General features: G+C 51.0%; 1 protein-coding gene across 4 annotated transcripts; it reads right to left on the reverse strand.

Moving 5' to 3' along the window:
* Nucleotides 1-258: 258 nt before the first annotated feature.
* Nucleotides 259-54,764, reverse strand: TP53BP2 (tumor protein p53 binding protein 2). 4 transcript variants are annotated; one of them, XM_045797087.2, is made up of 18 exons: nt 54,513-54,764; nt 32,765-32,912; nt 27,423-27,536; nt 24,421-24,503; nt 21,366-21,467; nt 19,137-19,311; nt 18,085-18,266; nt 17,604-17,768; nt 17,111-17,339; nt 15,805-15,909; nt 15,162-15,310; nt 13,725-14,127; nt 11,497-12,272; nt 9,062-9,199; nt 8,257-8,390; nt 6,323-6,489; nt 3,218-3,417; nt 259-1,061 (listed from the first exon to the last, which is right to left on the reverse strand). In XM_045797087.2, exons 1-18 carry the CDS (start codon nt 54,537-54,539, stop codon nt 1,020-1,022), a joined length of 3,339 nt encoding a protein of 1,112 aa, XP_045653043.2. In that variant the 5' UTR covers nt 54,540-54,764; the 3' UTR covers nt 259-1,019. The 4 variants fall into 4 exon arrangements, with proteins under 4 accessions (XP_045653043.2, XP_045653016.2, XP_045653033.2 ...); XM_045797060.2 differs by having other exon boundaries at nt 13,725-14,184; XM_045797077.2 differs by lacking the exon at nt 54,513-54,764 and adding an exon at nt 35,984-36,399 and having other exon boundaries at nt 13,725-14,184.
* Nucleotides 54,765-54,976: the final 212 nt, after the last annotated feature.

Here is a 54,976-nt window from a genome sequence, read left to right on the forward strand (position 1 = left end):
TGTGTATGTTTTCATCCTGTGAATGAGTGTGGACGTAGACGAGGCTGAGACCATCTCGCAGAGGCTGAGGGACGGTGAGACCCTCTGTCCCCGTGGTTCTCTATCGAGGGCCACCGCAGAGCTCACCAACTGCAAAACCGAGTTCTCTGTACGTAAAAAAATCACTTCTTCCATGTAATCACATGGCTGGTAAATAAATACTATTTTCCCACAGGGTAAGTCGCCCAACGGCTTGTGAACTTTAAACAAGGCTTTTAATGACACAAAAAACTAAAACCAGTAAAAAGCTTTAGAGTCAAAAAGTTTAATTTTATTACAATTGTTTTTAAAGTCAGCTATGATCTTGACAAATATCACGGGTAAGTCTATATACCAAGTCTCCAATTTCCAAAATACAAAAGACAATAAATATAGATTCAAATTCATCCTAAAAACAAGGTTCTAAATCTAATTAGCTGTGCTACAGCTTGGATTCAGTATCTCAAACATACGTCTAATTCTGAAGAACTCCTATCATAAAGGGATTGCTGACAACCAACCGTTCGTTCTTTGCTGACAACATCCGCGCACGCGGCACCCCTGAGGCCCTTGGGTCCCCTGGGGCCTGATGGGGGGGTGGGGACAGGCAGAGGTGCTGCCTCAATGGCACTGGTCCTTTCTGGCGGGGGCAGGGGAGGTGCAGACAAACACCAACTAGGCAGGACGTGAAGCCGACTTCCCAGGGCCCTATCTGTCGAGAAAACCAGGACGGTCACTGTTCATCTTCCCGAGTGCTCCACGAACACCATTCCCCAACAGTGCGGTCAGCTTACTTCTGAGTGCCGCTCCATCACGCTGAACGTCCCCACGGACAGCAAATCCTCCAATCCTTCATTTTCTTCCAGAGGACATTCTGCACTGCTTTCCAGTTACGTTGTGATTAAAGTCAGTCTTGTGAAATTTTTGCCAAACACAATCACATTACTTCTTCTTAGTGATAACAAAGATTAATTCTTCGGAAACTACAATTCCGTAAAGTTTCAGGCCAAGCTCCTTTGCCTTGGTTTAATTCTTGGGTATAGCTGCAAGAGAAGAGAGAAACGATTTACACGCTGTAGAGACAGACACGCAGGATTGTAATGGGGGGGGAGCTGGCGTCACAGGAGAGAAACAAAGGAAAGGACTTTCTGCCCCGAGAGGTGCCCAGAGCTGTCCGAGGACACAGATTCACATTCGGCAACTCTTGTGCGAAGGTCACCGGGGTTCCCCACCAGAGACAACACCGTGGCGAACGGACATAAAAAGGCACGATGGCCCCGTGGGCTCGGCCTGTGACGGCGGGAGGTGGCTGCAGCGTGCCGCGTGAGCAGGCTTCCACCCCGAGGGGGACAGGAGAGACTGGGGTCCCTCAACTTCACTCACAACAGCCCGACACTCTCGTGGGACCTGAGACTGTCAGCCACGAAATGCCACAGACTAAAAGGCCACCGATTTAAGGGAGGGCAACTGGAGCTTTCTGTTGGTGGACTTTTGTGCTTTTGTATTCTCCGAACAAGAGCCGCAGAGGGCATGCGAAGGTCCTAAGATCTGCAGTCTGCAAGCCAGGAGCCAGTCAAACCAGCAATCCAACTGGCAAACTACGCAAAGCCCTCCTCCCCCTCCCGCCCCGACAAAGGAAACGGCTCGCTGTAAGAAAGGAGAGTCAGACTCCCAGCCAAGACCGGAACACTAACTGGTGGATCGACATTGTACAAAAGATTGTTTTCCTGAGGAGAGATCAGTAGTCGATATAATTTTCCAGACTCCCATCTGAGCCTTTGGTTAAGAACTCAACATTAAGGTGATTTCCACTTTTTTTGAACCTCCAAGGAAACCTAAAAAAGTTGCTTAGAGACCACTTTGACCCCAAAGAGATTTCTAAAAGGCTGAGAACACTGAAATGCTGGGTTAACATGAAAATCTTGGGTCGGGTCTGCCGATCTCAGAGCCTCCGGTGGCCATGGCCGAGGCCAGACGCCTCCACACCCGGGACAAGTGACACTTCCCGGTCCATGAGTCACCAAACCTTTGTTAGAGGAGTAGAGTGAAAGACTCCCATCAGCAGGCAGTTAGAAGGTTTCCTGGGTCAGAAACTACAAGTGCCAGGGCTGCTGGTGTTCGGGGGGAGGTGGCTGCCGGCCCGGCTGCTTCTCTGCCGCTGGGACTGGTCTGGTCTGGGCACCGGAAGCTTCCCGTGCTCTGCGGCTCAGCGTTAACTTCCATCTATTCTTCAGAATTTTCATTATAATCACACCAGCAGATACTGTCTAAGCCCCAAGGGTTGACTTAACAACGAACCATGCAACCGGGTTGGGGGGGCAGCAGTCAGGACACGCGAGGCCAACAAGAACAGACAAGAGCCAGGAGGAGACGCCAGGTCCCGACGCCACAGCCACACCGTGGCAAGTAACGCCACCGCCGCGAGTATTCGCACACAGAACCCGGGGTCACGGCCTCGACGCCAGAGCAGCTCGGGCCGCAGAGCGTCTGTCCACCGTGACGAGGAAAACCTCCCCCCGCTGCCCGTCACACACACCCCCTAGTCTCAGGAGGCAGCGTTCGCCGGGCCGCCCGCCGTGCCCAGGTCGCCTGGCGGTGAGCGTACAGGGGTGGAGGTGGGAGCTGCGCTGCTGACAGCCTCCCCCAGGCTCTTCTAGTTCAGACTCTCCTCTCACCCCTCTGGCACCCCCCCACTCTGCCAGCTCCCACCCATGCGCACACAGGACGTTACTCCCACTCCCTGCCCTCTGCCTGTCCTCCTCGCCTCCTCCCTGCAAATGCTCCCGAGAGCCCCCTGCTGAGGCCAGCAGTGCCTCTGTTCGGACGCAGTGGGGCCCCCGGCTTGTACGCGCTCACACTATGCTGTTTTCCTGGCTTTTAACGAACGTAAAACCCAACAGGAGAGAAGGCTCTGTCTGCCGGCTCCACAGATCCTGGCGTGAGCAGACGGGGCATTTGTAGAAAACATTCCCCACGTACCTTCCTCCTGCCTGGTAAGCAGCAGGACCCCTGACCTTGGGGGGCTAGCAGACATGGACGTGGGAACCTCCCCTACGTGTAAATCTAACACTGTCCGAACTCCAAAAGTCCATGTGGCACAAACAAAGGGCGGCCAGGTCGGCTGCACCGAGCCCCTGACACAGTGCGGCCCCGCGCAGCCCGGGCTTGCACAGAAGCGCCCCCGGTGTGGATAACTTACCCCCAGCAGGTTGCGTGGAACGTAGCCCTCCTTGTCGTGCAGGCGCGCCCACCACCACTCGGTCTCCTCTTCGTCCTCCCGCCGGATGACGGTCATGCAGTCCCCTTCTCGCATGGGCAGCTCGTCGCCATTCTGAGGCTCATAATCCCAGAGTGCGTAAAGGACTCCTTTGTTCATGATGCCCATTTTCTCCTGAACTCCTGAAATGACGGGAAGTAACCGCACAGGACACGTGACTCAGACTGTCCGCCCTTCAAACCCTCGGCTCCACGAGGCCACGAAAGGACAGATGGGCACACGTTGCAATGCTGGAGATCCCGCACAGAGCACCCCGTGAACAAAGCCCCAGGAGAGGAGGGATCCCACCAGACGTGTTAGCCTCCGTGATCTGCTCTCAGGCAGTTCAGAAACTAGTCTGACTCAGAGTACAGAAACTCTTGCAAGCCCAGGAATAAAAAATGAACTATTTGGGTACAGACGATTAGAAGAGTGAGTACTGTGCTGTCAAGTTCCAGCTGCCACTGAGCGAGGGGACCAAGGAACTCTGGAGAAACTACTTCATGCTTGACCTGGAACCCAGAGCAGCCGCGACAACAGCCCGCGACAACAGTGTGGAACAAGCAGTCCCTGCCCGTTTCCAAGTGGGGAAAGGAAGAGGGAGAAAACTGTAAGATATGTTAGAATGCAGAAGTATTTAGATTTAAAAGTAAAAGATTTAAAAGTCTACATGGAGTCAAGTCCAAAGTCATGAGGATCTGAACTCCAGAATATCTGGAAATCCACAAATGTCCACTTCCACTAGAAACAGACCTGCACATTCACCCTACTTTGCGCTCTTTCACTCTCCCCTCGCGGGCACGGGACAGGCATGCGGCAGGCACAGGGTGAGCGCGGGGCAGCGCAGGGCAGGCAGGGGACAGGCGCGGGGCGGGCAGGGGACAGGCGCGGGCACTGTGGGCGAGCAGGAGAAGTCAGGTCAGGAGGCCTCAGCACCCAGAGCTGGTTACACTGTTTTCACCTTTACGGGTTTAGAAAAGGCAGGAAAGTGTCTGTTTGCCCTTGAATGGTCAGATTTTTTTTCAGCTTCCGTGGAGAATGAACTTAATTACGAACTTCTGATCCGTCTATCAGTTACACCGATGGAGTCCGGGGTGTCTCACTGTGCTCTGGGCAAAACGGACACAAGACACGGAGCTGCTCTTTTCCGGCAGACGCTCTGCTGACTAGGGGTCAGGCTTCTACTAATGGGGACACTTCCACTTCCGACCTCCCTGTTTCAACGAGACATGACTGTGAGATTCCAAGGGTGACGCCCTGCGCGAACTCGGACCCCAGCAGACTGGAGCGGGAGCAGCGAAGGGGCAGGAGAGAAACCCCGGGCACCGTGGCATGCTCAAACAAAGCTCTCCGAAGTGTCAGCGAGATTATTCGGGGCAAACCTGAATGACTGTAAAATACTAAAAGCTATCTGGTCAGAATTAGAAAATCCTATTCTAATAAAAATGACCTCAGTCTCATTTCCAAGAAATCAAGAATGGAAGAAAATTTTCCTTACTTTGCTATTCGCCCAACAAAGAGTTACAAATTATGGCTTAAACATTTTTTAAGGGGACTGAGCACATGCTCGGTATCTCGGTCACTGGGTAAGTGACCTGAAGCCACGCAGGCTCTCACCCCATGGCCAGCAGGGGTCAGAGGGGGACCCCGCAGGAAAGGCACGAGGCGTGCATCCCTGGGACCTGCCAGTGCCCCTCCCAGCGGACCGTCCGCAACCGCGAGCGAACACCCGCCCGAAGCACCGCGGGAGAGAGGGAGAGCGGCAGGACGGCCGCCGCAGCCGCAGGCGGAGCAGACAGCAAGACCGGGCCGGGCTGAGGACGCTCCGGAAGGACCGCGAGCAGGAACGCGAGCCGGAGAATCACGGCGGGACGGACTTCCCAGGAAGGCAAACCCGGGCACAGCCAGACAACAGGAGCTGCACGATTCAGTCACGGGTGATAGAGGGATTTTTAAAAAGAAAGGAATGATAAACGTGCAACACATTCAGGGTCAAAGTCGCAGCTGCCACAGGCGTGAGGGGCTACGTCAGGGCATGGCCCCCAGACGCGACAGGGAGAAGCCAGGCCGTTGTCATTTCAAGAGCTACGGCAGAAACTCGCTTTCTTGGAGTCTGATACGTTCCAAAAAGTAAAGCCTCCGGTCAGACGTCCCTACACGTTTTTAAAATCAGATTCCATAATTAGGTAAAGCTCAAGATGGCCAATACACTTCATATACCAAAGTATATATTAAAAACTTAATAGTAAAATGTCGGTCTACCAAAATGATTCTCGATCCAGAGATCGGAAGACGAACGAAATGTCGCCCTCAGCGCCCACGGTAGACAGTAAGAGCTGCGGCCACCACGCTGGCCCCGCCCGAGCCTGAGAGCAGCCCGTGAGCCAGGGACACGGCCACACGGCCACGGCTCACCAGCCTTGCGGCCCGTCCCCCGACGGGCGGAGCAGCTTCCCAGAGCGTGAGCGGCGCGGAGGCCTGGCCCCTGCTCACCCCGCTCCTTTGCAATTCCGCTCCATCCCAGCTACGAGTTCACCTCAGCTCGTAAGAGTCGTGAACAGAAACGCCACCTGACAGACGCCCATCTGACACCACAAGTCCCTTATTCTCTAGGATCGGAGCCGATGCTCTCCCTCAGAACCATAATCGCAAACCGAAATCCACGAGAGAGCCAGAAATCGGCTCTGAGACTGGTGCTGCCCTTCCTTTACTTTATGACCGGTCTGCCCTAGTGGGAAATCCCGGGTCCGCGGGCTTGCACACGGCCCCTGCCGCCCCTCGGGAGCGCCACAAAAGGGGGTTCCGCTCGCAGGGGGCCAGGGGCCGCACGGCACGTGGGCAGCTCAGGCCGGCGCCACCAGGCCTGCTCACAGGCACACGCACGAAAGCGGCTTCATCTCCGGCGTCAAGGCTGCCCGGTTTTCCCTGTTTTCAGCGCTCAGGACTGTGCACAACACGAAAACGTTCCTCCCGACAAAAATACCGAGCTAACAGTACCCCAGAAACAGAGGACGGATTAGCGCGGTCATCAACGCGCCGGTCACACACCGTAAAGGAACTGTGAGCACTGGCTGTAGCCCTCCTCCATCTCCTCGCACTTGTCCGCGGCGGTCTGCAGGTCGCTGTAGGTCGTGGCGAACACGGCGGCTCCGGACTCCACCAAGAACTTGCACATCTGCACGTTGTTGCAGGAGGCCGCGCAGTGCAGCGGGGTCCTGTGGAGCGACACACAGCAGGCTACTGGCTCTGGCCACGCACGTGACACCTGCAGCCCAGGTGTCCGAGGAGAATGTTCTGAAGTCTACCGTCTGGGCCCTTCTTCTGAAAACCTCTCACATGGTTGGTTTTGTAAAACTCAGTTAAACGGATACTTGAGCCCGTGAGAGAAGGACAGGGAGGAACAGTTGAGGACGGGCCACACCGGGCGTGACGCAGGGCAGCGCGGCGGGCGAGAAGGATCACAGAAGTGAGTGTAAGGACATGAGATGCGTGTCATGGTCTAAAACAGGGTGAGACGTTCTGGAGCACCTGCCCCGTGGACCGGGCAGCGCGGAGGGCACAGCAGTCTTGATGTTAGAGGCTTTCAGCCCAACAGCTGCCTGTCCATACTCCCTTTCCGGCCCGGCTAACGAAGGAATTGGGTTGCACATGGAAAACTGCCTTTACCTAACAACTGGTTAAGTCCAAACTGAATTTTAATTGAGAAAAAGCTTTGCCAATTCAATGCAGACCAGAAAAGCGACTGTAAAATACACACACTTCAGTCTGTTAGGTTTTGGCGGGCAGGAACTTACTGCCCTTACGGAGAATCCCTCCAGCCTCTCCCACGTTTACCGCGTGCTCCAAACGGCCCCAGACTAAAGGAGGAGAAAGGGGCCAGCACCGCCGCCCAGCTCACACATGGACTGCAGAGCGCTAGCCAGGCCCAATCACCCAGATCGCACGGATTCATCCTTCTCGTCCCTCCCCTCTTCATCCCATTCCTCTCAGGTGTACAGTCTCCGAACACACGTATCCCTGTCCTGCATCCCAGAGCACTGCCGGTCAAAGTCTGGTGAAGAGTATTGCAGATTTTTTTAACTGCGTGGCTTTTTTAATAGTGAAAAATCATATATAACCTAAACTGCTAATGATACGGAAACAAAGACATTATATGACACCTTAAGAATCTGTTTTGGGGGCACCCAACTGGCTCAGTCAGGGGAGCATCCAACTCTTGTTCTTGGGGTCATGAGTTCGAGCCCCACACTGGGTATAGAGCTTGCTTTAAAAAAATTTTTTTTTGTTTTGCTGAAGTTATAAAGTTAAAACAAAAAATCAGGTTACAAAATATATGTATATGTAAACTTGAAGGGAATAGATTAAAAACTGCTGGTGTTTACCTTTAAGGAATTGTATACAGAAAAGTTTTTTGTATTCTTCCAAAAAAAGAATATAATTCATACTTCCTTTAAAAAGAAAAAAATTACAAAATTTACTCTCTGTTCTATTACAGTTATTGGCGGTGACAGTACCTTATTAGGACCTCTTATTTCACTATGTAACCATCCATTATCCTATGAAGGACACATCATTTATAACAATGTCTCCTGTGTTTATGCACACAACCGCTCCACGACAAATGGATTCCATGGTCAAACAGACTTGGGAAAGACTGCGAACTCTGCTTCCCTCTTGCAGATGCACAGTGGACATCAGTTTACTAAAGACGGGTGTTGCCGGGCTCGGGGGACCAGGCTTAAATAGCATCTCTCAAACGCACACAAGTCAGCTACGTCTGTGCCACTCGGTGACATTTCTTCTTCTTCTCACTCAACTATGATACTTTATAAAAACTCCACGTGCTTCCAGAATGGGAGCGAGAGGAGTGTCACACAAGGACGTGTGGCCACAAGCGGCATAAGGACACACGCGGACGCTCTCACCGCCCACCAGCGCTGGGGACACCCCGCGGCTGGGGCGGTGGTCACCGGGGGCCTTACCATCCGTCACTGTCTGCGGCATTGACGTTCACACCAAACTGCACGAGGAACGTAACGATTCCCGTGTGGCCCGCACACACAGCGTTGTGCAGAGCCGTGATGCCCTCGTCGTTGGGCAGGCTCGGGTCGTCAACCTGTAACATCGAGACGAAGGGTGAGGACTGTCACCCAGACTTCCTGTCGCTGTTCAGGTCACTAGCACCCGGCTCTTCAGGATCAAGTGAACAGAAATAGGCTCCTGTGGTATTTTGTTTTTTAGTCATAATTAAACCCTCTAGGAGCCAAGACGACTACAACCAACCTCAAGTCTCGAACTATGAGCGCCGGAACAGCCGCATTAAGCAGGCGCTCACTGTAAAAAGGTCTTGAAAATGAAGAGGGGCCGGGAACTGTATCCTCGAATCATTTCTGCTTATTGCCCCTCCTGCTCCCACCACAAATTAGCGTCTCAGGAGAAGGTGCATTTGCCATGGAAAGGAAAGAAGGTCAACTAAGAATATTTTAAATAGCAGGCTTCTGAAAATAGGGTCCCCATGTGCAACCTGACACCGCAAGTCCGTCTGCCCAGGAGCAACTATAAACAGAGGGGAGCCATCTCCCTGGAAAGAAAAGTGCTCTGGAGGATCCCTGGGGAAACCGCACTTCCGCGTCACCCTAAACCCCACAGTCACACCTCAGTGCAGCCTGGCCTGAGCATCCTCCGCGTCCCTCCCCACCTCGCCCCCACCCCCTCCAGAGCTTTCTAAGTAGAGGTCGGAAACAAAATATAATGTTGTATTTAAGAAATCTACTACTCCAATCATACCTCATAAATAATTCTCTGTACAAGGTCAAATTCTCCCTCCAAAGATGAATCTAGAAGTAAAGCGAGGGGGTTGAACTTCACCCTCATTCCATGGGCGATCCTTTCTGAACCAGTTTTACGCAAGTTTGTCCTTTTGCCCTGTGGAAGAGAGGTTCCAAGTAAGGACCCTGGTCTCAGTGAGCAGACCCGGGAACGGGAGGAGGACCATCTCAGCTGCGGAAGTAAAAGGACATTTAAAAATCTATACCACATCTTATTGATGTGTAACATTATCTGGAAGTGTAGAGAAGTCACAATACACAGCTTACTGAATACACATGTGTAACAAAGCTGGTGAGGTCATGTGGTGGTGACCCCACAGGAGCCGAGCTATGGGTGTGACAGGGCGATGCGAGCAGGCTGGCTTTCTGTGGGGCGTAAAATCAGCCAAGACTGGTCTTCAAGTTCCCTATCTGACTGAGGTTGGCAAACGCCACACAATTAAACCAGGCAAGAGAATTATCAGAATTATCATGGCTAAGGTTTAATGAATGGCTATTCGCAGACTCCTCACAAAAACCCCATGACCCCATTTTACAGATAAGGAAGTTAAGGCACACAGCCAGGAACACCAGAGCTGGGATTTCAATCCACGTCATACGGCTTCTTTGAATCCCTTTCTTGTAAGCATTTTACAACACGATGCTTCCTCGAGGGAAAGCGTATCATTAAGAGAATAATAAGTATTATCAGCCTGTCTTAGGTATACTAACAAGAAATCCTTCCAGTCTTAAAATGCTATCCCTATTTTATATTCAGAATTTGACTATACTCCAAGATACACGAGCAAATTAGTCAAGCCCTTTGACTGTTAATAAGCCAGGCTTGAAAAAATATGGCAAAATTGTTAAGACTGATTTAATAAGCCATCAAATACGTTTCCTACCACGCCCAACAAAGTGGAAACGCCTCCTGAGGCGTGCGCTGGGCTATGCAGCATGGTCCTTATTTTATTTCAGATGCGGGAAACTACCGAGTTTAGAAAATGTCAAGCGGCCATCACTCCATTTCACAAACATGCGATGACTTAACTGCTGTTGTTTCTTGGAAACAAGAAGTGTAAATGCTGCGTGCCCGTGGCTGTGGCCGTGGGTGCAGCCGCGAGCAGGACGGGCAGGGCCCCGCGCACGCTCGCCAACAGCCCAACACGCAGGCTTCGGTCTCCCTCGAAGCCAGACGAGAAGAAAATAGCCCCCTGGGACGGCAGTTACAGACTGACACTGTGACCCTCCGGTTTCCTCTGTCCCTGAGAGCGTGAATCATTTTGACTTGATGACCAAACGGGGGGACACAGCAAAGAAAGGTGTGAAGTTGTCTTTCCTTCCCTCGAGCTTAGCACGGGGCTGCAGAGAGCCCCGCGCCAGGACGGACAGGGCCCAGAGCCGGTTCAAGGGCTAACCTCCATTTCAACGTCCCCTGGAATCCAATGTGTGCTGTATGAAACCTGTAAGCAAACGTCTACAGTAACCAGTAATTACAGCAAATCAGGATGATCGTTATCTCTGAATACCGTCACATCTCAGAGATGCAATAAGCGATCAAACATACAGAGCACTTTAAAAATAATCCTACAATAGGCAGTTTTGCTTTGGTCTTTAAAATTCCTGGTTTGGCATCCTATGGAAACAGCGTGAAGCCAATTACACCTGAAAAGGTCAACTTTACTTAAGGACACCCCGGGATTTCAATCCTCTCTTACCAACATCAAAGGGACACAACAGCTTGCAAACAAAGGCGTAAGGGCGTTACGTGCGATGTGCCCAGGTCCACACACACGCAGCCTGGGAGGAAGGGAAGCCGTGCTGGAGGGCACCTCAGGGGTCCTCTACACGGGAGGGGAGGAACAGGCTTGTCCTGCCCCTCTCTGTCCCGAACCCCCCAAGTTTATCAACGTTGGAAGTGTGAGGATCCCACGTCACTGCGGGGGGAAGAAGAGTGTGAAAGAGGGAAGGGGAACCGTCTGCCTGATTTCACACAGCTGGTCGAGTGAGGGAGTTTCTGAGCCAGGTCCCCCCTTCCTAGCCTCACCGGCCTCCCCAACAGGGACCACCGACATCCAGAGAAGAAACAGCGTGTGTGGTTTGTATCATAAAGAACCCAACTCTGCTTCTTCATAAGAGAAAGGTTCTTCCTAAAAAATAAAGATGTTCTTTATCGTGAATATACCAAATTTTTATAATATTTCTGAGATCTACTGAGCACTAAGGGGGCTGTAAGATAAAGGGCAAACTGTAGACACGTTGGCAACCACGGGCAACTCACACACAAACCATCTTTGCAAATGGCCCTGAGCACTTGTGTGTTTCCCCATGTCTTGAGAGTCAACCACCTGGAAGTCTGTGCCGGGGCGGGGGGGTGGGGCTCCCGAAAGGCCCATGAGACACCATGTTACTTACAGGAGGCAGAGACACCTGCCCTGTGATTTCGGGTGGACGCATGCTCCCCGAGTCTTCTCCCGGCCCTTCTGGCTCCCCAGACGGGTACGGCGGGGGCGGGTACGGGGGATACTCCTCCAGGTACACTTCCAGCAAATGGGGTGCCTGCGCATTTGGTTCTTCCACACTGTTCGGGAAATCCGGGCTGCTGTCCGGGACTCCTTCAGGCACATAATCAAGGCCCGGGGAAAGGGCTGGCATGTCACTGTTCTCGGAGCTGGCGCTCCCCACTTCCTCTGGGGACACTGGCTCAGGAACCAGACACACCACCTCCTTCTCTGGCTCCACGTGTAGATACGGATTCTGGATTTCTACTGGGCTTTCGGAGTCGGCCGCCACTGGAGTCGGCTTGGACGGATATGAAGGGACGGAGATGGTCTCCATGGCAGCGATGGTGGTCCTCTGGTACAAAAGTTTCTGGATGTTTGGCCCGTTTGGACCCTCTGGCTCTGTGATCGAGCTCCGTTTCTTGAGCGGCCGTGGCGCGTTGGACAGTTTCTTCCGTAGGGCTTCTAGGTCAGCGTCGCTCTGGTTTCGGTAGGGGTTGGACAAGAAGGGCAGCAGTTTGGTTGGGCTCAGTGGTCGAGGGATTCTTTCGTTCTCGTGGCTCTCCTGCCCTGAAGACACGGGCTCCGTGTCGGGCTCAGGACTGCCGGGCTTGCCCTGGCCACTGGAGTACACGTTCTCCGGGGGCTGCTGCTGGTTCTGGGCCGCGGCAATCACCGGCTTGCCATAGACTAATTGGAAACAGAATCAAAGCCCTGATTAGGATTAAATCAAACCGGCAAGTAACAGACATAGGGCGCAATAATTAAAGCTGCCTTTAATTTCACAGTTACTACAGAGCCCCCAACACGCCTAACTTTTAAAAAAACAACAAAGGACAAAGCAAGGCTTCCGTCTCTGCACAGTAAACTTATCGGAGAAGGAAAACCCTCACTGATGGGAACACACGCCGTTATTTCATGTACTGTTAAGAAAATGCCGCAATTATAACCGTAAAGAATCACCGGCTGTGGCATATAAACGTGTCAAAATACGAGAACAACGTAAAAAACCAATGGAAACAGGCAGTCCTTTCCTGCTTCCAGGTTAAAACTAAACATGCACCACCCTCTCTTTCGTATGTCTCAAAAATTAAATCAATGGGGGAAATCGTATTTAGTTTACAACATTAAGAACCAAACTATTGGTTTGGTATTTACCAAAACTATTGCTTTGGTATTTACCAGTATTTACCAAAACTATTCCCCTTATCATTCTGATTCTATCAAAACTATCCAATTCCCTGTGTCAGCAGTTCTCAATGAAGCCAAGAGTCGGCCATGGCCAAGTGTACAAATTCTTTTTTGGGGACATTTCAGGGCACGATTACGTGCGGATTTCATGACTAGAAAGCCAATTTTAGGGGCGCCTGGGTGGCGCAGTTGTTAAGCGTCTGCCTTTGGCTCAGGGCGTGATCCCGGCGTTCTGGGATCGAGCCCCGCATCAGGCTCCTCCGCTGGGAGCCTGCTTCTTCCTCTCCCACTCCCCCTGCTGTGTTCCCTCTCTCGCTGGCTGTCTCTCTCTCTCTGCCAAATAAATAAAATCTTTAAAAAAAAAAAAAAGGAAAGAAAGAAAGTCAATTTTATTCAACTAAAACAAGGTGAACTTGATTCTAGTTTTATAAAACGAATGACTCTTAGAAAGAACCCAACAAATGACCAGATGGTAAGTCTTTCTAAGTTTTTATATCTAACTAGCAGCTGTGTCCTCATGAGAACAACTTAAAATACAGCAGAGATCGTGATCTTTACAAACACACGGGGCAGCTGACCCGTCGTCTGCCACCAGGAACACCTGGTGAAACCCGCGGGGAGGACAGAGCGCGGCGCGCCATGGGGACCCGCGTGCCCCTCTCACGAGGAGCTCCCAGGGAGCAGGGAACCAAGGCACGCAGCGGCCACAGCACAGAAGGCTGCGTCTGCGCTGCGGGTCTTCTCCACCCATGGTGGTCACTTATTACTACTTGACATCGAGCAGAAACCTGTTTTAACTCCCAGGTAAGAGGAGAAGCCGCAATTCAACAGAACCCTTAGAACAAGAGCATCCGCCAACACACATCACGTTGCTGTCGGTAGACAGACGACGGCTCTGGCGCAGGACCTGGCCACATCGTGCGCCAGTGGAACAGGGACCCAGAAGCTTACCGGTCGAGAAGTGCGGCCCTCGGGAGTGTGTCTTGGTCAGCGCGCTCTGCACCGCCTGCTGGAAGTTCTTCCCGGGAGCCTGATGCTGCGTGTACATGGAGTATATGGAGCTTGCCGCCACGGTCTGGGGTTTTCGGAAGGGCGGTAGAGGGGTGTCTTTGGAAGGCTGAGGAGTGAAGGGCCGGACGGCGGCGGCGGGGGGGCTCTCTTGCTTCCCAGCCAGAGACAGGGCCTGGCCCTGGCCAGCTGAGGGTGCACCGGGGGACACCACGACCCTCTGCTGCTGCCCCGTTTTCACTTTGTTTCCCACGGATGCGACAGCTGCCGACGACTGCTGAGGGCTCCCATCCGGCTTCCCGTCGGATGCTGGCTGATTAGTTGGCCCGAAATAAGGCAAATTAATCTGTTTTGGTTTTGACGGAACAGGAGGTGGGACTTTAGCCACATTTTTATTTGCGGCCTGAAACACACACACACAAAGCAGTTAAAACACCGTCCAAATGGGTACACGGCACGTGCTAGATAACCGAATTTCGCAAATATAAGTGTATGCTGAGAACATCAGCTCTACATTCTCAAGTCATTAAAAACTTGTGCAGATCTCTGCACTAAACTACATTTAATAAGGAACCTGAGGAAGGCACTATGATTCCCGCCCCCGCAGGCCTCTTCCTCCTCGCCACTGCCCATGCGGCAGCCTGGAGCGCTCGCTCGGACACTTCACTGCCGTTTCACATATTCACAGGCCCCAATAACCCAAAATCATCCTTGCTCACGAGAACATCACACCACTGTGGTCAAAACACCTAACTGGGAGGCGGGGGGTGGGCCCCTGGGTGGCTCAGTCGTTAAGCGTCTGCCTTTGGCTCAGGTCATGATCCCAGGGTCCTGGGATCGAGCCCCGCATTGGGCTCCCTGCTCAGCAGGAAACCTGCTTCTTCCTCTCCACTCCCCCCACTTGTGTTCCCTCTCTTGCTGCCTCTCTCTCTGTCAAATAAATAAATAAAATCTTAAAAAAAAAAAACCAAAAAGACAAAACCTAACTGGGAGCACGCCACCATGCCCCTCTGGTCAAAGGCTGGGATCCTAACGGTCACAGAAGATTCACCATCATATCGCTATGACACAACCTTGGCTCCAGACTCTGAAGACACAAGGTTGCCGAGTGGCACGAACACGACGTGCTTCGGTGCACTCCTAGTTTTCAGAGAACCACACGAAATGGGAGCCAGCAGCGAGTATGGCAGCCCTTCCCCAGTACGGTGTGAGACCACAAACACGCTCGAGCTGCAGAATTCAGAATGACAGAATTCTGTTTTCGAATCTTTCAGAAATACTGTAGTTTTTCCTGCTCTCCCTCAGCACGCTACTGTCTCTCTCTTCTAAAGAGCACGCACAGAATGACCACAGCAGGTTAAACTGAGCCACTCTTAGCACCTGAGCGTCCCGCAAGATGTCCTCACTGCTCTGGTTTTTCCTCAGAGCCCCAAAGGGGGATGGGGCGGCAGACTGGTCCACCGTGTCAAACATCGAAAAGGGGCGCACTTTCTTCTCCTTCTCCCTCAGAGGAACCTCTCCATCATCAGCTGAAGACAGAAAAAAAGCACATGGATATTCAAGCCGTTTGCAGTAAGACTTCTTTTTCACACTCTCCTCAATCCCTTTGAAACCCCGCACCCGTGACATGCTTCCCTATTTTTGATGAAGCTGACTGGAGAACAGCCCGGGTGCTACAATGCTAGTACTTTAACCCCACAGCTAAACGAAGGTGTTCTGGAAATGAACACTGGCCCCAGTTTTAGCGCACTAGAAAACAAACTGAAGAAGACTGCAGGGACGCCTGGGTGGCACAGAGTGTTGAGCGTCCGGTCCGACCCTTGCTTTTGGCTCAGGTCATGATCTCAAGGTCGTGAGATCGATCCCTACATCGGGCTCAGCATGGAGCCTGCTTGAGATTCTCTCTCTCCCTCTGCCCCTCCCACTCAAATAAATCTTAAAAAAAAAAAAAAAAAGAAAAGAAAGAAAGAAAGAAAAGAGAAAGAGTGCAGAGCGTCTCTCAGATGCCAGAACAGAACCCCACCTTGGTCCGGGGCACCTCCTGAGCTCGCAGGCGCCGAGGCTTGGCTCGTGGAAATATCTGCACTTGGGGGGCTCCAGTCAGGGCCAAGCGGATGGATTTTAGAGCCTAGAACGCAGAAAAGCAACCAAGTAACCCGGCATTCTGAAGAGATTTCTAATGGTTCCTTTTGCTGCAAAGTTTAATCTCTGAAAACAGCTTGAAATTTCAGACTCATAACCATCCCATTAAACTTATGTAGAAAATGCCAGATTTTAGATTTCTAATTTAAACTTACTACAATTTAAGATTAATTGTAGTAAACAGAAAATCTGCTAGAACCAGCGAGGACACCCTGCTTCTCACTGGTAAGAAACTATCACCGTCACAGCCAGAAAACAACTCCCAACTTCGCAGACCGAGGGCTCCAAGGCGGATCTTCCACACCAGTGACGCACACACAGCAAAGAAGCAGAATGTGGACACTGACGAGTCTTCCACAGACCAGCGCGCTCTGCGTGGGTTTTCTCTACACAGATACGGAAGCGCCAAAGGCACAGCTCTGTCCTAATACGAGCAGAACAGAAGCAGTTCTTTCTCCAGGGAAACCCAGACCGGGTGGGGCTCCGCCGCCTCACACTGCTAATTAAATACCCGCAACTGTAAAGTTAGCCATCTTTTGCACGTGACAGTGGCTAGGGAAAAGAGACAATACCGGCAGCTATTTCTTCTTGCAGGGGTCTGAATGAGGACGTCTTCATCCCACTTTTCCTACAAGTCCCGTCACGAAACCCTGGCTCGCACCTCCCTGCGCACTGAAGACCACACAGACACAAAGACCATAAACACCAGGCGCCTCTGTTATTGTCACTGTGACCTTCCAGAAGCTTTACCTTTATTCGACAAAGTGCTAGCAAGCAAAGCCTCACGCATAAGCACGTACACACAGCGAGCACCACCGATCAGCAGAACGCACTCGCCACGTCGCCTTCCGTAAAGATGGCGCCACTACCACGTCTGCAGTATTTTTACCCAAAAGGAAAAGGGGCCGAGTTATTAACAGCAGATCAAGATGTCCTCATTAACAAGAAGGAATTCAAAACAATCTTCATTGCAGAAATACTATATTTCATCTCATTTCCCAAGCAGAATTGCATTATTTAGGGTTAAGAAACATATCACTGCGCTAGCAAAAACCACAAGGAGATTCTCAGGATTTACGCATGAACGAGAGATAGGAACACATTTTTTAAAAACCCGAACCTGGGGTAAATGACGGTGACGACGGGGAGAATACGCTGTGGGAGGGGCTGGAAGCGACCCGTTTTACCTTTAGTCTGGGAGGCGGCCCCAGATCGCATGTTGGGCAGCGTGTGTACTTTGAGCGGCCCTTCCAGAGCCTGCATGGCCAAGGAGCCGTCCGGCAGAGCTGGCTTCACCAGAAGTTCGGGCCTCGAGGGGACGCGGGGCATCGTGGACGACTGGATGTAGGGGCCCACCGCAGCCACGCGACTGGGCGCCGGCAGCCCTTGCGGGGGCAGGTTTCCATCCGATGAGACCTGAGGGAGAGGCACAGGTCCTTCAGCATGACGAGTCCGACTGCATCCAACTCAGAAAAGGCCGTGACACTTGCTAATTTGTAAAAATCAGCACTTTCAGGGTCTCGCCCTGCAGCGTCCTAGAGACGCCCCAGACCAGCCCCCCGGCAGCACCGGTGGCCCTCGCTCTGTCCGGGGCAGGAGGCCCTCTGCCCGGAGGGCACCCGGGCGCGGCTCCAGAGGAGGTGGCCCACGTGACCCAGGGGGCCGCCGGCGGCCACTCACCGGGAGGCTCTCCTTCTGCTGCAGCGCCGCCTTCTTCTTCCACAGCCGGTCGCGCAGCTCATTAACACGCTTGTCCATGACCGCCACCTCTGAATTGCGCTGATTCAGACACTCCCGCTGCTGCTGCAGCTTGGCATTCTGCTCCTGATTCAGTTTGTTTCGTAACTGAATAAAATGGGGGGGGGGTAGCCAAGGAGCAGGAAGAAAAATTTCTCAGATAATCACATGCTTGACTGTTACATAATTTCTAACAACGTAAGGTCCCTCCACCTTATGGTTTAAAGCTGTCAGCCCACCGGCTGTGGTTGTAAGGAATGCCTCCAATTTCCTGTGTCAGGTGCTCTGAAGTTTATTCTGGGCTCTCTGGGGTTTGGGATCCCCTCCCCACCCCGACCCCACCGCCCCGCTTTAAGGAAAAGAAACTGAAATCCTGCACTTGCAGCCGCTTCCGGGGCGACTGTGCCCCTAGAGCGGGCCGCACCTGCAGCTCCTTGTAGAGCCGGTCGAGCTCGGCCGCGGCGGACCGGCTGTCGTGACGGCCATCCATCCTGCCGTTCTTGAGCATCTCCAGCTGTCTGCTCAGCTCCTCCACTTTGGACACGGCCAGAACGAGCTCCCTCTGCTTTTGCTGGAACAAACTATTCATTTGCTCAATCTCCTCCACTAGAATGAGAACGAGAAAAGCAACAACAGTTGAAAAGAAAAACAAGAATGGAGCATCCCAGGCAACCGGGCTTTACAACAAACTTCCTAACAAAAAGTACAGACGTTTTTCAGAAATGTTCTAGAACCAACCTATTTCTTTTACGAGCAACTGAAATCAACAGAGACATTTCTAAATGTCTGTGCCTCCCTCTGAATATATCTCTAGCAGAATTTGTGTTATGAGTATCATTAAGCTCCGAATTTTGGAAACAATGAAATTTATTTAGAACTTTTAATCTCAGTTTTATAGTGGTAGAGGGAGCTGTTAAATCACAAAAATTTTAATTAAAATGGCATTGTAACTAAGGGGCCTATTATAGGAATAAAAAATCCTTGCCTTCATCAAATTTTCAGTCAGAAAGTACTTAGAGAAAAAAAAAAAACCCTACTAGTACATTTTTCCAAAAGTAACTTAAAAAGCTTGTGTGAAACACCCAGCAGCTAAGGGCAACCCTTTCGGGTCCCCTCCCTGTTTAGGAGGTTTGTACTATCGCTCAATAAACTTTGCTGCCCACCAAAATAAATAAATAAATAAATAATAATGAAACAGCCAGCAGCTAAATTCAATTCACAAGAACCAACAGCGTCAAAACTGTAGGGAATTACGCTTTGAAAAAGCTTGCTTTTAAAGTTGCCTACACACACAGCCTCAGCTGTCAGCACGCAGGACTGTAAGCACCCTGCTTACCCGTGCCCCCCCCACCCCCAACTGCACCTGTGTCCCCCCCTCGCACCCCCTGGCACCTGCCCCCACCCTGCACCCGCACGCCCATCTCCCTGCAGCCCCGTCCCTCCCCCAAACATCCCCCCACCCCGCACCCGACTCACCCAGTCGGCCATTGCTGAGCCTCTTCTGCTCCACGTGGCCCTTCAGGGCGCGCACCTTCTTCAGCTTAGCCTCCTGGCTCTCAGCCATCTCCTTCAGCCTCCTGAGCTTCTCCTGCTCAGCAGCTTGTTGCTGCTGACGCTGATCTTGCTGTTTCAGAAACTTTAAGCGCTGTTCCTAAAGATGGAAGCCATCGTCAGGCATAGCCTTTTCACCGAGTGCATCACGGCCCCAGACGGAGCCGAGCACAGCCCGAGAGGCCGCGGCGACCAGCCATCCTGCACGCGCCCCAACCACCCCGTGCAGGAGTGAAAGACACAGCCTCCTGGCCCCAACCCCACGTTCTCTTGGGGGTAAGACCCAGGAACGAGCACTTTTGTTCCCAGTGGTTCTTACCCAGAGGCCAACAGTGATCCCACAGCTAGTTCCCATGAACTGCAGCTATGAATTTAGGACGAGCTCACGCAGAAACGCGAGGCGCTCACTATAAAGGCGGCTTGGGAGTCCGATGTGGACTCACACTGAGCTCTGCCGCTTACTGGCTCTGAGACGGCAAACTGCATGCACACCCTCACCAAGGACACGGGTCGCCTTCTTTGGCTAAAACCAGGGTGATTGAGAGCCTCGTGGGGCCACGGTGAGGAGTAAATGAAATGTGGAGTGTGAACCTCCTTGCACAGAACCTTACACAGCTAGTGCACACTCGGCACACACACTTAATGAAGGGTGGATAAGGCACTCGGGCTTCAGGAACCTACAATGTAACACTTTGTTTCTAGTATACTGAAGTTTTTAACTAAAAGTGAGTAACAGAGGAGCGCCTGGGTGGCTCAGTCAGTTAAGCATCTGTCCTCTGCTCAGGTCATGATTCCAGGGTCCTGGGATCGAGCCCTGTGTTGGGATTCTTGCTCAGCGGAGAGCCTGCTTCTCCCTCTCCCTTGTGCTCCCCTGCTCATGCATGCGCGCTCTCTCTCTCAAATGAATAAAATCTTCACACACACACACACAAAAGTAACAGAGCCACACAATTTATAATCAAGAATATTCTTATATATATAAAGAAAAATAAACTTCTTAGATTTATGCCTGAAACAAATAACACAAAAATAGTTTCAACAGAAGACCCTGAAGTTAAAGATGTAGTCTATTACTCCGCCTTTTTATTTCAATTTATGTCCCTGGTATTCAAGAAATGATGCATCAGCATCGCTTGGAAGCTAGTCAGAAATGCACAATCTCTGACTCCAACCCATTCCTACTGAACCAGAATGTGCATTTTAACACAACCCCCAGGGGTTCATTCACATGCACACTCAAGTTTGAGAAGCCACGCTACACCTGATTTTGAAAACGCTGGCGCCCAGCGTCAAGAGACAGGAAGGGACCCACGGGAACCCCCTTGAGTGTTCCGTGGAGGGCCACAGGGTGTGCTGCCGGGGACCCTGCACCAAAGGTCTATCCCGGCTCCGGTGAACTTACAGTCACCATGGCCGTGGTCAGCTGCAGACACAGAGTGTTCAGACCAGGGACAGCAGCTGAAAGCCAGCCCGCCGTCCATGTTTGTACGTCACACAGCCACCCACGAATTCACAACTGTGGCTGCTTTTGTGCCACGACCGCGATGCTGAGAAGCCTGCAAAGCCCACAGTATTGACCACCGGCCTTTATGGAGGAAGTGTGATGACATCCTGGTTAAACCAGAGCCTACGGCTGGCAGGAGAAACAACAGGGAGACTGGTGTGGACGGTAATGGAGAGGCTTCTCCTATTTTACCTGTTTGAGGCCGGGATGAGGAGTAGTCTGTGGGGGCAGGATGTCCCCAGTAAAGGCAAGCAGCCTGTTATTGGTGCCACACAGCAGAAGGGGACAGTGTTGGCACTGGTAGCCTTTACAAGCCCTTCTTGCTGCAGTAACAATTCAGGACGAGGCTAGCCCAGAGCAGAACCTACCAGCAGAGTCGAAGGGCTCTTTATGCCTTTCCTGTTTTCCTGATCCACAACATTATGTGGTTAATTTTGATCAGAACCAGGGATCAGGAGATCTGGAGCAACTGGGATGACCTAAGGATTTCTACAAAATGTGGCGGTAAAGAGAAGAAAGGGCCACAAAGCAGGTAACCTGTGGGTTGCCAAGATCAATTTGTATCATGGTCACTGGCCGCGAGGGTCACATGGAGACAGCCCTACACACGCACCCTCGAAGGGGACCGTCCAGCCTCTACAAGCCCTTACCTTAGTGGCCAGCATTTGCTGCTGGGCCTCGATCTGCTGCTGCTGGCGGGACGCCATTTCTTGAAGCTCGGCCAGAGTCAGATCCAACCTGGGGCTGTTCACCTACACGTGAGAACACAGAGAACCCAGCTGCAAGACGAGCACAGACAGAGACCCCTCCCTCAGAGGGCAGAGCCCCATAGAGCCTGTGGGAGCTTCACCTGCACCCCTCGGGACACAATTAGCCTTTTTTCTTCTATAACATGAAAGAGACCAGTAAGTTTTACATTAATATCCCCACAATGACTTACTAAGTTTAGATGAAGACATACGAATATACAGGCCAGCACTCTTTGAAGTTATAAATGTAAAATTAAACAGTCTCAATGGTCCCTGACTGAAAGGGAACAATTTAGAATTCCCTCATTCTGTACTGAATTTATATTAAAAAATACTGTTGGATCACAAGAAACATGGTATTGGGGCAGCTAACCTAAAATATAGGCATCAGAACGACCTTTAAAAATACCACACTAGCATCAGAAAATTCAAGACCTATGGAGTTCTCAGGAACAAGACGTCTACCCTATTCAACATGGCCCAAGGTGTTCAAGCCAGCGCAGCAGAGCAAGAAAAAGACAGGAGCTGCATCCAGCTTGGAAAGGACAGGCAACACAGCCAGCCACAAGGAGAGTGGTGTGGAATGCACAGAGGAGCCCCCAGAACTAAGACGTTGTCTAGCAAGACTGCAGGATAAACGATCCATATGCAGAAATCCACTGTATTTCTTACACTAACAACCAGAAATTTAAAAAATGTTTAAGTATCATTTACAGTAGCATAAAAACCACAAAGTACTGAGGAATCAATTTAACAGAAAATGCAGAAGACCCGCCCCCTGGAAACCCACAGCCCCGTGAGAGAGGAAGGCCTGAATGAACGGCGGTATACCGTGGCGCTCACTCATAGCATGTTCCCCACGCTGCCGGACTGCACGCCTTAGCTCGCCTCAGGGACCGACACAGGTAGTGCTGATGTCAAGACAGAGGAGCAGAGACCACAAAGACAGACCCGCATGCATACTAGGCAACCGACTTCCGACAGAGGAAAAAAGGCACAGCAGTGACAGAGTCCTTTGAACAAACACGGCTCAGTCAACTGGATATCCATCTACCCATGGACAAAACCGTAATTTTCACGCTGCATCCAAATGTTCCCCCAAAATGGATCATAAAATGCAATGTAAAGTCACAGTACAAAAACTTCTAAACTGAGCAATCATACTTTACCAAAATTAAGAACAAGTCAGAGACTGGGGAAAATATCTGCAAATCATACACCTAATAAAGGACTTGGGTCCAGAATATGGAAGAATTCTCAAACCCAGCACTAAGAAGGCAAACAAACAAAGAAAAATATGAACAGAAGATGTGAACAAATACTTCACCAAAAAAGATACACGGATGGCAAACAGGCTCATGGAAAGACACCGACCTCATCGGGCATGAGAGAAACACATACGGCCTAGTAGCCAAAGTTGAAAGCACTGACCATTCCAAATGTTGGCAAGGAGGTGGAAAAACTGGACTCTGCTGAGAATGTAAAATAAAACGATCCCTTTGGAAAACAGTTTGGCAGCTTCTTAAGAAGGGAACACACACCTGCAGCGCGCCCCGGCGCTTCCTCAAGAGAAGTAAGTACTAAGCCCATACGAAGACTTGCACCCAAACAGTCGTCACAGCTTGAGACGGGGTGACCAAAAGCTGGAAACAACCCCAATATGCACCAGGAGAGGAACGGACGAACAAGTTCTACCCGGACAAGGCCTCTCAGCAATAAAAATGAACCAACCACTGAGACACACGAGAGAGATCAAAATAACGAGGCCGAGCAAGTTCAGACAAAAAGACTATATGCTGTGTAATTCCACTTACGTGAGATCCCAGAAAATAAAACTGATTTGTAGTGACAGAGAGTGGACCCAACAGGGGGTCCCTGAGGATGGGGAGAGAGGCAAGAAAGGAACGGTCACAGGAGGACACAAGGAAACTCCGGGGATCATGGATAGTCTCACTACCCTGATTACGGTGAGAGCTTCACAGGTGTACATGCGCGTGAAAACTTAGCAAACTGTGTCCTCAAACCATGTACAGTTTACGACAGGTCAGTTACACTTGACATAACACCCAGCGGGGGGGAAGATACACTGTGACAAGACCACTCAAATCCTGTTAATGGTTAAGACCAGCTTGGTCATCCTTGTATGAGCTTTTCATCTGTGTGAGAGAACTGCAAGATCTCCGAAGAGAAATAAGGAGACTTTGGGGAAAAGCAGGACAGGAACAAAGGGCCTGGATTCTCCCATAAATTTACCCTAGACTGGGGAAAGAGGACACAGCTAATCTCTAACAGTATTAAAAACTCTGAGCTCTGAAGAGAAAACGTCTATAATGTAACCCCCCCCCCAAGACGCTTGCTAAAATTCATATGTAACAGCAAGAGCATTAACATGTAACTTTTCATTTTACTAAAGCGATTATAGCAAAAAATAAAATCAGCCCCCCCAATCCTCCCTTAACCTCATTCACCATTTGTTTTGTTCTGAATTTGCAGTGTATCCAGCATCTAACTGCTCTTAATAGTCAGCCATGCAGAGCTCATTAAAATGAATCCTTTCTATGAAATACATTTAAAACAACCTTTTAAAAAGCAGGCCATTCCGGGACGCCTAGGTGGCTCAGTCGGTTAAGCGTCTGCCTTCGGCTCAGGTCACGATCCCAGGGTCCTGGGATTGAGTCCCGCATCGGGCTCCCTGCTCAGCAGGGAGCCTGCTTCTCCTCTTCCTCTGCCTTTCCCCTGCTTGTGCGTACACTCATGTGCATGCTCTCTCTTCCCCCTTCCCACCTCTCTCAAATAAATCTTAAAAAAAAAATCAAAACTAAAAAGCAGCCCTCCTTCATAACCCACCAAGCAACAAAGTAGCAAGGGCCATCCTTCTCATAAACAGTAACAAGGTAGCAATGAGGTAGCAATGAGCGAGAGGGAAATCTCAGAAGACAGGAAAACCATCACTTACCCCGTTCTCCTTCCTTCGATGCTCACCAGGGACTTTCACACCATTTCTCTTTAAACTTGGATCCTGAGACCGTGGTCCACTCCCTAAGCACAAAATTAAAACACGATGCGTTAACACTAGAGCTGGCAGATGCTGTAAGTACTGGCTCATCTCTGAGCTCCGTGCGTCTTGCTCCTGGGTATTTTAAGTAGAAAGTGGACGGTAAACAAAATATTTTCTCAGAGCAACGGAGTGAAGGTCTCATAGTTCTGCCTGTTTTGGAAAACCTTACTCGCTGCAACAGATAGTATCTCGAGCTGACTGCTCCCGGGAAAGCCGGGATCCTGACAGCAGAGGAGGGAAAACCAACAATACAAACGTACTTCTGACGTTGGCTCATGCGCCCCTTCCGCCCCCAACCGCTCCTCCTAGGACTCTAGCTACTTAGCAGTGAAACCAAGAACTCCCACTGGAAAAACAAGTGAAAATTAAATCATTCCATCCTTGAGCTCATTAACCGTGCTTGTAACTTACACAGAAAAGAAGTAACTGAAGATAGAACGAGAGGGGTTCTGAATATCTGGTGTACTGAGGGCATTTGATGGTAATCCGTGAATACTACAAAGTAGTATGTCCCCGTTAATGTCAGTAAAAATTTTCTGTTTTTCTTAACTACTGGAAGGTACTAACTAGAAAACACTGTATATTCTGCTTTTTTGGCTAAAAAGAATTTTTCAAGTCAAAATGTGGGTCTCTCAGTACCATGTGCTGCATCATAAAAGGAAAATAGTCTTAATTTAAACTGATACGTTAGATATTAACAATATCAAAAATTTTTTAAATAGATGAAATTAAACTTACACCTGTACTTCCCAGAGATTAGGAAACGCATTATCTCCCAAGAAGTTTTAGATTAAAATTTCTTCTGAATTAAATGTCTAGTATACCTACTTAAGTAGCAGATTCCCATGCCAATGAATAAAGGTCTGTCTCTCGGAGCCAGGTATGACACGTACACCTAACTCCAACGCATTAGCTTTATTTTTAAAATACTGTTCAATTCTCTGACATCCCAGCTCGGGTAATCCGTCACAATATTTCTGCAAGAAAAAAAATCTGCCATTTAAGAATAACTGCTTTCTTTACTGCCTCAGAGAGAGAGCACTCAAGCAGCTGGCCATAATCAGGGTCCTCAGAGCTTGAGAAACAGCTCACGTCTGTGCTCAGCACAGGTCCCGGTTAACCTGGAACCGGTGCGCGGCAGCCCCGCCCTCACCCACCGTCCAGACGTCTGCGCAGAAAGGCTCCCACCTCGCTGGACTGGCGGACGCTGCTGTGTCCCCATTCAAACACTGTGTGGCGCTGGTATTTGGGACGCTGTGAACACAGCTGCATCTTCAGACTGCGTTTCTCACCTTACAGACACACTGAGACGGCCCTGCTGAGGCTCTTGAATAATTTAGCCACTACATATAGAAGATACGTGAACTGCTCGGTGAACGGGTACAAGTCTGCTTCTTCCAAGAAGATGTGTGCAGTAATGTCGACAAAGGACAAAATAAAACTGATGTAGATGCCCGTTTAAAACTACAAGGGCAGCAGCTTAGGGAAAAAGTAAGTGCTGATGTAAAGTCAAATCAGCACCAGTGATGCCGAAAAGCACGTGCCCTCGGACAGAGTGCGAGCGCCTCTCACCTGCAGAGTGCAGGAGTCCCCCACATGCCACATTTAATCATTTCTAATTGCCGGCCACCATATGGACATGTGTATTAAAGCAGTAAAACTGAGATGTTATAATATATAATTAATATGTTACCTACATTCCTGTCCCCAAGAATAATGTGCTGAGGTCACAAATCCTCAACTTCCCATTTCAAAAGTTCTCCCATTTTTAGAAATACCTAGTAATCCTGCTCCAAGAGTGGCTTCCCCGAAGATCTGACTGGAAACAACGCCGCCAGCGTCCCTGGCTTGGCTGTACCCTCAGGCTCCAGCTGTTTTCAGTCCAAGTTCCTCCACTGGCACAGGACCTATCACCTTCTCCCTCCTTACCTCGTCTACACACTCGGGTGAGAACCTCAGTCCCCACAGGCGTGAGCACCTGACTCCTGCGTCCTCTGTCCCACGTGACTTCCATCCAAAGCCGGCCTCTCAGCCTTTAATTCCGGCTCATCTCATGGCCCATATGGGGCCCTCATCACCTCGAAGTGCTCTCCCTCTGGAATCTTAAATTCAGACGTTCTCTTTTTTGACCCTAACTTCCTCTCACTACACCTTGTTCATGAGCCCGAGCCTGCAGTCTCTTCCCCTGCCCGTCTCCCCGCAGCCCCCTCCTCCACCCCTTCCCACCAGCTGACACCGTCCTGCCCATGGCCTCCTCTCCCCATCCACAATCTGAATTGGGCTGGCAAAACGCCAAGCCTGGGTCAATCCAACCATCTTCTTACAACCGCCCAGGCTGCAGAGCACGGCTGAAGGAATGCCCCCTGGTCTCGGGGTCTGTGGTCTCACCCGGCCCCCAGCAGCCTGCCCCCCACCCCCCGGCAGATGCTCACCTGTTCCCTACAACAGCTCACACCAGCCTCTATATCTTCCCACCCCAGAGAAAACCACCGGACGAGAAGCCCCTCCACCTGATCCCACAAAGCAAGCGTGCCTGCCGCCATCCCGTCGCTCTCTCCCCCTCTGCTCATAGCAGACGACGGCTCCCTCCTGTGCCCAGGACCATGTCTCCCGGGCTGAGGGCGCACCTTCTCAGGAGCACATCCCTGCTCCCGTATTTCAGCTCCTGCTCTAGGGGCTCCTTTCCGCCTGCTCCTCCCCTCTTCAAACAAAACAAAGTAAAGGAAACCGCACCCTTTTCTCCCCGGCAGTCAGGTCTCAGATGCGGCTCTATCCTCACGCTTCCGCGCCCCTTCCTGTCCCGCACCCCTCACGTTACCTGGCTCCTGCTCTCCCCCAGCTCCTCCAGTGTGTGGAGTCAAAGTCCACAGCTTTGCCTGGATTCACGTAATGCGACCCACCTGTGTCCCTGCCGGGGGGCCGTTCATGACGAAGGAAAAAACGAACTTCATTCCTCTGACTTCCAAACCTCTGCAGCACATCAAACATCCGCTCGTTATCAGCAACTGGACGTTCTAAAGGAAACAAACAGAAATTGCAGGATTTGCAGGTATGAGAAAGAGCATTTACTATCTATCCTTCATGCAAATTATGCCTGTAAGAAACAGCACCTCAGATGCTTTCTTCTCATTGAAAGAGCCCTTAGAAATAAAGCACTGCAGATTTTCCACACACAGTTGGCGTCGACCCAGTAGGCACTGGAAAGGGGAATGGATCCGGGCCGGCTGCCACGGGCATGGGAGTCTAACTCGGTGCTCCTGACGGGCCACAGGCTCACCGCTGAACTTGGGGGGCATTTTCAGAAGTCTCTGTAAACTACTGGCCTCTGAGGTCCCTTCTAACTCGAATGTTCTAGGGTTCTCTAAATATAAATGAGAAATTAAAAATAACTTTCTAAATAAGTAGCTTAGTGCTGCCTGGGTGGCTCAGTCGTTTGAGCGTCCAAGACTCTTGATTTTGGCTCAGGTCATGAGGTCAGGGTCGTGAGTTCAAGCCCCACGTGGGGCTCACTCAGCGCACAGTCGGCTTGGGATTCTCTCTCCCTTTTGCCCTTCCCCCTGCTCACACACGTGTGCTCTCTAAATAAAATCTTTAAAGGCTAGTCCTACTCCCTATTAGACTATTTTTAAACTATAATTCTATAAACTATGTTTAAAAAAAAATGAGACAACCCACTTCCCAACAAAAGGCTATACCGCACTGAAAATATAGTTGGCCCTTAAATAACACGGATGTGACCCATCCAGGTCCACCTATATGGGAATTTTTTTTTATATAGTCCAGTCCTGAAATGTATTTTCTGTTTCTTACAATTTTCTTTTCTTTTCTTTTTAAGATCTATTTATTAGAGAGTGCATGTTGGCAGGGGGTGCGGGGAGCAGAGGGAGAGGGGAGAGAAATCTCAAGCAGACTCCTTGCTGAGTATGGAGGCCAAGATGGGGCTCGATCTCACAACCCTGAGATCATGACCTGAGCCAAAACCAAGAGTCCGATGCCTGACTGACTGAGCCACCCAGGTGCCCCACGATTTTCTTCATAACACTTTCTTCTCCCTAGCAAACTCGACTGAAGAACGCGTCATATAATAACACACAACACATGTGTTCATGGACTGCTGGCGTGGTGAGGAAAGCTTCCAGGCAACACTAATCTGTAAGGAGTGAAGTCTGGGGGGAGTTAAAGTCCCCTGTGGATTTTCGACTGCACGAGGGGGTCGGTGCCCTGAAGGTCCACATTGTCCAAGGGTCAACAGTGTATCTATTCGGCCCCTCTTCCAGTGAGATTGCCAGCTGTCAAACTTCTCTAGAGACAAAAAGGAAGACACAGAATACTCTGAGATAGGAACTTCAGGAGAAATCATGCATCTTAAGCTCCCCTCAAAACATCTTCCAACCTCAAGGATCTGGATATAAAAACCAAACCTACTGTTCGAGGATGCAACTGCTTAAAAACAGAGATCCTCCAGCGCTGTCTGTGTTAAGTTTTAATAGAAGAACGCTGGAAGAGCCTAAGAAATCGCTGGGCACCTGCCAGCACCTGAGGTCACCAACGGGGCAGAGCAGGGAGCAGCCGGCTTTGTGGACTTGCGCTCAGTCCACTCAGCCACAACAAAGTACCGTTCTGCTTGCAGTCCCGGAGGTGACAGAGGGACCCCTCGTCGTCCCCAAAGCAGAGAAATTCCGACTAAGACCCCCCCAGAAGGAAACACTCCTCGCAGGCAGACACCCCCGACAAAACTTCTTAGTAGACCTTTCACCGCCTGACCACACATACACACGCCTGTGCACACGCACACACGTTCCTTCAAAACACTGAAGGGAAACCCGCACGTTCGGGGAACGCGGAGGAGGCAGAGCCAGGCTCTGGCTGCCCACGCAGACACGCGCCTCGCAGGTCCTGCACGTGCCCTATAAACCCCGCCTGTAGCCATCCCTGCCGTGGGTTCCGTGCAAGGCTTGCAGAGAGTTTCGGTTATGAAGCTAGTAAAAGACAGAGACAGGATTCTGAGCCCCAGGACCTTACTCCTGATCACAGCTTCATACAAACAACCCTCAGATGAATTATGAATTCACGACAACCAACCACAGTCCCAACAGGACCCTCCACAGAACCTTTCAAGATCATTCTAAAATTTATCTGAAAAAGAAAAAAATGGAAGAATAGCTCACATATTTTTCGAAAAAGCAGAACAATGGAATAAAAGCACTTGCCTTACAGACGCTTAACATCAAACTACAGCGATCAGAACCGTTTGGTTCGCTCATAAACAAGAAGACAAAAGTAATGGACTAAAGCTCACAGAAACCTAACTCTGTACGAGCTCTGACGTGGCATGCAGGGACGATTCTCGTCAGAAAGAAGAAACCACCGTTCAATAAGGCACTTCAGACAATCCACTACCCATTCGGGAAACAAGTAATTCACTCCCTAACTCACACAAGTCACAAAAATTAATGGGGGAGGGAAGGAAAATTCTTTCACGCTTACAGCATTACGTAACAGGAGAGTAGGTTTACTGCCTTGCAGTAAGCAAAGGATCCTTTTAAATCACACCGACAGGCCTGAGATGCAGTATAGTTTCTGTTTCTGAATGCCTACAAATCAAGAGGCAAACGCCAAAGGAAACATGAACAAAGACTATGGAGAAACAATATTTTAAAAATGGAAACCTAGGGGCGCCTGGCTGGCTCATTCAGAGGAGCGTGGGACGTGAGCTCCCGGCCGGGAGTTTCAGGCGCACTTTGGGTGTGGAGCTTACTTAAAATGTAAAAAAACAAAAACAAAAGACAAAAACAAAAACCACTTTAAATAAAAATGGAAACCCAAATGGCCAATAAACAAATGAAAAAAATGGGCAAGCTTGGCTATCAGCTTAGCAAAAATTAAGACGTTATCCTATCGTTGATGGAAGATTCTTTCAGAAATAACTGGTGGGATCTTCCTCTCCCACTCCCCCTACTTGGGTTCCCTCTCTCGCTGGCTGTCTCTCTCTCCGTCAAATAAAAAAAATCTTAAAAAAAAAAAAAAAAAACTGGTGGGGGTGTGACAGCCTTTGTGGAGGGCAATCTGGCACCACACATTAAATGTTAAAGTGTGTGAACCTTTAAGTAAGCAATTGTACTTCGTGGTGTCTACTCCAGAAAAACAGTTGTGCAGATCAAGAGGCCCCTAAAAGGAATTTCGCTGCAGTATTTATAAAAGCAAGAATAGCGGGGCAGTCAGTTCAGCGTCCGACTCCTGGTTTCGGCTCAGGTCGTGATCTCAGGATTGTGAGACTGAGCCGCACGTCAGGCTCTGCGCTAAGCGTGGAGTCCGCTTAAGATTCTCTCTCCCTCTGCCCCTCCCTCTGCCTGCGCACACTCTCTCTCAAAAAAATTAAAATTAAAAATAATGATGTAGATTTACACATACTAATCTGAAAAACACCTCGAAGCTGGACTGTAAGGTGAAACAGTAAACTGAGGGAGGTTGATATGTGTGATACTATTTACAAAAAGAAAAAACAGAGAAAGAGACAACACACAAAATTATTCCTATAGTTACTACGATTGTAAACACAGAAGAGTCTGAAAAGTTCTCTGCGACGCTGAGCAGTTACACTGAGCGATCAGGGGACGGGAATGGGGAGAGGTTCCCAGTCTGTCCACACTATTTCCTCTTTTACAAAAAAGAACACATTCAGATGCAGTCCTTTTTTTTTTTTTTTAAACTAAAGTGAGAAGAAAGAAAATCTTCTCAACATCACCACATAGTAAAGGTCCCTGGCCTCAAGTGAGCAAGACCCTGAGAAGAAAAGGAGCAGGGGGAATCCAGAGATCCCTGCCGAGAGAAGGACGCTTCTTCCTGGCTCTCGAAGGGTGCTTTCAATCATCTCCAGAAAGCATAAAGCAAGGTGATCTGCTGAATGCAAGGAGGCAGCCAGAAGCAGCCAGCAGTGCATAATCATTCAGGAAGTACTTACAGAGCACCCCGAGACGCCAGGCTCTCTCCCCAAGCTGGGCACACCAACGCACGACGTACGCACGCCTCTCCTCTCAGCGAGTTTACGTTCTAGTGCGTGTGTTTGGACCACGGGGATTCAAGAAGCAATAAACCAACAAACACACAAAACCCAGAGGATTAAATCAGGGTGGCTTCATGGCCAAGGCAGCAGGACGCTCTAGCAGAGTCTCTCTTGGAGGACTGAACATTCTGGCTGAAGTCCAGGCGGCAACACCTGGGGAGCAACACAGGCAGTGGGAAGAGCTGGCAGCAACGGCCCCAAGGCGGGAAGGAGCTTAGTTTACTCGGGAACAGAAGGGAAGCTGCAGGACAAGGAGAATGTGCCTGACGACAACACAGGCTTCACAACCCAAGATCAGAAATCTGGATTTTATTCTCAGGAGATGAGAAAGCCACGGAGGAGTGGCAAGTCAGACCGTCACATTTTCATTTGAAAAGGACCATTTGGGGTCTTTATGTGCATGGTCTAATCTAGCTCCTTTGTGAAGGGAAAAGAAGGAAGCGATTCAGGGAGTGAGCACAAGACCTTCCAGGACACCCAACTGTAAGAAAGTCAGCCAAAGACGACCAAGAGGTCCCGACCTGGTAGGGAGGGAGCTTGGCTGCAGGTGTTATGAACGGTGTGGACACAATTAACCCAGTGTGTAATCCATGCTGGGACGTTGGCACCCCCAGAGGAAAAGAAGCAGTGGGAGGTCACCGAGGCTGTCCAGGAACAAGGCAGAAATTACAGAAAATTACTCGCACATCTACAAACTCCTAAGGGGCCAGAAAAAGACCAGGCTGTCCCATTTTAGGGCTCCAAAGAACTAGAGTGAGGGATTGAGTTCAAAGCCTAAAATAATGCCTATGATTTCACCACTGCCTTTTGCCACTATGGTAACTCAAGACTGAACAGCTTTCCCTAAAAACCTACAAAAACTTGGAGAGGGCAAAGCAATCAGGACGCCTCACGTTTCTAATTCAGTCGAGTCGAAGCGCACAGGAAACACTCGTGAGCATTTTCCGGGTACGGCCCAGAAGCTTGCCCTGCTGGGCCACCTGCCTGTCCTTGACCTTTTATACTGCAGTGTCTTCGCTGTACTGCAGAGGACAAGAATGGAAAGGGTCCCTACGTCACAGCGAAGCTGGAGAGAGAACGTCTTGCCCTGATGCACGTGCTAGGCCATGGTTTCTCCATGGACAACACGCGTGGGGCCCACAGCCACGTCTCAACGGCAACACAACCCAGGTCTCGTACCAGAGCCACACCACACTTCGGCCAGATGGCACTCGCTCTCGCCGGGCTCTTTGCACAGATCCACCACATCTCTGCACATCGTCTCGGGGGTCACTGGGACCTCGGTGAAGTGCTGCTCGTTGTCACTGAGGTACACGGTGAGAAACATCTGCCAACAGAGAGAGAGAGAGAGACAGCAGCTGTCAGTGTCCACATCACAGGTTTCACTTTTTAGTCACCTGGGATTCCTTTCCCAGAGCCCCAGTCGAGAGCGGTGTGGCGGTCTGGGCCCTTCGCGAGCGGTGCCTGCATAGCCCCTGGGGTCCCTGGGGTTCGGGCAAACCAGTTCACACAAATGGCCAAACTGAGTCTTGCTCTGACACTGTATTTGCTCTTTGTCCGCCAAATACTTACATAGCTCCTCGTAGATGCCAGACCCACCCCAGAAACAGAGCTTCCACGGAGCCTGTGAGGGAGCTTCGGGGATATCTGTGTGCACCCATGTGTCTACACAGCCTCTCCGGCGCGAGACCTAAGAACGTGCTGCTCTGAGGCCAGGGTGGGAAAGAGGAGACACAGCTTGGAGGGAAATCTCATATTTACACCGTGAGCAGAGACCACCTGTGCAAAAAAAATCGGACTTTTCGGGCTAAAATGTTTTAATCAAATCAGATACCTGCAACATTACAGCCTAAGTCTTCGTCAACAACGTATGCGCAAGGCGGACGGGCTGTTATGCTACAGCTTACCCAGCCGGCAGGTCTCAATCTCCAAATCACAAGCCCCCTTTCTCCTAGGAAAACCAGACGTCGTCTCTCAAAAACACTGAGAGTAAAGAACGCAAACTTTCACGCCGATTATATTATCCCCCCAAAATGTGAATTCCCAGCGCTGAAGAAACTGACACAGCAAATAAAGTGCTAACAGCAATGCAGGTAGGGAAGCCCCTCTGTTCTCGCAGCTCAGGGAGCGCTGCCTCCACGCGGGCCCACGTGTATCAGGATAAAACATGCACCGGCTGTTAGAAGTCCCCCCGGGAGCATTTATCCTGCGAGAGAGATTCTCACGAATGGAGAACGCTGAGGCCTTGGCAGGTCCACTCCGGACCAGCACACGTTCTGTAACAATGATTAACGGGCTGCCAACACGGAAAAGTTGGGGTTTGAAGGCCACAAAAGAGCAGAATGAGCAGGACCGGCACCGCGCTCAGGACGACACGGGCCCGCCCACAGCCAGGCGCCTTGCCCTCCAGCTCAGACTCCACCACCCACCCCAGAAAGCTGCACTAGGCTCTTCTCCGCAAAAAGGCAGCGCCTCGTTAGGGACAGTGATGGACACCAGCTAAGCGGTCAGGCCAGGTGCCGCAGGGGTGCGGTCAAGTGAGAGGAGGAGCCGTGCAGGGGCGAATACTCCCCTCCCTCTCCCTGTGAGCAGGCTCAGCACCAGGCACCTTGTAGCTCCTCCTTCACCCCCGACCCTGTTTTCCTAAGGTCACCGCGTCCTCCCTTCTTACAGCCAAAGCTCTCAACTCACAGGAGCACGTCCAACGTAGAGTCACCCGGAACATGAGAACACACAGTAGGGAACCCAGAAAAATTAACACAGTGGATACTGGGGAAACAGTAAATAAAAAAGGAAAAAAAACCATACAGCTTCTCAGGATGAGCTGAGAGGCTTTCAAGCTAATTCTATACTGTCCTTCCCCTCCCAACAAACTGTATTAATAAAGACACATCGTTCCAGGCCTCAGCCAGACAGGAAGGCAGCACTTCAAAACCACACAAAAATCATAAAGCCCTGACAAAAGTCACTTGGAAAAAATAACAAGGATTCACTAAGCTCACAGACTTCCACCCTGCCGCGGCTCTGGCAAATCGTAGGGCACACTTCAGGACGGAACTAAACAATTTACACTCTCGTATCCCACAGCGGCTCTCTGTGCTCCCCACCCACACCCACGCTGTCGTGGAAATGCAGAGACACTAAGCCCACAGCCTGCAGACAAAGGGCGGCTGCAGGGTCCCAGCACCGCCCCCCCCCCCCCCGAGCTTCGGCACACGCAGCTCAGAAACTCGCATCAACCCCAGACAAGCAGAGCCGGCATTACTCTCTTTACAAATGAACAAGACTCACAGAAGCGATCGACTTGGCTACTAAAATGACAGGGTCAATTCTGCTCTTCTGACCCATTCCCTACTCTTCAGGCTGTTCCTTACAGCAGGACAATATTAGGAAATGTGCTAAGTAACCGCGGTAACCCAACTCTAATAGAGATCTGGTCTCTTACTTTCTGGAAAGCAACAGCTTCGTTTACTTAGAAGTACAATTACAAATAAGAATGATGAGAGACGTGTTGTGTTTAAGATTACCGTTCCCCCCAAATGCACCGCATTGCACGAATGGCAGGTGCATGAGCTGACCCCATTTCTACCTTCCGTGTGTGAGGATGCGCTCAGTGCTGACTGACGGCGGGGACCGTCCTCATGTGCTTGGGCAGGCGGGTGGTGTGACATTGCTCTGGACTCCGGGGCAGAGGAGGTCTGGGCTCTGCCCCAGATCTGTTAATAATTAGCTAGACAGACCGCCTTGGGGAAATCACATCACCTCCCTGAGCCTCAGTCCCCGTCTTCAAAGTAAGAGTCTTCACTCGGACAACTGCCACTGACTTTGGGCGACAGGGTCAAAGCCAACATACTGCAGCCAGCATTTGGCACAGAGCGAGGGGCTGAACAAAGGCAGTGAGAAAGGATGGATTCCGTGGAAAAGACAGGATCTGGTGACAAAATGGGGAGAGGGGGTAGTGCTATGTGTGAGCTGCACAATTCAGGCGACACAGAGTAAATTCAGGAGGAAAAGCAGGGCTGCTCTGCTCTGCGGCTGCGTCAGGTGGGGGGAGAGCCAGGGAGGGAGGGGGAAGTTGGTCTGGATTAGCGGACTCGTGACCTGCCCATGCCAACGCCAGCCCCCACTACCTTTTCGGGCCTCCTCTCCTAATCCCCTCCATCTCCGGGATCCGCACAGGCAGCACGCAGCGAGCATGCCGGCCCGCGGAGCCTGTGCACCTGCCCTGCTCTGCCTGCAGCCAGCCCAGCTGCTCCCCTGGGCCCTGCGGTCTGCACTCCAGTGCTGCCCTCCCAGCAACGCCCTCCCTGGCCATCCTTGCCCAGATCCCAGCACCACGCATGCACACGCAAGCACGCTTCCCTGCTTTGTGCTCTTCTTGGCACAGTCCCCACGTACCGCACTTTATATTCAGTTAATTTGGTTTTATCCTCCGTCTTCCCTTCTAGAACGTATGCTCCACACAGGCCGGGGTCTGTCTCTTCAGCGCTGCATCCTCAGCACCGTGAACTCTGCGCCTGGCACGCAGCACACACGGAGTAGGTACTTGTTTATGGACGAACGAGTCCTGTCGCTGGTCCCGCATCTTACAGACTCCCCTCGGACTGACTTTGTGTCTCCCTCTGTGTGCCGAGAACCGCGGCAGTGCGCGCGGCGCCATCAGACACCGTTCTGCTCACCCGCCGGCCATCCTGCTTCAACACTCTCTCCCTTCATTCAGGACTTACAGGCCATCCGCTCTCCAGACTCAGCCCTACTGCAGAAATTACCTTGAATACACAGCTACTATCGCACAACAATCCAAACAGAGGGGGCCATGCGGAGAGGGACGTGGGTGTGGTGTGCAGAAGCCCGCCCCTGGGAGCACAGGGCAGGGAGGAGAAGGGTGCAGGGTGCATCTGCAGGGGCGGCAAGAGGTGCTCGGGACAGCGGTCCTCCCATCCGCACCGGCGAGGCTTCGGAGGGCTCCGGAGAAGCGATCTAAGCAGAACGGGAGTCCAAGCCAGGCTAAGGAGGCAGCGCGCAGAAAGGCCTTGAGGAGGGCTCCGGTTTGTCACATCTGGGGGAGAGCAGGGTCAGCGGCGACGCAGCAAGGGGAAAGGATTAGAGGGGAGTCATGAGGCCACTGGTCCTCAAACTGGGGTGTGGACAGAGGGCTGTTAACCACGGATGGCCGGGCTCCACCCTCACTTTCTGACTGAGTGGATCCGGGAAGGGGGCCGAGGTGCCATGTTTCTAACACGCTCCCATGTGATGTGGACGCCGCTGGTCTGGGAACCACCGTTCAAAGGCCGGAGCAAGGAATCTGGATTTTAATCAAAGAACCCACTGGAGGCAAATCATTAAGAGACAGAGACATTAGTTGCCAGGGGGCTGGGGAAATGACAGCTAACAGCTACCGGGCTTCGTCTGGGGCGATGAAAATGCTGGAATTAGTGTGAGGTTTGCACAACTTTGTGGAAAGTCTAAAAACCACTGAACTGCATACTTCAGAACGGTGGTCATATCTCAATTATTTTAAAAAAGAGGTCCCTGGAGGATTCCAAGCAGGGTAGTGAAGTGATGTCATCTGAAACACTGGCTGCTGTGTGAGCAGCTGAGAGGAAACGCAGCACCCGAGCTGGAGGGGTGCCCAGACTGCAGGTGACAGCAGAGGTGGTGAAAACGGCTGGATGGGGATTTACCGAGAAGGCAGGGCCAGAGACGTGCTTGATGGACAGCAGGTGGATGTGAGGGCAGAGAGAGACTGGCGCAAGCCTGGGTCTGCTGTCCTGGCATCCAGGTGAGCGACACACAGAGGTGAGGAGAGGGCTGGCCAGGGCAGCCTCCAGGGCAAACTGGAGCCACCTACCAGACACCAGAATGGACTCGAAAGTACGGCAGGAACAAACAGAGGCCTTGGAGCCCAAGGCTGGGCGAGATCAGCTAGGGACAGCAGACACAGGACAGTGCCGAGGGCGGGGCTGGAGCTGGTCCGGACAACGAGGACCCAGCAAAGGACTGAGAGAGGCCATCCACAAGAAAACAGGAACTCACCCAAAGGAGTGCGGGGCCCCAGAGACCAAGTGGACAGAGCGTCTCAACAATCTCAACAAAGTCCAGTGAACTTAGGGTCTCCGAAAAGTGCCCTGCGAACTGACCCTCAGCCCCAGGCATGGCACTGGCACTTGGAGGTTGCCCGCTGCTTGACCAGCATGGACGGACCAGCCCAGACCCCAAGGGGAGGGCACAGACCCAGACCCGCAGAGCCGGCCAAGGCGCTCTGCCTTAACACAGCAGAGGAAGCAGAGCCCCAGACAGAAGAAGGCTGCGCAGAAGGGGTGTTGTTTGTTTTCATTCCAGCGGGAGAGTCCTAATGGGCTGTGTGACTGGATGGGACCGGCCCAGCAGAAAGGGGACTGGTGTGGGCAATACTGACCACGACCGTTCTCCAGACCACTGTCCACAGCCCAGTGGGGAGCTCCGCGGGGAGAGCCCACAAACCCTCTGCGCTAAGCCAACCCCCCACAGTCCCACCCTCACCTGCGTCCTTTCTCCCAGTGATTATTCTACTTTTTACATGACAAAGGGCCAACCAGCACAGTGGCAACAACATGGCCAGAAGGAGTGGCTGGAAGTGGGGGGGGGAGGGACAACGACACTTTACACTAAGTGACCGCGGAGGTGCCTTCCCCCCACCATGCCACTGCCAGGTGGACAAGAACCACTCCCTGGTCCCCGCTGCTGCCGCTGGCCATAATATTTGTAACTGTTACTTCTCCCTCCTAAAAAATTATGAGTAAAACAAAGGAAAGGCATCCCAACTTTGAAATAAACTTTTAAACCCATTTCATCTACTTTTAAATATACTACATAAATATGTCCCCAAACTATAAAGGTTAAATATCACTCAGACTAATATATCACTTATAATTTAATATCTTTTAAGTTATAATCTGGCCACAATTATGGGCTTCAGTGTGATAATTTGTACCTATTTAAAATTTTATAGCGTAAGTGAATCAGGGATTTTCTCAATAAATATCAATTCGCCTCTTCTTACTTGAAAGACTAGCAAAAAAATAAATGAGAAAGAGGATCAAAAGAGAGGGCCAGCTAAACTAATCATCCTATTAACCCGAGAAAAAGCAGGTGTACACGGTCCTCACGTGGCCACCTTCCTTTTATCGCCGTTCACAAATCTCAGTGCTCCAAAGGGATAAAGAAATTCTTCAAAAACGTAATTAAATCCCTAACAAATGAAACAGAAACGAGGTAAAGCTGTTTTTGCTTTGTTTTATTTTGTCTTGTTTAAAGTTTTATTAGCATGTTTAAAATTTTACTTTAAAAAAGACATTTTAGCCGAGTCTATCAACTAAGTCCTGCAAGAACAATTCTGGCCTACAATTCATGAATTTTTAAAGATAAAACATAAAACTGTTAAATCTTAGAAGTTTCCAGTATCTGATACGAAAACATTTTAGAAGGAAAAAGCACAAATTTTCGAAAATGTGTCGGTTACGCACTGTTTTCTTGTAAGACTATTCACCACGTCCTTTTCTACAAATGGGAAGAGGGAACATACGCAAATACACACACGGGCAAGCCACGCACAGAAACAAGCCTGGAACGATATTCACCAAGCTAACAGTTGTGATGCCGTGGTGAGATTATGAATTGACTTTCTGGGAGCTCAGCCATGCTTAAATTTTCTAGAATGATTATGTACCACATGCACAATAAAACTGGTATTTTCAGGAGCGGACGAGGAAATTGGTAAGATGAACACAAGGCCCCACCGCTCCCGGGGCTTTGCTGTGACGGGTACGGCAAGCATGTACTCCACGTGCTTTTCTGGGGCCCCAACGCTGCCTCAACTTTAGTCACGGACAAGAAACAAGCGGTCCAGAAAGAGATCTTGGAAATCCACTACATCGGAACAGAATAACATTTGGCCATAAAAAGGGCTGCGGTGCGGAGACGCGCTATCTTGACAGCATTACACTGTGTGACAGAAGCCGGGCACAAACAGGACGCGTCCCGAAGATTCAAGGGCACAGAGACAAAAAGCGCATTAGCGGTTGCTAGGGGTCTGGGGCAGGGGGCCGCGGGTAACTGCTCAAGAGGACGGGGTTTCCATCTGGGGCGATGGAAATGTTCTGGAACTGATGGTGATGGTTACATAACCCCGTGAAGTTACTAAAAACCACTGCACTGTACACCTCACAGGGTGAATTTCACAGAACGTGAATCGTATCACTATTTAAAGGGCCTACTTCATGCTTTCTGTGTAAGATACAAAAATCTCTTAAGGGAGATGAAACGTGCTCATAGAAAAACGAGACAATTTACTACTGAAGTACATGAATGAGACTGAAGGTAAAATGGTAATTCAGAAATGAAAAAAATGCACATAATGGGAGACAGGCTGAGGTTTCAGCCCAGAGGCACAAATTAATGGAAAGCATAAGAAAATCATTTAAAAAAATCTATAGTAACCTTACTTCCAAATATGTCATCTTTTCCTGGCATGGACGTTTTAAAACACCATATTCCCAAGAAATGAGATGACTTCATCAGCTCCCCGGGCCACAGGGAAGCACACAAAATGGGGATCCCCGGGGAGGCTGTTCTCACGGACTCAAGCTCCGGGTATTTCCTGAGAACTCTGGAGGTGAATTATTGTCATTAGGAAGAACCCAGCAATCATCCAGCCAAAGCCTCACGACAGCCCTCACAAACACATGTGGGCTCCGCGAGGACTGGGAACCTCAGAGGCACCCGAAAATGCACACGCCACGGTGGGCGACGCGGGGACAGGGCGACAGAGCGGACAGCTCTTCTGCCCTCAGTACAAATGAATACCAGCAGCCCCTTCCGGGGGGCTGAGACATGCTCACTTCTTGCCAACCTGTAAACCAGGAACTTCATGTTTTTACAGCATGAGCCGCAAGGAGAAGAGATTCCCCAGTAAACTATCAACTCTGAAGTACCCTTCAGAGCAGAGGAATAACAGGTGGGTCACGTGAGATAAAACCAACCGCAGGGGCGCCTGGTTGGTGCAGTTGTTGAGCGTCTGCCTTCGGCTCAGGGCGTGATCCCCGCGTTATGGGATCGAGCCCCACATCAGGCTCCTCTGCTAGGAGCCTGCTTCTTCCTCTCCCACTCCCCCTGCTTGTGTTCCCTCTCTCGCTGGCTGTCTCTGTCAAATAAATAAATAAATAAATAAAATCTTAAAAATAAAAAATAAAAAAATAAAACCAACCGCAAAACCCGGGGGGAAGTAATTGTTTAACTAAACTGAAATAATGAGGTGCCACTTACAGCTATTACATCAGCAATTTGATTAAAAGATCCAACAGAGATGAGACTGGAGGACAGTGACTCACCTGGACATGACGCTGGCACCATATACACTGTTAAAATCCGTTTGAAAAGTAAAACGGGTCGTTGCAAAGGCCACAGAATTAGGTCTACCTCACGACCTTACTTGTGGGAATTTATCCCAAAGAAATAACTGAAATGAAGAAAATTCTAAATGCCACAATATTTTCACGACAGGGTTAGATCTACGAAGAGTAATGTGGCAAACTATTTTAAATATTCAGCAACATGGAAAAGTTTTAAAACCCTCGCTGGAAGGGTTACAACCCAGCTGCCAACGACTCCAAAAACTGTGTTAGGAAAGTGGCAAGATCAAGCTACAAAACAGAATCGTGTGAAGTCGAAGATTAGAACCTTTAAAAGACACATACAGATAAACTGGCTTGAACGGAATATACAGGAGAGAAACTACAGACATCCCTTTAAAATGTTCTCAATGTTAACATATTTCCACGATAATATCAGTTTCCAAGTATACACTTACGAGAAACTGTGATAAAAGAATGTGGAAATATGCTACAGAAAGTGGCCACTGTGATGATTACTTGTGTCTACTTGAGAAAGTGCTTGATAGGAAAGGCTCAGAGAAGATGAACGCTGCTCGCCCCCCGCGCGGCCCGCCACCCCCGCACTCCGCAGTGATTCATGCCCAAGTCACGTCCGAAGACTTGTCCTTCCAGAATCCCAAAGTCACACACAATCTCCATTTAAAAACAATGGGTCACAGATTCCTTTTTAAGAGCTCCGTGTCAGAGGACATGTATTCACTGTGACTATAACGTTATGCTCTTAACGTTAAGAATTATTCATTTTCAAGGAGGCATTATCTCAGATTAAAATGTGGAAGAGTCTTCCAAGAGGAAATACAAAAACACCCCACAAAAACTGGTTAGGGCATTCCCAAGAAGTTCACTTTGTGTCAGAGGCTACAGTTCATTCCTTCGATTTACAAAACCAGGTAAAGCTCCCCAGAAAGAAAAGGGAACCAGAGTATAAGGTGCTCTTCGTCACAGAAAGGAAACAAGGCTTTGCAGTAGTTCTGGCTCATGAAACCTTCAATCGCTCAGGTTTACCTAGGAGAAAAAAGAATACAAGAGGGGGAAGTGTTCCTTAGAGGGAAAGGAACAGTCTGTAAAAAGGGTGACACAAATCCTCCCAAGCCTTACAGCTCTCAGGAACTCCGAGGAAGGACAGGTAGCAACTAGGCTGGGGGTGAGACCAGGGAGGAGCCTGCACGGTTCGGGACTCAGCACTCCCCTGTGCAGGGAGAAATGCAAACCGGCTGCACCCCGCCCACCCAGAGTGACACCTCCCTCAACACGATCATAGAGAACAGGGAAAGAACAAACAAACAGGAACGTCAGCCAAAGCTCCCTTGGGCCCAGCAGTGGCCACTGACAGCAGAAGGGCTAGAAATGACATGCAGGTCATCCCCACCTTCTGGGATCTTCTGCCACTCCTCCTCACAGGCGAGCCTCCCTAAGGACCAGGCTGCCAGCCTTCGTGGGTCAGCGCTCCGACCGGTTGCCCAGCCTGGATGCCTTTCCCCGGCCCCCAGTGTCCATGTGGGCAGCCACAGGGGTCTCTGGGGAGCCTCCCTCTGGGGGGCAGGGACACGCATCTCCCAGTGCTGTGTCCTGGCCCTCAGAGACAAGCCTGGTCTCATGTCAGCTATCAGGCACCACGGCTTCCTCGCCGCCAGGACTTCCGCCTGGAGTTTACTCTCAAGGCCACTGGGCTGCCGGTCAAAACCTCCATCGCGGACGGTGAATCACATCTACCAGTGCTCTGTTCAGGGTCAGTGACGTGTAAACCCGCCCAGATACTAAGTGTACAGCTTTTTATTACAGTGTCATTTAAAATCAGTCCATCAGTTTCTGTCAGCCACATCTGAGTTAAAGCAAAACTATAAAATCATAAACAATGGATTTTTGTACTCTTTTGGTTACTACGGCAAGTGAGTGAAAGTTAGAAATCAACACCCCAGGTAGTCTCAACAGCCATCTGGAGGGCACCACACAGGGAGGCCCCCAGCCACCCAGTGTCATCCAGAGAACACGGGCATCCTCCGAGATCATCCCCATTGCAGAAAAAACATGAGAAAAATCCTCTACATACAGAAAAATCGTGTTCTCTCAGAAAGCTGCACGCTGCTGCTCTCAGATGTCTGATCACATCCCCACTTGGTGCCTGTGAGCCGACAGCACCGCCACCTCCAGGCCTCCCAGGGCTGGTGTCCTCCTGATGTCCGTCCCTCATTCTGTCCCCTCCTAGCCCCAACTGCTTGTTGACCTGGATATCTGTCCCACCCGATTTCCTGAGCACCTACTAGGCCAGTACAGGCGCGGCCCGGAAGGCAGGAGAGGAGACTCAGACGCACACGCGGCTCCCGGAGAGGCATCTGGTCGGAGGCAGAGGGAGCCACCTGGAACCTCTGGGGGAAGACACCCCACACAAAAAGCCCTTGGGGTGGGCCCCGCCAGCCCACCACATACAGCTTGAGAAGCACCCGCTTCAAGGGTTATGAAGAGGCTGGGAGGACTCTGCTGTCCACGTCTAGCAGGAGCTGTCTCACCAACAGGTGACCGCAGAGCGTGGTGACCCATCCGGCACACATGACCTATCGCAGCACCAGGAGCTGACCCGGAAGCAGTAACTGTATGGAAACACCACACAGTCACAGGCACCCGTATTTATCTTTGCATACATCAGATCTCAGGGAACTTAGTTTACATCATCTGTTGCACAATTATGGCCTCAAGCCACCAAATGAGAAACCCAAAAACCCACACTCTTCCCCACTCGTCTCCCTGGATTAGCTCACCTGTTCCCTACACCCTGTCCCTTAGTCCCCAAGGCATCCCTAGGCTTCTAGAATGATTTGGAGACCCTCAAACTGCCTCCAGCCCCTCCTCCACACACACACGCACAAACACACGCACACATACACACGCGCGCACACACGCACACCCCTCTAGACACAAGAACACTTTCTCTCTGCTTCTCTAACGTCCACTCGCACAGTTGTTTATACCCCTGTCTTACCTGCCTCCGTGGTGTATAAATTCCTTTGGGACAGAGATTTTGACCCTGAAAGGCTTCCTCCGCCCCCCACGCTATCTCAGATCTCACACACACAGCAAGTGACAACACGGGCTTGTGCAGCTGCATGGACGCTGTGGGTCGGAGCTCGGTGGCAGCCGGGGGAGTCAGTGGGAGCCCAGAGCATGACCAAGGGTGAGCGCCTATACGAACGTGTGGTGTAACTTCCAAGTGAGTGATCCCAAAACCAGACCATGGCTGAAAAGAAGCAGCCAGGCATTCTGCTTAGAGTAACTGAAGAAATCTGTTCTCTCCTTTTCAACCACGCCTGAAGTCTGACTTAGATCTCAAGTTCCAAACATGCTGCAGGGCAACTCGCGTTAGGCCACTCTGCTTTCAGCATCTGTGGTCATCGAACAGCGAAGACAGTAGAAGGCCTACACACTACGTAACCAGGTCACTGCCCGCCGTTCTCTACCGCTGGCACCGTTTCCCTGCGCTGAGCGCGGCTGCTGCCTGGGCACACGGACGGAGCCGCCCAGGATGCCCTAAGCACAGCCAATCCCCTGGGTCCAGTTCTCCCCTCTCCGCCTCACACTGGTGATGAAAGCGCTCCTCCACTCTCTAAGAGTCCAGCTCTGGGAACTCTCTAAGAGAGCTCAAAAGCCAACTGTGGACATACATATAAACGGGTGAGAACGACCCTCACCAAAGAAAATCGAAAGAACACTCAGGAGCACCTGGGTGGCTCAGTCGGTTAAAGCATCTGCCTGTGGCTCAGGTCATGATCTCAGGGTCCTGGGACGGAGTCTCACATCAGGCTCCCTGCTTGGTGGGGAGCCTGCTTCTCCCTCTCCCTCCGCCCCTCCCCCTGTTCATGCCCTCTCTCAAATAAATACAATCTTTCAAAAAAATTAAGAACGTTCATTCACTCGAACACTATTTATCAGGTCCCCACAGCGTGTCAAACAGTGTGCCAAGCACCAGAAACCCAGCGATGGGAGGCGTGGTGCCCAGCGTCCCAGAGCTCGCGGAGCACTACGGGGCTGCAAGCAGACGGGCCGCACGTGAGAGCGTCCTGGTGGAGGTGCATGCAAGGCTCAGGGCGGGCAGGAAGCAACTCCTCCCTCAAAGGAGTGCCACTGAACTGGAAACTGGAGGATGAGTAAGAGCAGCAGGAAGAAGAACATCCAGGCAGAAAAACATCACATGGGGAGGCGCGAGCAGGCCGGCACAGCATCGTCACTGTCCTGGAGCTGCCGACACGGGAGGCTGGGGGCAAGACTGGACAAATACACAGGGACAGGTCAATTCTCAACCTGAGGGGCACAGACATGCTGCAAAAACTGTCAGTGTGCACACCTGGCGTCTCGCACACACACAGTTACCGCGGGGCCAGAGGGCGCAGAGCAGGTCACAGATGGAAGCATGGAACAGAGTACAGCCTGCCGCGAGCACAAGGAACGCAGACGTCCAGCCCCACCAGCAGCCCTAACGCAGTCCCTGGGGGGCACGGACGGGGCAGGAAGCACGTCTTCTGGAACAGGGACACAATCCCACCGGCAGGCCAAAGAGCGGCGGTGCGAGCGGATGCTGACTTGGGTGTTCTGTGTCTATCACCGCACCGCGAGGCTCAGTGTTTGGATGGAAGCGTACGGTCGGCACAGAAAGGCTGACCTCAGACCTGGACGAGACATCAGACGCTAGGAAGCTCATCTCGCACGCTGGAACAGATCAGTCTTGGGACTCCTCTGGAGAGGGATGACACAGACTTCTGTTTCAGGAAAACCACCACAGATGTAGTGTGTGGAACGGACCAGACGGGCAGAGAACAATGTGGGTAAGAAGAGAAACAGGGAGAGGATTGCTGGAGCCCGGGCAGGGGAGGGGCCCCACGGACAGGAGAGGGGCCGAGACACAGAGATGGCACAGGGTGGGGGGACCACGGGAGAAAGAAGGAAAGGGGCCCAACTCTCAGGTCTCCAGCGGCTGTCGGCAACAAACAAAACCTACCAGGGAAAGACCTTTCTACCGTTACACTAAAGTGTTATCTGAAATAGCCCCCCTTTTCTGGAAATCAGCGAATGACCAAAATTACCCACCTATCACACACTAGCTAGCAGTTGTGGCTCAGAATAACATGGGCAGGAGGCCCTTCAGAGCTGAGGCAGCTCTGACTCAATTTCCTAGATGGCTGGCCACTCTGTATCTCCGTCAATAAAAGGATATCTCCGATTTAAAAACACAAGTGTTTACGTAAAGGGACTGTAGGCGAACCCATCAGAAGCTGCCAAGGTGGCACAGTCACGGGGTCAAAAGTACAGTTGTTGTAAATCTTTAAGGTTAGGGCTTCCTCCAGAGACCGGACTTGCCCTCCTCGGTTTTAAAGAACCACAGTGACTGAGGGCTCCTCTTGAGCTCTTCAGGGCTCTCGAATTCTATACAGTCTGGTTTCTCTTTAGTCCCACGGGAGGGAGCTTGTGGAATGGGAGCAGTCTTCCCTACTCCTGCCTGGTCTTACTCCCAGCCCTGGGGAGGCACTGCTCCTTCTCTCGCCCCAGGGCTTCCCAATGGCACGAGGGAAGTTATTAAAGCCGGGGACACACCATGTCAATCGAGTGTGAAAATCAGTAAAGGGAAACCTCACCAGAGTGGATTCGGGATGCAGAAGGGGAGGCTGGAAGGGGAAGCTGCATCACTCAAGGTCAATCACAGACCCAACAGAAAAACCCGCCACAGGGAAGAATCCCGAATTACAGGCCCCCACCGGGAAAGACGGGCACCGTATCTCCTGCAGGAAGTGAGCACCCCAGCAGCCTGCCGTCACCCCGAACTCCCGTTTTTCTCCAGTGGACTTTGCTTCAAAACAACCCTCCCAACTTCCTCCTTCTTGTCCATAAAACCACGTTTCTCTCCTTCGTGTGTTGGACTTGCCTGTGGTCTTGTCATTGCTTGCATGTCCCAAACTGCAATTCTCTGCTATTCCCGAATAAACCGCTTTCGTGGGGAAAGTAACTGACTGCTTTATTTAAGGTTAACAAGTTCACACTATCGGCGGGGCCATCGCAGTGGAAAGGTACGGCTTTTACTCATTCTCGGTGGCTGTCTGTGGACCTTCCTCAGGAGGCCTTGAGCGGCCTTCCCTCCCCCCGCCTCTCCCAGAGGATTGCCTCTGGCACCTGCACGGCCCACCCTCCACACAGCAACACAGGGGTCTTTCCTAATCAATGACATGCGGTCCCTTCTCCTGCTGTCACTCCCCCGGGGGCTAATGCACCGCCCCCCCAGTGCCACCTCAGCCCATGCGCCCCTGCTCTCACTTCAGCCCTCGGCATCCTCCCCGCCGTCCACGAAGCACCAGCCCCCGGCTGCACTGTGTCCTCCAGGCCTATGCCCGCAGCCCAGCCTCTGCCCATGTGACACACAGCTCCTCCCGGGCGCTCGGGTCCCAGCTGAACTATCACTTCCCTGACCCCCAATCTAAAGCAGCCATCCCAGCCACACGATCCTACTGGAATCCCACTCTCCCACATTTCTTTCTTCTTCTCCACCTCCCCCATCTACCCCTCACTCAGCTCCATGGGATGTAAGCTCCCTGGATGTGGTCTTATCCTCTCCTGTATCTGGGGCACTTAAACAGTGCCCACAACACTGCGGACGGACCGTTAAGTATTTGCAGGACTTATGCTGGCCCAAACGGCCATCCAAATACAATCAACAGGTTAATGAGGAAGGATGAAGAACAATGATTTAAGGTGATTTCATCCACAATCAGTCTCTAGGGGGCGCCTAGGTGGCTCAGTAGGTTAAGTGGCTGGCTTCAGATCAAGTCATGATCTCAGGGTCTTGGATCGAGCCAGCCTCCGTGCCGAGCTTCCGGTCCGGCTCCCCACTCAGCGGGGAGCCTGCCCCTCCCTCTGCCTCTGCCCACCAACCACTCCCCAGATCATGCTCTCTCATTCTCTCCCTCAAATAAATACTTTAAAAACAAAACAAAACAAAATCAGTCCCTAGTTTACTTCCGACAAATTCATCTCACTAAGCTGGACCACTACTTACTGCACAGATGGGGCTGTCACTCGGCGTCCATCCCGACTTCCCATCAGCAGTGGCGTGGGTCAGGTCACTGCTGTACCACTCAAGCCCTTGGAACTGTCTCAAGGGCAAAGACTGGGGATGGCACTCTCCCCGCTGTACGTCCCCCCATCCTCCGCGTCTCCCAACGGGCCCATCCACTTCTGATCCTCTTTTCCCTGCATCATCGCCTTCAAGCCCTGTTTAAAAACAACCTCCAGAGAAAGAGGAATCCACACGCCTCCTACAAACGGTGGCTTCTTCTCCCTCCCTGCCAACGCCGTGGAGGGGCTGAGATCTCCAGGGAGCGTTCGGAGGCACAAAGATAACAGGCACTGAGGTGTTTCCATGGCATGGGGGTGAGGTGGTCACCTCCGTGTCATTCGAACCTTACTCATCTTCTCACCCAGTTTGGGTTTAAATATGGAAAGATGTCTGTTTTCCTTTTCCTACTGCAAAAACAATTGTAGTTATGTAATGAAAAGCCATGTTTGAAGTTATCATTTGCCAAAAGAACACCATGGCCACTGTTGGTCCCATAGAGAGTATACAGAAATAGTCTAATGTAGGCACTGACATCTAAAAGAGCGTTTGTCTGTAGGCAGACCTGGTTCGTGTCTCATTTCTGCTGAGTGACCAGGAGCAAATTCCTGAAACCCTTTGAGCTTCAAATTCCTCATCTGTGGAATGAGGACGAGAAGACTCGCTTCACAAGGTCAGCAGGAAATTCGATGGGATGACCAAGCCACAGCACCGGGCACAGTGTGGGGCACAGACGGGGTCTCGGGAGAAGCTCCTTCCCCTTCCCTGGGAGGGACCCCGGAGCACAGGGCTTCTGAGCCCCCCGCGCTGCTCACACATGAGTGCTGGCTCCTGTTATTACCACTAGCACCTGCAACTGGAATTCCAGACTCCTTTATGCACGACGCTTTTCTACTACTTCTCTCAACCCGTGTCTCAGAGACTTTTAGTTGAAGTGTCTGAATGTAAATGAAGAAGTACTAAGCTAAAAATGTGTTTCCAGAGAAACAACTGAAGTAGGCATTTCAGAAGTAATTAGTTCGGTATTTACTGGCCAAATGAATATTTTCGAAGAAACGTAGTTCTCTTAGCACGATCTCTTATCATTTATTGAAATCATTTGGTTTGGAATAAATTTCAGGTAGAAAAACCTGTAAAATGACCACAAGTTGCTGAGTCCGGGAAACTGCTTTTCCTACACAAGATCTACGGTTACAACGTGCATTTCCTTGATACAGTCACTTTCTTTTGCTGAGGCAGTATACAAAATGTTTTCGGGTCCCTGCCTCTGTGTCACCCGCTGCTCCTGAAGGGTCCCCTACTGCCTACAACTTCTCCTTGGCTCTCCCCAATAAAATATAAAATTTTAGTGCCTCACTCAGCACACCAAAGTATACATTTCATACATAGTCTGTCATCTGTGTTTTCTTTTCTCAATTACATCTGATTAAAGAAAAATGTTCTCTTCGGCACACAGCACACACGAAAAGCAAGTATTTCAATCATGTTTGAGTTGGTTAAGTGGCATGAGCAGAAAAGAACACTCTGGATTCCTAAACTCTCCTACCCCACTCTCCTTATCCTTTGACACTTAGCAGAGGGTGGGGAGAGGTTCACAAGCCAATATGGAAACACCATCAACAGGCACTGGTACGCAGTCCCCTGCTGGAGAGAGGCCGCACAACCCAGAAGCGCCAAGAACAGTGTGGAGTTAGCTTCAGACACACTTCTTAACGAGTGCCACAAACTATCACAGGTTACCAAGAGATGAAGGTCTATATGATTCCTTAAAAGCTTCAGAAAAAAAACAGGTTTCGTTTTACTGTTTCTACTTTCTACTGTTGGGGGGCAGGGGACAGGAATTGGGAGAGAAAACAGTTCTTCCTAGAAGCAGCATATGAGCAAATGACCCTCCGTTATGTCCTCCAGATAAATAAATTCTCTTCAGGTTAACTGTTAAAATACAAGCGGCTGTGTGCTTGGGCTAAGGTTCTCTAGAAAGTCTAAACCGTTTCCCTGAAGCAGGTAAAAATACAGAAAATGTTTAATGCGTTTCAGCTTTTAATGAATATAGCAGGAGTCACAAGGCAACAAATCTCACTACAGCACATAAAATGTGAGGTATTTGCCACATTTTTAAAAAAAACAGATGATTTGTTTAACAGCCTTTGAGAATTACAATTCTATAAAGATAGAGAACTTACCTTAAACTGTATTCGGGAGTCAAACCTAAGCTACCCTGCTACATTACTACTCAACAAGAAGAAATTCTTTCACCGCATGGTGTAATCATATAAATACAATGTTCTAGAGCTGTAACCTGAAAGCTTCTTCGTTCCAACACATAATTTCAGCTTGGAAAGTATGTGCAAATAAGACCACCCTTTTACAGGAAAATAATACAAGTATTTAAGCAGAAGTCCTGCCTTTGGTCTGTGAGCTGCAGTTTCCTTTAGAAATATATAAATCCTACCGACCAGCTGTCAGACTTCTAAAGGAGATAGGGCGAGAACCCAATTTTTTGCCCTAGACTCCCTGAACTAGAAGCTCCCACAATCGGATATTCTCTTAGAGCATCACAGAATAACTAGAAATAATTAGGACACTCTGCAACCCTGGAAGGGAAAATGCCACAAATTGAAAACTTAAATCATCATCGGGTCAATTGAGCTTTTTAAACTAAGCTATCATTTTCTTAAAATCATTATCTGTATCAGGGCCCCACAATGAGATTCGTTCAAAGAGAACACTAAACTAAGTAACTGGAAAACCCATTTCCCAAGTCGTTAGGGGTAAACAGGCCATTATGATTTCATATTAAAGTACTAATGTAGGGGCGCCTGGGGGGCTCAGTCGGTGAAGCGTCTGCCTTGGGCTCGGGTCATGATCCCAGGGTCCTGGGACCTGATTCTCCCTCTGCCTCTCCCCTTCCCGCTGCTTGTGCTCTCTCACTTTCTCTCTCTCTCTGTCAAATAAATAAATAAAATCTTAAAAAAAAAAATAAAGTATTAATGTAAACAGGAAGCTGCAAATAATGTGATTCCTACGTAAAGTTACTTTGTGCTACTCTGTCAAGCTGACAGCTGTGGCAGTACGGCAGCCACCAGGCCCATGTGGCTATTTAGATAGAATTAAGACTGTATAATTGTTTCAGAACTTCAGTATCTCATCCCACCGGCCACATTTCAAGTGCTGTAGCTGCAGGTGGCTGGTGGCCACCATACGGGACAGGACAGACACCGCACAGGTCCGTCCCAGCCCGACACACAGGTAACACATGGTATCTACCGGACAACCAGGCAAATTCACGTCCTCTGGCCTTCGGTGTGGCACTGCACAAAACCGTGCGATTCTGTGTAGGTTTTGTTTTGTTTTTAATTCTCCATTTCGATTGCAGGTACAAGCAGGAATCTTTATAAAGCTCCATCTAAAAAGAGCACTGAACGCTTCTAGAGTTAGCTACACTCATAAAGATATTTCTCAATATATGCCTTGCTTAAATATAATGCTTTGCAAAATGAAAGCAATGAAAAAAGAGACCTGATATAATTTTAAATAGTTGAGAATTTTGCTTTGAATAATCACCTCCCCTTATCCGATTACCAAATACAATGAGGACAGCTCAACTAAAAGCCATATTCTCAACCTGCAGAGAACACTTTCCTCGATGAGGAAAATACGGTGTCAAGTAGGAGAGGTTAATCAGTTCCTTCTTACCAAGCTGTAGAAATCTCAGAGCATCAGAGATGCTCTGGTGGGTATCTGAAAATGGGTGTTAATTACCACAGCCTCTGCCGCACCCTATCATTACCCCACCCTGGCGCTCAGCTGTTTGCCTACGTATTTTTAGTTAGCCTACTAAAACGCACCTTCCCCTTCTGGTTTAGGGTCCAATTATCACTTCATGTCCCACATGAAAATCACTTGATTCTCTACCATTTGGTGAGAAAATACACAAACACCATTTATTTGCACATTTTTAATATAATGCTGTCTAAACAGCAGGCTGTTATCTTTAGAATGCCTTGAAAAGCAAACCAAGGAATGTACTTAGTGCCAGAGAACTACACACTTAAAAATGGTTAAAATGGCAATTTCTGTTATGTACATTTAACCACCACAACAAAAAAAGCACATCAAGACAACTGTCTACATCCTGAGACGATCCATTTTTCCATAAGAAGCACACTGCTTTTCCCAATAAATTGGTTAGGATTTTTCAAAGTAAAAAATATGAAACCTCACTCAATGTTAAAATTAAAATCCAAAATTAAAAGCCAAAGATAAGAAATATATTTAAGAAAACAGGCTTATCTTCAAGTACCCCAGATACGACAGGATAAGGACACCTATTAACACAATGGCACTAAATGAAAACTTGCCTCCCGTTCGTATGGACGCCAGGCTTCTATGGACCCCAGGCGTAAGAACCTGTGGTTTCACCAGGATTGCAAATCCAAGAAAGATGGGCGCCAGACTAATTACTTCGGAACTAGCAACCCTAATCCTCAAACCACCCTAAGGGCTCCCTAGTATCATCATCCCCATTTTACGGATGCTGAACCTGAGACAAATCACTTTGTAAAAGAAGGTCGTAACTTCTGGTCACAGAGGTCGTAACTGAGGTAGTGAGGTCCTGGCTGCTTCTGGCTCTAGCGCTGGGGTACTAGCCACCCTCCCATCCCCCTCCCACGTGGGGAGTCTGCTGAGGGCCATCAGAACCACACCTCTCACTTAACACAGTGTCCACAGCAGCATAACCTTTCATAGGTTCTGATCATCTGGTATATAGCGGGGAGAAGGAAAACGCATCCTAAGTTTTTTAAGAAAGCCCAAAGCATATCTTGACATGAAACTATCCTTAAGAAACCACATTGCAACAACCAATACTTATCTTGTTCCTATTTTTAGGAAAATTCAGAGACAATCTGTGAAAGTCATTTCAAGAGAAAGGAACGTTATGAGGGGAAAAAAAGGAGAGAAAGAAACGTAAATCCAAGGAATAAATATTTTAACAGCAAACTCCTTCACCTTCTTCCATGGTCCGTATTTTAATACCGGGCATTTGCATCACAAACTTGACTTTGTAACCAGGTATTAAACTAAAACAGGATGCATAACACTCAACACTTTCCAATTCCTTGAATCCTGGCAGGACAGAATATCCCAAACCATCGAAACTCCCGATGATCAATTCCAATAAACTAAGTTTGCCCAGACCGTGAACGTTTAGGACGCCTTCCCACGACAGAGGCGGGGAGCGGGGGGACAAAACTTTCTACTCTGCACCTGTAACTGCAAGTGAACAAAATCTGTCCTCACTCCATTCCACAGATGGGGTAATGGGGTAAAATATGCCTGCTTCTTTGTCTCAACACACGAAGCCATAAGAAAACAGCGAGGGCCGCAAAGTGACCCCTGGTCGGGGGGGAGAGGCGCGGGCACAACTTCCGGCGGGGGGGGGGGGCGGGGAACGCGTGCACGAGCCCCCAGCCCTGCGCCCCCCTAGACTCCCAGCGCGGGAGCTGAAGGAAAGAGCCACTTCACTCCAGCGTCAGCCCTGGGGGCCAGGGCCGGGGGCCTCCAGGGGGCAGGGGCTCGGAGGATTCAGGGGACTGGGGACTCGGGGGGTTCGTGGGGCCAGAGGCTGGCTGGCGGCCAGGAGGTCCAGGGGCCTCCTGGGAGGCTCGGGGGGCCGGAGGCTGGGAAACTAGGAGGCTCAGGGGGACTCGGGGGGGGCGGAGGATTCGGGGGGAGGCCGGGGGGTCGTGGGGGGCTGGGGGAGTTCGGGGGATTCAGGGGGCCGGGGACTCGGGGGGGGCAGGGGTGCGGGGGTTCGTGGGGGGATAGGGGCTCAGTGAGGTTCGGGGGGCCTGGGGAGGGTTCGGGGGATTCAGGGGGCCGGGGACTCGGAGGGGTGGGGGGACCGGGGGTTCATGGAGGGATGGGAGGCTCAGTGGGATGTGAGGGATTCGGGGGGCTGGGGGGGAGCCGCGAACCGAACGCGCCGCGGGCACTCAGGTCTCCCGCGACCTGACACTCGGGCTGCCATCGCACACCGCGAGCGAAACCCAACCAAAACTCAGGCAAGAGCAAGTTTGATGCCTGTTTCACTCCAACAAAAAGTTTTTTAAAAAGACAAAGCAACCAAGACTCCGGGCCCCTGTTCTCGACGCTCAAGAACCGCACCAAGTGAAGACCCAGGCGGAGACCGGAGGAAAGTCGGCGGCGGCCCGCCCTCAGCTCACCATCGGCCGGGGGCTGGGTGGGGGGCCGAGGGCTGGGGGGTGGGGGCGGGGAGTGAGGGGGCCGAGGGTGGGGGCTGGGCTGGGGACCGCGGCCTGGGGACCCGGAGCCGGGCCGCGCTGCCCGGACCCCGGCTCGGCTCCCGCGCCCCGCGCACTTCCGCGCCCGCCCGCGCGCTTACCGGCATCATCTTGGACCCGAACCGCATGGGAGCCGCGGCCCGAGCCGAGCGGGGCGCCCGGGTCTCGGGAGCGGGGGGCGGCAGCGCAGGGCGAGGCTCCCGGAAGGCGTCCGACCTGTTGCGAGGCGGCCGCGGCGTGGGCGGTCCTCCGAGCCCTCCCCGCGGGCGGGGGCGCCACCGAGCCCCGGGCCCACCCCCCGCGGCCCCGACGCGGCTTTGTCTCCTCCGCGCCCGCGACAGCCCGCGCGCCCTCTGCGCTCCGCCCCCGCCGCCCGCGCGGCGGTGGGGGCGGGGCGGGCCGGGAGCGCGCCTGCGCGGGCGGGGCGGAGCCGGGAGCGCGCCTGCGCGGGCCGGGCTGGGGTGGCCGGCGGGGAGCGAGTTCGCTGCCGCCGCCTTCCGCCCGGTGCCCGTCGCCCAGATTCCAGTGTAAAACTCTGGTCTGACTCGCTTTCACTAAATAAAGG

The sequence above is a fragment of the Ursus americanus genome, chromosome 2 (assembly GCF_024610735.1).
Source record: "Ursus americanus isolate L20-20 chromosome 2, mUrsAme1.1.p, whole genome shotgun sequence".
NCBI lineage: Eukaryota > Metazoa > Chordata > Mammalia > Carnivora > Ursidae > Ursus > Ursus americanus.

Excerpts from the sequence above, each read along its gene's own strand:
- TP53BP2 (XM_045797060.2), bottom strand. The coding sequence starts at position 54,539 with ATGCGGTTCGGGTCCAAGATGATGCCG. Across the intron at positions 15,910-17,110 it reads GGCCGCCTCCCAGACTAAAG|GCTCTAAAATCCATCCGCTT; the intron begins GTAAAACGGGTC and ends TCTGCGTTCTAG. Across the intron at positions 1,062-3,217 it reads TTCCACGCAACCTGCTGGGG|CTATACCCAAGAATTAAACC; the intron begins GTAAGTTATCCA and ends CTTCTCTTGCAG.